Genomic DNA, 71,818 nt, shown 5'->3' with positions numbered 1-71,818 from the left:
TTTTCCGCTCCAGCCGTGGGAGGCAATGAGCAGTCAGTGGTATCCTGGGGGAGGCTGGGATTTATAGAAGAGAAGTGTAGGAGGCGTGTCCCAGGTGTGCAGGGGGACGCACGGAGGGCAGAGAAGCCGAGGGACATGCCGAGACAGATGACCTCATCGGTCGCAAGGTCACGTGGTTTTAGGGGATAAAAGGGAGCGCCAAGTTTGAATAAAGCCTCTTTGATTTCCATCTCATCAGAGAGAGGTCTGCATTTCTTTATCATATAAAGACACCCATGCTACAGAGAAGGGCTTAGTGGGTTTGGTGAGGCTTCAGGAATCCGTGAGTCAGGCCATGCACTGGTTTCTCTTCTTCTTCAGTCTATCTCTCTTCCTTGAAACCTGCCAAAAAAGGCTGCCTTTTGCTCACCTCATGCTCACACAGCTGCTTCTTCCAAAAAACAACCTCCTTACTCCTATGCTTACACTTTTGAGTTACAACAGGTCCTAGCTGGAATTGATCTAGAACACTTGAGAAGCGAGTCACTACATATATTTCTGTCAAGGATGTGAATAATACAGGGTGGTGTCTATTGCCATTTATGTTGTAGGTGGATAGTCTGAGATGATCTTTTATAGGAAATAAAATGAGAATTCTTGCTTATATTGTAATGGGAGTTGAATCAAAGCATGTACTTTGCAAAAGAAAACATGTCATTTTTAAAAGTAACCATATGACTTCTTCTTTGGTAGCTAAATACCATTTCAACTGTGTAAGAGGCTAATTGAAAAAAAAAATAAAATCCTTGTCATGCTTTAAAAGTGTTTGGCCAATTTGAGCTAGACCAGGCAGCATTATGAAATCTTTGTGGCCTGGCCTGGCCTGGGGAAGAAAGGGGGAGGTGAGGAGGAATAAAGACAGAAGCACCACACATAATTACTGATTAATATCATGTGAAGTATTTTAAGCTACTTGTGGCACATGTGAAGCAGCAAAGTGCCATTTTATCTTTGTACGTACCTCTCTCTAACCACAAATGTGCTTAATACGGACATATTCACTGCTTTTGGCTTTTCTCTTTGCAGATAAATCAGCTTGATGATCTTTTTTAGATTTCCTGAGCAAGGCCACCTCCTGGATCACCATGTTCCTTTCACAAGCCCCAGCGTTGCAGAAGTTCCCTTGCCTTAGATGTAGAGTGGATTTTTTCTTCCACTAAAAGCTCCTGGTTTGTTGTCAGCAAAGTATTCTCAAGCAGTGAGTACAGAATCCTTTTCAGGGGAGCTGTGGAGGCAGTTATTTTTTACCTCAGCTGAAAAACTGCACCTGTATTTTGTAAAGGAGGGCAGGTTATACCCCCCTGCAGATGATCATAAATGCCTCGGGGAAGAAAACAAGGCTTTTGATGTGTGATGAAGTATGGTTACTGTGAGGCCCCATGTTTCTTTGGCTAGGGGCTGGTAAGGGCTGGAGGGAGACATGCTGGCTGCAGTAGCTCCAGCTGACCAATTCCTTGGGCCAAGAGCTGTCTCACAGCCAAAGGACCAAGTTTACTTTCAAGGGCTGATGGGAAAAAATAGAGGAACAGCAAACACTGGAGAAAAGCATGAGAACTTCTCTGCAGTCAGGCCAACAGTTAACTGAGCCAGGCATTCTGTCTTCAGCAGTGGTGAAAGGAGTTGCTGAAAATCTGACTGGTATCTCGACAGCTGCTCCAAGCTGTGGGCTGGCTCTCCAATTGCAGAGGCAACCAGGTTGGTTGCTGCTACCTTCTCATCTCTGCACTGCCCAGATTCAGTGCACTTCAGCTTCTGGGAGGATGCTCTGTTGTTGCTGGAAAAGGGTGACATTTCTGAGTGCTGAGGTGGACATTGGAAGTGAAGCATTCCTTGCTCTGGTGCTGCACCTGCATGGACAGCGTCCCAAGGGTGCCGGCTCCAGCTGCACCTCTCATAGCTGTCAGCTCAAGCCGGCTTGGCTCCCATGCCATAGTCACTTCTGTGCCTTGACCATCCTGTGGGCTGCTGATGCAGTGTTTGAGGTCTAATTCTGGGTCTGTCATCCTTAGAGCTTCCTCATGTATACTCCCTCAAGACAAAGGAGTGGAACCAACAGTAGGCAGGCCCTAAAAGGAGCCCAGCCTGTAGACCAGACATGCTCCCACGTGCAACCTCTCTCCTGTTGCTTGATCCAACCTTATCAAGCTCTATCTTTGATTGTAGAGACACCTTGTGCTGGCAGGTTAATGGATTTTGTCCTCACTTGCTGTTAGCTAAGACTAACTGGAGTGTTTTAATGTCACAAATTCCAGAATGCAGTGGTGGTTGAACAAAAGTGAGTGACATTGTCATATAAACACTCTTGAAGATCTTGGAGTGCTCTGAGCTAATGGTGTGTTTTGGTCTCCCTTCTACCTATTTGCCAGCATACACCATCAGGAGCTGTGCACCTTTGCTGCTGCTGGGCCATGGCTAATTCAGACTACATGGATTTTATCTCCAGCACTCAAGATGTGAAATCTGAGCTCCACTGAAACCCTGGGATCAGGGTAGCATTCTGGTGTCTTAACCCTGAAGTTTCTTTATTATTTTGTTTCCTTTTCCTCTCTGTAGCAGCAAACAAATCCCGAAGTGAAAGTTGTTACAATTTGTGTAGCTTGTTTGGCCTGTGTTGTTCCAGTATTTCATGGCCTTTGGCCACTGCCAGTAGCAATAGTGTCCAACAAAGTTGTGTATTTACAGTGAGATGCTTTTATCATGCTAAGTCAGCAAATATTTAGACTTGGGTGTGCTGTTGACTTCCTTTCTTGAGCGTGAAAAAGAAGTTTTTGTGCTTTCTGCAAAGTCCATTGCTATTGGTGGGAAAGAAAGTTACTGGGGTGAAGTATCAGAACCCAAACTCTGTTCTGTAAGCCTTGAAAACCACAAAGAGTAGTGTCTATTTCCATTAAGATATAATAATAATAAATTGGTCTATTTTTATTGCATAACACAATTAAACACATCCCCACCAGAGATGTCTTTCCTTATTAAGGTGACTTGGAACGCTGGGAGTTATTAAAACAATCAACCTTCTCTTGAAGAAAACATCACTCTTCATTGGTTCTTGGTTAACAAACACTCAACAGGAAGTTACCAGAGAAATGTCTTCAGGCATCATGCTGGTGCAGCCATCCAATGCCGCTGGATATCAGGAGACTTGTGACACTTTTTTTGATATCTTCTGTCATGGTCTGACAGGTGCTTAATCACTGTCCTCACTAGTTTGGACAGTCCTGCTCCTTCTGTCTGTCCACACCCACTCAAGTCTGTCCTTTCTGTTGTGCCAGCACAGCTGCCTGTCCAAGAAACCGACCCAAGAACCAAAACAGCTGAAAAAGAACTGCTTTTGTTGTTCTTCTTGGCTAGTTAGTTCTTAGGTAGGTCTGTTTCCTGAACTCTCCGCCATCTAGGAAAACAAAATAATTCTTTTCTGGCACAGGGGAGCCAGGGAAAGAGAGAGTGGATGTTTAAGGTGGTGTTGGATGCACTACTCCTAAAGCACAGACTTGGCAGGGCTAAGCAGTTGATGGTCTGTATTCTTGTGGCTATACCATTTCCAACACTCAAGTATGGTCCTTTGGAACTCCCTCTATAGATTGCAGTACCATGTCAGGAATACACTGAGATAACGTTTCTCTTCTCTGGCCACCTGTTTGGGTTTTAAGGATTCTTATCTACACATTGCATCTGATGGACTTTCAGTTGCCCTGGTCAAGGGGTTGAGCAAAAAAAGTCATATCCCATACTAAGCAGCATAGTCTCACACACCAGCTTCAGATGAGGGGTATTTTCTTCAATCAACACAACTTTTCTCATGTTTTTTACCCATTCCTTTCTCTTGCTTCAGCACAATCTCAGTTCTGGCCATTCAGGATGTTAGAGAGAAAAGTATGATGGATCTTCAGGAAAGAGGCAGCAGCCCTGTGTAACTCCTTCACAGAGGACATTGCACAAGGAGGAAGTCCACATGGGTTCCTGCAGGGACCAACCCTGGAATAAACAGACAAAACATAGCAGCCTTAGGACATTCTTGATGCTGATAGCAATTGAAGGCTAGGATAGTACTGAGGTGGAGTTATGGTGTATGTTGGATACGATCTTACTCTTTGTTTTTCTTAATAGTCCTTACTACAGAAGAAGTACTGAGTTAGATGGTCTGAACCAGCACAGCTGTTGTCATATTTCTATGACTTGAACCATAACAGAAATGCAAAAATGGAGCTAATCTATCAAAATTTGCTGCCATTGCTGTTGGCAAGCATTCTTTCACACCTTTTTTTATGTCATTTATTGATAATTTAATTTAATAAATGGCAATTATTGGAAGGAATCATCTTGTTTGAATTGTAGACTAGTCAAAATTCAGCATTGTCTACTTTTGTCTATCACTACATGTTCCTTTGTGTCAACAACATTTGTTGTCATTGTCCATTTTGTTGCCTCAACAAACTCCCCAGTTGCTTTTTAGCCTTCTGAATATTTGACATTTTGCCATGATTTCAGTTATCCCAACTAGATGTTTCTTGCTTCAATATCTGGTATTTTCATTGTTTATCGCAATAAACATTATTTATTTGTCTTTTCAAGCTTTAATGTACCATCTAAAAAGAAACTCGGTGAAAATCTCCTTGAAACATTTTACTAGAACAGGTTCTACTTTTGTCATCACTATTTTATTGTCTCAGTCTTTGAAACATAAATATTTATTTTGTCTTGATGCAGATGATACTTTTACTACTTCCCATTGGACATTTTGACTTAAACTTCTGTGTGCTTCTTCTTTCTCATTATTTTACCCAAAATTTAATTCATTAAAAGTTAACTCCTTTTTTCCATATATTGTTTGACTGAAATGACCAAACCAGAAGAAATAGCAAGAATAGAATATTTTTAGTAAGAATAATGACTGAAAGATTTTAGTATCTCCCAGCTATTTTTTCAAGATTATATAATGTAGCAATTGCTTTACAGATACAGGGTTTATCAACCACAGGGTTGCTGTTCTACTTATGAGAACCTTTAAATTGTGTCTTTCCACCCTTTAGCATATGAATTCATAGAAAATGAGTGCTTTTGCTAGTAATTTAGAGAGAGATTAAATCTGTTTTCTGTTTTTATTTTTTAAGATAAACTACCATTTCTGCTGAGCTCTTAAAATTCAAACTTTGCAGCTATCCAAAGGTCAGATCTGAAACCTGAGGTTTTGCTGGGGCAGGGAACCAGCTTGACGGAAACTTTATGCTGACTTAACAGTATTGATAAACTTTGTGATAGCATCAGGAAGAAAGTCTGTGGAAAGAGCTCTCCACACAAGTACTCTCATTCAGAACACTTCTGGTTGTCTGAAAAAATTAGTATAAAGTAATTTTCATGATCATAGTACTGCTTCTGTGATATCCTGCAGAGCTGAAGAAGTCAGTGCCTATGGACAAGAACTTAGATACACACAACCCCCGAAGGGAAAGGGATGGTCCAGTCTGGTTAGTGGCAGAAGGCAAGGACCTCTAAGACATTCAGAGAGAGTTCTGCTTTCTAAATTGGCTACTCTTGATTGATCCTTACTGTTGAATTTAGAGAGAACTAATGGGAAATGCTTACTTCTACCCCCAGTCATGATGTAAACTGGCCATCTGTCTTCTGAGAATAGATGCTAACAGAGGAAAAACAGCTCTGATGATACAAAAAATTTGAATGCATGGCGTGCCCCCGCTCAGTTCTTCATTCTCATACTAACCCTGTGGTTAGAGCAATCATCAGGAAAATCCCTGAAGGAGTGTGTGCTCCCTCAGCTCCTTTTAGGACACTTTCTTTTCTGAGGTACCTGGGCCAATTTGTACCTGGTAGTACAGTTTTGCTTGTTGAAAGCAAATCTGTTGGAACCGAACCCACTTGAGAGGAGTCAGAGCCTCAGAATTCAAATTTCTCATTAATGTCCATCCCCTACATACCTAGGGTCAAATTCACTCGTGGTTGTTCTGTCTTCCTCATGATTTATAAGCTCCAACAAACAGCATCCCAGTTTCAGGGGACAGGGTGGAGGGTTCTTCCTGTGATTCAGAAGCCCCTACAGACCTCAGAAGTTGGGTCTTCTGGTTTCTGGTTATGTGTTCTGACTGAAAACCTTGTCTGGTCACTGTGGATTGTTCTCAGTCTGAGCTGTAAATAATTTTGCATTGGAGAGAAATCCTTGCCCTTTCCAGAGGATGGGGTTCTGATCCTGCAGAGTGCCTATCTTAAGCATAGAAGAGACCTTGAATGAGTTCAGGCCATGCTGAACATCAGAAGTATGGGATTTTTCCCTGAGGTGTGGGTTAATCCGATTTTCTACATCCCAATTCAGGCAATATTTAGGTAGACATACATGACAGCTGGAGCCTGAATGATAGACCATTTGTGGCCATGTCTGTGTTGTCTGAGCTTCAATGGCCTTTTGGAACAGCAAACTGATTCTATCCTTTATAATGCACCTAGATAACCTTTTCCTGGATAATGGAAATGAATACCAGGAAAGAAGCCTCCTGCTAGTCTGCAACTTTAAAATAAGACAATAGCAAACCTTGTTGCTGTCTGGATGTCCAATGTCTGACCCAATCATCTCAATGTCACCCACCTATCCTATCATATCCCCAGCAGTGTGGGCATGTCTGCACTCGGGCTGCTGGTGCAGTACCGACCTGGCCAGAGAGCCCCCTGGGCTTGGTGGCCTGTCCTGTGATTACTGTGTTACATAGTGTGTGTCTCTGTAATGTTGTCTGAGGATGTCAGACAACTTGTTTAAGACACAAGAGCCTCAAGATCATTACTGAGCTAATCAGTGCTCTGGACATGGGCTGTGGCACTCACATGTGCAATTATCTGAACAAAATATCCAGGGTGGCTGACACTTGCTTAGGAGGCCAGTACACGGTGCATGCTGAGTCTGTGGAATTAAGAGTATGTGAGGGCTTATATGCCATGATTTGTCAGTCTATGCAGGATGGATATTCACTGAACTCAAATGCATTTTTAATATTTTTTAATAATTTTTAGTACTCTACTTGTGCATTAAGGATGTTTATCTACCTGCAAGATACCAACATGCCCACACCAAGTAATAAGACCAAGCATCCTTGAATTTTCCCTCTTTTAGACTTAACTTGTTTCTGCAGTTACAAAACTGCTCCTTTGTAAAGAAGAAGGAATGAAATAATGGTTTATCTATGACACTGAAGTATAGTTTCCACAGCAGCAGAGGGACCCAGAAGTGCTCAAAGCAGCTCTTTTTGTATTCGTGTTTTTTCCTCTGATTCTCCACTTTAACACAAATGGAGTCAGCAGTCGACATGGTGGCTCTGTCAAGCTGTGTAATGTGTCTACAGTCTAGATCTTACCTCTGTGGAACAATGCTTCCTTCATATTTCAATGGCCATTTGAACACAAGGTAAGTTTCATTTAATTTCCTTTTGCACTTGCATGGCACTGACTGACCAGTTAAAAAAACAAGAGCAATGTGAAACAACGATCAATGAGGCAATGCCTATAATTGAAGGCCGTGGCTCCAGAGCTCATATGCTTCTGAGCAGAGTGCCCAAGGGCCCTAATGCCTAGCATAGGTGAATCAACTAAGTGCAGTTTCAACAGAGCTGTGTACTTGAATGTATGGTACTCCAGCGACTGGTAAGAAGTACCAAAGAAGGGACTGTGCCAGAAAGTCTGTTTCCCAAAAGGGCTTTGACATAGCACTAAAACTGGGATGTGGAATGGGAAGTCATCTGTTGGCATAAAATATTAGGTTTCTTTGCTAAGAAATGGAAAATCTTGTCACCTTACATTTATTACCAGTGTTCAAAATACACGAGTTTCATTGTCTCCTCTCTGGAAAGCACTTTTCCGTAGATCTGCATTACTCTATATTTCTGAGCCACAAAGAATGGAAATTTGCTACCGTGTTTTTTTTTCCTCAGAAGTTTTTTCTGCTCTGAAGTAAGAACAAGGGGAGAAAAGGAATGAACCTTTTCGAAAAGCACAACTTGAGACCCTGTCCCTTGAGTCTAGGAACAGATCTCCAGCCTCTGCAGGAATTCCTCGTTTCATGGAAGACAAATTTCTCTTTTGTCACTCAGCAAAATTATTAATCACAGTATTTGTGAGATGAAATGAAGTGAAATAACTGACCAAAAAAAAAAGGATTTAAATTAAAGTAAGAGTTAACTACACTTTTTCATTTCCTCTGTTTTCCTATTAATGTAAGAAAATAAGAACTATCATACCAACTTGCACAACAGTCCCCACCCGCCAAGCAATTGTCTTTATCCCATTGTTAACCAAAAGCACAAACCATTAATAACAGGCAAAAGAGAGGATAATAAACCTTGCCAGTGTCAATCATGTGGCATGGACATCTTCAGTTAAAACAGTTTTTTCAACAGCATCTTCAATGGTGATCAAAGTATCTCTCATTCTTAAATTTGAGTTATGCCTTTTGAAACCAACTGCACATCTACTTTACTAATAACTTCATGTGCAATTAGGTTTGGGTTTTATTTCTGTGAAAGAGTACTGTTTTCTGCTTTAACTATATGCCTGATCGTTTCCCTATTTCTTTTCTCATGAGAGGTACTGAAAAATTGTTTCCTGTGTAATTTTTCCTAATGCTGAAAGTCCTCTCCCTTCTCACCCGCAGAGTGGCAGACAGTTTGATTTATTCTTGTAGCAAAAGCCCTCTTTACCTTTGATATCCTTACTGCTCATTTTAGTAACTTTTTTTCATGCTACTATTTCCTTTCTGTCACTGGATACCAGAATTACACCCAGTTCAAGATAAGGATGTGTTGCATCAGTATAATAACATTTCCTGTTTTGTTCTGTGTTCTTTTGCTAATAACTCTTCACAATCTGTTGGGCCTCTTGACAGCTGCTGAACATCAGGTTGTTTTCAGAGAAAATCCAAAATGACCCTGAGATGTTCCTTCCATGTAGCGAAAGATGATCACTTGATATGTGTGGGTAGGGTTATTTCTCTGAGAATAGGGCTCAATGGCTAAAATAAACAAATAAAGCTAGAGGACACCTGATCTCAGGGCATCTCCCATGAAAATTTATCCACTGTCCAAAAACAATCATTCTGCTACAGAACTAAATGACAGGTGGTCTTTGCATTTCAGTTAATTTCACAGGATCTAGGAAACTTCTAACATTTGCGCCTTGTCCTAGAGCCTCAGTCCTGGACCTGTGGGTCTGGGAAACACAGGTAGATATTTTGGCTCTTGGGCTCTGGTGTACAGGCTCTGATGTGGTGAGAGGAGGACAGAGAGACACACCTGCTCACGTCATGCAATACTGAGCACAGTCTTCAATGCTCATGCGGGAGGTCTTGGACAAGCTTGTTTCTGTAGGATGTTGGCTGCAGAGGATAAGTCTAGGAACAGTTTGGCCTGTGGTCATGGACTCTCAGAGCAATATCAGACAGGAGTGCTTGAAACCTGCAGCTTTTGAAAGCGTTGAGGTCCTCAGAAGCTGCTAGAAGACCACAAGCTCTGCTGCTGGCCATGGAAATGAGGTGGAACAGAGATGTTTCTAACTGACATTTTGGATAAAAATCTGACAAGAACTGACCTCCGTTTCTGGCTGGATCTATGCTGAAGACCTGTATTTCTAGTGTAGGCATTGATTAGCTGTGGGTTAACCCTCTCATAGGGGAGGGAAGAGCTTGGAGAGCTGCCTCCCAGAAGTCATGGACCCAAAATCCAAAGAATAAATGTCTTTAAAAAATGTTTGCCTAATGTTAAGTAACTCCATCATACATTTCCTGTGTAACTATGGATTGACTGTATTATACTGCCTACATCCTATGGGGAAAGCAGATGGGGTAGAATGTCTCCTGTGTCTTTCCAGCAACTGCTGCTTCTTATCAGCACCTTGCAGGCGTGTATACAAAGAATCATAGATCTGTGAAGTAGCCCTGGTGAACCCTGCCTGGGTTTGCAACAGGCCATAGTTACATACAAGCTCTTTTCCATGTAGAATCCTGCAGAAATTAGGAGTTTGACCTGGGTGACAATGGAAAAGTGAGCAATTGATACACCAAGACTGTGTTATGCAGTGGGAGTAGGCATGGTGACCATCAGTAAGAATAAATAACTCATTTTATATTGATGGGAAAAGAAGATTGGGTCCTGGAACAGCTCATCTCACAAGATGACTTGCAGGAAATCATGTGGAAAGCTGCAAGAAGGCTTTTGATAAACAGAGGATTCCTGGTTAGTGAGGGAAGGCAAAATAGAGTGTGTTGAGTTTCTGTTTTTATGGTGGAAGAAACAAGCCTGATATCTGAGGTAATCAGTGCTAAAAGGCACTCTGCATACCATTTGGTATCTCTAAAGAGATAGGCAACTGTCTATATTCTTAAAATTTCTTACAGCTGGCCAAACTGGGAACATACAGCACAATAAACACCCGGTTTCCTGACATACTCTATCCTAATTTCCATGTAACTAGCTGATGAGAGTCAGGCCCAGAGAAGGTTTTCATGCTGATAGTCCTCCCTGTTTTGACAGGTGCTCTAAGGTCTAAGGATTAGGTGCTTTAAAGTTTTCTGAACTCCAGCAGGGGAATCCTTAGAGTTTGGATACCTGACTGCTTCAAGTATAGAAAAACTAAAAAAAAGGTTGAATTCTTTTATTCTAGAAAAAGGATTTTGGGTGAAATTTCCTTTTTATGAAAAGCCTTCTTTTTTTTTTCCAAAATATTTTAAACTTTTAGGGAATGCAAACTTCAAGATGCAGACAGATCTGATAGTAAACACAATTAGATTATAAAGGAGAAAAAGTTCTTCTAAAAATCCAGTCCATAACCTAGAGAAAAAAGATAAGACATTTTCCTAAATAGTGGTATCATCAAAAACATAAATAATTTTTATAACAAAAACTCTGCTTCTGCATGCTTTCAGTATGTCATGACTCTCTGTTGTCTGTAAGACATTAACTTCCAGTAACTCATGTACAGTCACAAACAAACAAAAATATTTAGTAAGAAGTCATTATAAACAATATAATTTATCAACAAATTATCTTCAATGACTTTCCAGAGAGTCCTCATTCATTTTAATTGTGTAAATTAAGAAGAATTGTGTTTAATGCATCTGAGTTATGATTTCCAGAATGCCATGTATTTGTAGACATTTCTTCCCAAGAAATTGTGTAGAAAAAACCTCTTTATTCTCAAGACAGAGGTCACATAAGAGCAACAGTGATGTGCTGAATAATTGTTTCCACAGTAATGAAACACAGAGTGGGCACTGCATGGGAGGAAATTAGCTTCCCGTGCACTCCAAGGGGAAGATTTGCTATAAGGACCTGAGACTTCTGGAATTAATCTATGCTACTACATCAAGCAATGTGTTCCTATGCATCTCATGGCCTTAAGTTATCAAGCATAACTTAAAATTTGGAAGATTTCACTTGCACACATCTTGTCTGTGTTGTGAAGTTATTTAGGCACAGGAGGGCTGGTTTGTTTGGTGTTTCTTTTGTGGAAAAACCTCGGACAGGTTTCTTGCCCAAAGATAATTGCCTGCTCAGACTCACTCTCACCTCTGTATTTTAAAGTATTCTAGCATCCAAGGACAGGACCATCTGTGGGAATGGAAGATCCTGAAGACTCAGTGAAGTATTTTAATTTCCATAAGAGCAACAGATCTGCTGCACCAATTCTCTCCCTGGTGGGCTTTGTGGTCTCCCCTCGGGGATCCTGCTGGTGGCCTGGTGACATTCAGACATTCAGAACAGCTGCTATTATTTTCATTCTGGCCGGCTGTATCCAGACTCTGTGGGATGGCGGTGCAGCTACTTTCCTTTTGGGGCAAGGCATGGAGCAGAGAAATTGAAAACTTCTTTATGAAGGGAAACTGGTTTTAAGACACATGGGCTTTGTTAACGATGTTATGTTTTTTGTTTTAATATTGTCCTTGCCCTGACAAGCATAACTATCACTGTTAAGATCTTTTCTAAACTACTAGTAATCAAATAACATACCAAGTAATGTATGAATGTGCAACCCTGAGGAAATACATGCCATCCACATAAAAAAGGACAGATATAATTCTTGTTATTTTAGTCAATTGCTTCCTTCGAGATGGTGTCACCTCCATTTTGCATCCTCTGAACTTTAATACACTATCTGGCAACTACAGTGGATTTGAAAACCTTATAAGAGATTTGATATCTCTGGTTTGGTGGAATGAAGGAGAGAGATGAGTATGGTAAAAATACTGATGGCTTTCTAATACGTTAAAACTTATTAATCCTTTCCCATCCACATGCATGTCCTCACTGTTGTCCGAGAGCTTGCCATGCCAGTTGACCTTGACTGGCTACCAAGGCCCCATTGAGCTGCTCTATTAACCCTATCCCTCAACAGGACAGGAGGAGGAAATACTATTGAAGTCCATGGGTTGAGATAAGGACAGAGGGATCACTTACTAATTAGTGTCAAGAGCAAATCAGACTCAACTTGGGGAAATTAATTTATTGCCAGTTAATAACAGAGTAGGATAGTAAGAAATAAACCAAAACTAATCCCACCTTCTCCCTACCCCTCCCTTCTTCCCAGGCTCATTGCCAACTCTTCTACCTCCTTCTCCCAGGTGGCACAGGGAGATGGGGAATGGAGGTTTCAGTCAGTTCATAACATTTTGATTCTGCTGCTTCTTCTTCCTCACACTCTTCATCCACTGCAATGGGGGGTCCCTCTCTCAGGAGACAGTCCTTCACAAACCTCTTCAATGTGGGCTCTTCTCATGGGCTACAGTTCTTCACAAACAGCTCCAGTGTGGGTACTTTCATGGGCTGCAGCCTTCAGGAACAGACTGATCCTGTGTGGTTTCACCACGGGCCACAGGACCTTCCAGAACACCTACTCCTGCATGGGCTCCTTTCAGTGGCCTCAGTCCCAGCCAGGAGCCTGCTCTAAGCATGGATCTCCATAGACTACGGCTTCCTTCAGAGCACATCCACCTGCTCCACTGTTGTCCTCCATGGGCTGCAGGAGGGCAGACTCTGTCATCACGATTTTCTTCATGGGCTGCAGGGGGATTTCTGCTCCAATGCCTGAAGCACCTTCTCCTTCTGCGTCTTCACTGACCTTGGTCTCTGCAGGGTTGTCTCAGTCTTCTCTCACAGTTGCTGCGCAGCAATTTTTTACCCTTTCTTAAATATGTTACCACAGAGGTGCTACCAGTGTTGCTGATGGGCTCAGCTTTGGCCAGCGGTGAGTCTGTTTTGGAACTGCCTGGGACTGGCTCTATTCAACATGGGAGCAGCTCCTGGTGTCTTCTCACAGAAGTCACCTCTGTACCCTCCCAAGTTTTGCCACATAAACCCAATACACTCTGGTTAGGCATATATCCCTCCAACAGTATCTTCTTGGGATGACTGTCTCAAACTTCTCAACAAAAGGAACCAGCAGAGCTATTTGGGGACCAGCCCATTCTTCTTATCACAATGTGAGTGGTAATAGGACCACACGATCAACAATAAAGACCAAGGCAACTCTTACCTTGGGAGAAGTCCATCCCCATTACAATATTAAAAACCTTGAAAAATCTTTCTGATTTCGCTTTTACACAAAGCACAAGATGCCTTTGTTAGCCTCAGGAAAGGCACTATGACACAGGAACAGGAAGGACACTGCAACCTCAGTAGGGTGGATCCCCACCAGCTAAAAAAAAATTAGATGTAACAGGTGGGGACACACCCAACATCTTCCCCTGCTGTCCCACCATTTGCTGCCAGTGCTCCCTGGGCTGGCTCAATGAAAGTAGAAAGCAAAACCTTTCCTGACAGGGCCACCTGTGTCCAGATGTTCCCTACTGTGTACTGATGGTCTGCAAGCAGGGAGCAAAAATTTTACACAGCAAGTATTTCCTGCCTAGTAGAGTTAGGTATTAGACAAGTAGGACTACCATGCTGTTTGACTAAACACTGCTTCTAGAAGCAGAGTGAACCCTGAAGTTGCTGAATTGCTGTTTCCCTATCTCTGCTTTTTATCTGAGGACTTTTTCTGTGTTACTATTTTTCCTCTGTCATGCTTGAATGCCTAAGTATTAAGATGTCAGTAACTTCTTTTGATTTGGGTTTTCAGTTTTGGTATCTCACATGCTTTAGTGTGCATGCTTTTCACGGCCTAGAAGTAATTTTGCCAACACAATTGAGTTAAATTCATAGTCATGCTGCACCAAAACCAGTCATTGAACCACGGACAGCTGAATCTCTGGGCCATTGACTCCTAGTGCTGATAAGGACTTGCGGGGTCAGCTACAGCATCGTGATACCAATACTAAATTTTTCTCTAATACCAAGTGGCAGCTCCACTAGGTTCCCAGGAAACTCTTCCAGTGCTTCACTACCTTCCCTGTCAACAGATTTTTCCTGCTGTCTTGCCTATTCTCCGCTTCAGTTTGAACCCATTACTTCTTGACCTCTTTGCTTTGAGAACAGATGATTCCCTTGCTTGCTGAAGTGCTATGCATACTGGCTGCCAATGGAGCATGATGCATCTCACTCCTCAAAGAAATCTCTTGAGGTTGTAAGCACGCTTTTCCATATACTTATCAGTAGAATTTTTTTTAAAGATGGGCCAAAAGTTACAAGGCATTCAATATTGATTGTAGTTTCTTATGAAAGCTGCAGAATGGCTTTTGCTCAGCTGGCAACTATCCTCTCTAGCCAGGAGCTCAATTCCTGCCTGCACCATGATCTGGGAACAACCTGGGCATGGGTAGCAAACTACAGGATGAAGGGCTCTTCTGAAGGGCTCTTCTGAGCTGTGCAGCAACACTATAAGACTCTCTGACCTAAGTTTCAGTGGACTTTATGATAGAATAACCTATTCTGTGTCCAGGCAATGGAAGTTAGCTTTACCTGAATATATTCAACCTTTCCCCAGAGTAACCTAACATGTTGTGTTTAGAGGATGTTGAACCTGCCACTGAATGCAGATGGTTATGCCAGACTTTTTTCCAAGTCTCTCACATCAGGAAATGAGGAAGACCTTGATGTTGATGAAACTTCACAAACCTGAGCAAGGAGTATTTTGTGAACTTTTTAAGATAGGAGTCTGATCTGACACTGACTGGTTGACCAAAGCATTGTGAGATTTCATTGTTGCAGGTGGGCTTTTTTTAGCTCTTTTGCATCTTCTGGGTCATATGAGAAATGCAACCCCCAGACCACTTCAAAGGAAGCGCTGCACCAAGAACTGGGGAGAGCAAGGGTGTGACATCAATAAGATTTTTGCATACTGGAGTAGGATTGGTACATCTTTGTGTATTGATGTGGAGTTGCTGCATGCTGACAGTAGAGTCCCAGGAACACTGGAAGGGACAAATGGTATTCATAACTCTGCCAGGGGAAAAAAAAAATAAGAGTTTGAATAACCACAGAATAAAATCTTTCCCTCAGAGACTTAATTTAGCTGATGATGCAGAAAACTGGTTCCTCAGCACCTTCTTTGTTCAGTTTAGCTTCAGTGAAGCAGTTTCCTTCACTAAAAACTACTCCTGATTCACCAGGGAATTTTAGAGCTGTTCTCAAGAAGCTTTCACCTGACGAGACCAGGCAAAGCTGTCACTTGTTTTCAAGCAGAATGTTTCAAAGCAGTTTCTGTCATCTGAGTGTCCCTTCTTTGTCCTCCCCAGCCAGTACATTTATTGCAATATAATGGTACTAAAATGGAATAATTTGCAATTAACGGAAAAACTATGCTAGTGGTAAAAGATATCTGATTGATTTGAACTATGAGATGCCACCTCTGATAGATATTTAAGGTAATTACTACAGTCATTTGCATGTTCTGCTCTCTTCAGTGGGAGGTGTCTTAGGATTAAGCAGTGTATTTTGCTATGCAGATATGAACTGCACAAGCCAGATAAAGAGTTTCCAGTAATGTTTGGTACAAGCTAAGCAGAGAAATCAGTGCAAAAGACCCAGTCACAGAGAACAAACCACTTCTCTGAATTTTCCAGAAGGTAGGTCAAATTTTTATATTATCATTTAACCAAAAATAATTGTAGGATTTGACAAAAAAGTTTTTATTCAGTTCACTTATGTGCTTCTTTATCTCAAAAAATAATACTAGATTAGAATAGTGGATATGCTTCCATGATAGACAATGTTGGGACCAAAATAAAGATTTATTTTATAGTGAAGTGTATTTAGAAATGGATTTGGCCTCAGTTTTCTGGCATACAGTTTTACTAATAAGTGAGAGACACAGAAAATCTTTACTGAGCAATTGACTTACCAGAGTTTAATATATTTATGTACTTTCTTCAAAATAGTTTTAAGAATGCTGTGTATATCAATTCTAACATTTCCATATTTTGATATTGAAATTCCTAAATTTTACACTGTAACTAGTGTAGTTCTTAACTCTTGTGAATGTTAGTTCTGGAATAAGTACAGTTTTACTGTTGCTATTTTAACAGCCCATTTTTAGTCAGAATGGATTTTCTGGTTTGTTAAAAGAATGAAAATCACTTTCAAAAGGTATGTGGGTTTTATGTCTTAGTAAACAAATCTCACACAACTTCTCTTTCATGGTATGTTTACATTGTAAAATCTGTTAAGCTTTTTAAAGTAGAAATTGCAATAATGTTTCCAAGTTTTGTTAGCATGCAAAGTATGGTGCCTTTATAATGTTTGTCACTTTTATAAACAGTGCTATAAACATTTTGTTGCCAAATGCAATTTTGGAAAGAAAATCAGAAATATAAGACAGCTGCCTTTGGAGAAACAACAGGTTAAGCCCTATAGAGTACTGCTTCTGCAACGTACATAGCGGGATCCCAGTTCTTTCACCTTCCTTTGATATTGAATCATTAGAAGCCGGTTTTGACATACTCAGGTAGTTATCCCAAGTTTTGGATCTAGTGCTTTTTCAGCATCACACTGAAATTTTTATTCTGAGCTATAGGAAGAAAGAGATTTATGGAAAATGTCTCTGTATCTTTTTTCCCTCTTAATATTAGCAATCTAAATTCATAGTATACTGGGGACCCAAAAATATGTTATGCGAGTTTCACATTAGACAAATGTAATAAAACAAACGTTCTAAATGAAACTACAAAAGCAGAAAGTGCATAATTATTTCCAGAAATTATGGCTTTTGTTTCTCAGTGCTTCAAGCTATGGAAACTTCTTTTGACTATGGGACATGAGGTGTCTTACTGCCTTTGTTTTATGCCTCAGAATACTCTTTTCATTTGACCTAAGGATCATGGACATATGGATGCCTTAATTTTGCTTTGTGCAGAGTAATGCCACAAGCTGTAAGGCACTATAGAACCAGTTCATCTCTGGATATTTTCTGTCTAGAACTGTAAACTCTGCTTCAGTTCGTATTGAGGTAATTTGATGTTTGCTGCTGACTTTGGAAAATGCAAACAGAATCACATTGTTCTTTTAATTGCCCAATCTCTTTGTATTTTCAGGGAACATTCCTCTTTAATTAGAGCCTCATATACTGTCTGTATTCATACACACAAACCCTAAACTCTACTTAAACTACTGCCAGTACAGGGTAGCTTAAAAATGGAGGGAAAATCAATAAAGAAATCATCAAACTGGGGAGAATCCCAGCTCAAATATTTTACACTCTTTTGGTGCAGGCTAGTAGCAAGTATGGAGACAAGAAATTATAAATTTCTTACTTCTGAATCATTCTGGTACTTGTTAGAAAAGTTTTTGAGAGCAAGTAATTGGCTCCCTTCCTGGACAAAGCTGTATCTCAAAAACAAAGAAAGCACAGCTCCTCATAAGTTTCTCTTAATCACCAGCCTTCCATTTCTAGGGCTCAAATAACACTGGCAATAAGGGACTCTCCAATATCTCTGCTAATGGTATTACTTGTGGCCAAATGCATAATAGACACATACAAATAAAATATCAAATGAGAAAGGACCTCATTTCAGACAGTCTCCAAACTTAGCCTATGAAACTGATTTTCCTTTAAAAATCAATTGTTTTACTTTTTGTCATCTTGCTGAGGTATCAGTTGCTTAAACAAAATAGCTCTAAAAAATAGTAGGGCAGTTAGTATAACTGCTGGTATACCTTGTTGGGGGCAAATAAGTTCCTGGAACAGAACCAAACACTTGCTGGGAAAAGGCTCTCAGCAGAGAAGGAATAGTCAGGGTATTTTTGGTCCATGGTAGTGTTAGAAATAATGCTCTGAGTTTTGTTGTGTGCTGTTTTGTGACCCTCTCCTGAGGGTTTGTCCTGACCCAGGTCACTCATGAACCCTGTTCTGGGCCAGCTTGTTAAGTTCTTCCGGGGCAAAAGTCCTGATGTTTGTTATGTTCAAAAGTATCCTCTAAAAATCTATTCACCTGGCCTAAAGTTTCCTTAGAATTAATGAAGTCAATAGACTTACACTTGCATGAGGTGCTTTTGTCCTGCTCTAATGAAAGCAAACAGCACTCCTCACACACATTGGCTGTTCACTCGCTTTCTGTAAAAGACATGGCATCAGCCCTGCTGTGACATTAATGCTGAGACTCTGCTTTTTTTGGTCTAAACCTCATCTTTCCTGTGATTTGTGAATATCCCTGCAGAATACCTACATTGAAATTCTCACACTTTTCTCTTCCAATACTAAGTTTTGTTATTATTTTTCACAGTTTTAGAATAGCCCTATGGATGTTATTAAACCTTCTAAAAGAAGAAACTTTCCAAATCAGTAAAAAGCTGGTGACATTTGTGAAAGCTCAAAATTGAATCTGTTGTGAATTTCAGACTTGGCAAAAATGTAGGCCTTGATAAGGTCTGTCAATGTTTATTTAGTCTGGAAATCTTTGGCATTGAAATAAAATTTCCTTGCCATAAGTGTGATGATGGTACTTACATTTCTTGCCTGTTTTTCACTACTTCTGCTCACTCTCTGCAAGATTAATTATAATTAATTTCTAACTTCATTTCTCCTTGTAGCTTGCCAATTATCTGTAGTACCGTGGGAGTGCTTCTTACTCATACATGATAATAGAATCCACCACTCTGTGATCTGCAGTGAAGGACAGCATTCAAGGGAAGGGTTTATTAATGGTAAGTAGAATGCTTACAGCTACGTAGTATAGCTGGATTGCATGCCTACTGTCTCCTGAGGTATTCCTGGATTAGATCAACCTAATGTCCATGATCAAATGATCAGTTTTTCTAATAAAGTGGTTTGCTGTGGAGTTCTTGAGCCACATCATGAGATGGGAATTACAAGAAGGTCCATATCAGTTAGACACAAATGAAAACATCAGTGAAGGATGGGATTTGCACTACTGCTGTTACATAAGTATAATATATGTTCCTTTACCTACCTTTCCAGTCCATTTTTTCAGTTCCCTTTCAGGTTAGCGTTTTTGATGGCACTCACCTGGTTTTGTTCTTACTGCTAAACACTTACCTAGAGAAGCTGTCACTGAAAACACCTCCATTTCCTTAGAAAGCCAAAAAGGTGTTGTGCACCTAAGTAGTTGATTGGATGTAACCTTCCTTCAAAACCAGGATATCTATTTTCTAACCCAGGATATGTTCTTTTCTAAGTTGAGGTATAATTTTTCTGCACTTGACTATGAAGAGAATGCCACTGTACATTTAGCTTCCTTAAAAAGAAAGAAGCAACCAAGTGAAAAGAGGCTTCTGCCTGAGGCCTACCATGGCAGAGTTATGGTTATTCCTACCATGGGGAATTACCCCAACCCCTAAAGTAAGTCATAACAGTAGTTCCAATGGAACATCAGCTATTGCACTGATAATAGAACAAAGAACATCTCCTCAAAGTTTCAAAACCACACATACAGATACACTGTACAGAGCAGCTCACATGATGCAGTTTATCACTGCATGATAACATTTTCTGTTAGTTGATGTACATCAGTACAGTATTTTTGATGCAGTCAGAGTATATTCTAAGATACCAATGTTTTTCTTTTTGGTTTAGAAATATGATGGGGTATGCAGATTTGATCTTCCTATCTACCTTCCTCTCGATTTCCATGACAACTGAACCATGTAAGTCACATTTTAAAAATACTTCCTGATGAAGTTTGATCTGTAGAAATGTGTAGGCTGTTTCCAAATTGGTAGTTTTAGTTTTAAACCTAAAATTACTGAGTTTATCTCAGCTGCAAATCATGATTTAAAAACTTGGTGTGTTTTCTCTGTATACTAAAAAACAGCAAGTACTGTCCGTTTCTACAACATCAAGTCTAGGTTCTACTCTGCCACTTGACATCTCTGCAAACAGAAAGAAAAGGGTCTTTTTGAAAGAACTTGAGAGTAGCTGTTGCTCAAGGTCCCAGCCAGGCAATGTCTCCAAAAGCATGCTTAGATTGCCCTGAACAGGACCTGTGCATATGCAGCCTGCTGAATCAGGGGTGCAAGTGGGTGCTCTGCTCAATAAAAATGCTCTTTAATGTCCCAGATTTGGGGGTATTAACTGAAAAGTGCAATTTAACAACAACATTTCTCTGCATATGAGGGATGTTCAGAACAGTAAGCTCTTTCTGGTGGGTCAGCTCTTCTGACTCAGCTGTATATTGCTGTCCAGTGACATAGTGTTACCCAGCACTCATGTACTTCCATTCTCTAGCTGAGATGCTTATTTATCTGAAAAATTTTGTATGATATGATCTCTAAATATTTCCCCATATTGCCAATTTTACAATATAAATGCTAAGATTCAAACAAATTAGATTTATTAAGATGCCAAATCCTGCTGAAGAATTTACCAAAATAATTTTCACTGAAGTAATTGAGTTTAGATGAGGCCTCTCTTTTTCCATGTCTTCCCTCTCCCTACTAATTTTCCCCAGAGAAAGCTGTATTTCCAATGTGTTTCACTTTTGGTGGGACAATGTTGCCTTTTCTCACACCCCTGATATGTCCCACTGTCTTTGCAAGGCTGATGGGTGGGAATGCTGTTAAAATGATGAGGTTGGGGGTATTCATACCTGATGTGGCTAATTTAGGTGCCTGAATTAGTAAGCAAGACGATACCTAATATCAGTGGAGATGGACTGCTTCTTTAGAAAGAACCAAAGCAGAAGAATTCACCATGTAGAGAGGCTCACCATCTGATTTTTTCACCTATGTGTCTAAAGCCAAGTGGTGGCAATACTCTCACAAAGTGTCAAATTTGATAGATACTCTCTATTTTGGTTACCTATTTGGTTGGTTACTTTCATTTTCATGTTCCCTTATCTACTGCAGTTCCTCTGCCAAGCTCCATCCTTATCCCATCACTATCCATGCTCATTTCCTCATCTTTCTCTTCTCAACATGCAATATAACTTTCAGATTAGTATTTCTTTTTTCAGTAGGTGTTTCACTGTTCAGGTGCCTGAGCACTCAAATGTTTGTCAAAATTGCTTGATTCAAGTTTCTCTGGATCAGTTTCAGTATTAAAAAATAGAAGTATATGCAGTTAAAAAAATTATTAAAGAATGTAGTGTTTTACTCCCAACTTGTTCCTCTTTTTTCTTATGTGTGAGCATGTGTGGTTTATTGTCCTAAACTTCTTATTTGTCTCTTATATATTTCTAGCATCTTTTCACTGTCCCACCTTCTCATCAAATTCTTCCTTTCAGTCTGTTATATTTCTTTCATTTCCCCCCCCCCACATTTTCATGAACTTCAGAGAGAAGCTCTACTTTTGTGTTTTTTGTTTGGTTGGTTTTTTTTTCCCTAAGGATCTAATCTATAGGCTTCCTCCATCTATGATTCTTTTCTTACATGAAAAAAAAATCAATTTCCTTTTTCTGCCTTAAAAAGCCAGAACAAAACCACTTATGTATTGTATAAATAATTATTCATGACACTGAGGTAAGGAAAGCTAACTTCATAGTGCAGCATTAAAGCCAGTATTTTTCTTTGTGTTTTAATTCCTCTTTTGAATAAAAACAGTATTTCAGGCTAAGATTTACATAAGAAGTTCATTGTAAGAAATCACTATTTTTTCAACTAAATCCTCATATTTTTTAGCATGTGTCTGCTTAGAATCTAGAGATTTGTTTGTTTGTTTCAGTCTCATAGATGAATTACTATTTTTGGAAAAAATGGCTCCATAATTCAAGATAAACAAAATCGAAAGAAAAAAATCTGGTGAGAAAAAGCTTTCAATGTGTCATCTCTGAAAGCCCAAGGAAGGCAGAGGGACATGACTGGCCTGCTGATTCAGGAATGTCAAGTTCTCCTCTGTCTCAGTGGGGCAAAGGTTTAATTAATCTAAAATTTTAATCTTTTGTTCATTTACAGTTGATCCAATGGAAGGTGAGGCTTTAGTTATAAAATGTCCCAAATGGAGTTCATCTGTGAAAGTCACCTGGTATCACATGGATACTAACAAAATAATTCCTGCAGAAGAGGAGGGATCACGAATATTTTCCTTAGAACGATTTCTTTGGTTTCTGCCAACTTCTAGAGAGGATTCCGGAAACTACACTTGTGTAACACATCTGTAAGTGCCACATTGAAAAATGAAAGGTGTAAGACTAGAAAGAAACATACACATTTTATTAACATCTTCTAATTATTATGTGGGGAAATGATGCCTTTTTCCTCATAACTTTTCATAAGTTTTCATCCTGCAATTGCTATTTTTATAATAGATCATTAAAATCAATCTGTCACTGAAGTAAAATAATCATCCACAGGTTTATAGAACAAGACTCACATTTAAAAAAATTATTTAATAAATTCTGTATATAAATACTATAATTGACATACCTTTATTCCATTTTTAAAGTTCAACAAATCGCACAAAGTCATTCAACGTGAGTGTGCAAGTGCATTCATACAAGCAAGGAGTATGTTTCCCAAGTCAGATTCGTTACCCAAATGACACTAAAAGAGGAAAAATTGTTTGTCCTACCATTGATAACTATAAGAATGCTACTATCGTCCAGTGGTATAAGGTAAATAAACCCCCCGAGAGTGCCAGTGTAGATCAGAATACTGTGAAAAGCTACTTGCAATCAAATAAATTTTTCTTTTCCAGGACTGCAAACCTCTTCAGGGACAGAGATACTTCAAGCAAGAAAAATACATTTATATTGAGAACCCAACAAGGGAGGATGATGGTTATTATACTTGTCAGTTTATTTATACTCATAAAGGAAATGTGTTTAATGCATCAGCAACAAGAATTTTCATAAGTGAGGGTAAGGCAGTCATTTTGTAGCTTGCGAAGATAAAAAAGACTAATGTCAATTTAAAGCAAAGGAACCCCCTTTTTTACATTAAAGAGAAAAGGACTTTCAGTTGGTTTATTTATCTTCTTAATTAAGCTTTAGATCAGCCTTTTAAGGTGAATTTTGTGGATGAAAATCGAAATGGACCAAGATGGGGTAAAGTCAGGCCTGGTCACATTCAGCTTTTTACTGAGGACTCTGATTATGTTCTGTGGTTCACAGAGCTGTCTGGTAGCACTTATTTCTGAAATGGAGGATCTCCTCAGAGGGATGCCACAATGCTCTGCTTTCTATTTGTTTGAGAGGAGTAGAATTTGTAGCTAGTGAGGATCATCTGGTGATCATTATATCACTGATGTGTTGATAACCTATAACTCAATGCCTTTTGGTCCATCTTGATTATCTAACATTTATTTGATAGTAGGTTTGAAAAAATCTTTAGATTTGTCTTGGATGAGACAAAATGAACAAGATATATAGAGAGATAGAAAACGAGTGGAGCTCAGCAATTACTGTGTCTTTGTGATTTTGAACATGGCCAACATGACTGAGGCATGTGGACTTTAAGGTGCCTCTAGGATGCAGTCTTCTCAGGCAGGATTTGTATTTGGATGTGGTCAGGGAATAGCACACAGACATCAGCACTTTCATGTTGCATCAACGTGCAAAACTTCAAAATGCGTTTTCAGTTCTGCAACCAGATCAGTAGCAAAACAGTCAGAAAGACCTTTTATTGAGGGGTGGTGGAGGGTTTGAGCTTGGCTTGTGCAGGGTTTTTTGTTGTTGTTTTGTTTAGTTTAGTTTTTTTTTTTTTCAAAAACAAGTAATGTTCATTTGCTGTGGGGAGGCATCCAGCTTGTGGGCAGAATGCAGATTTGGAGTGTAGGAGCCTTTCTTGTAGTTTTTGCTGCTGTGCCCACATCTCAGTAGGAGAGTTTGTTCTAATTATTCTGAGCTGGACAAAAGGCAGATTTGAGCTGAGACCTAGTACAGTAACTTAGACAATCTGGTGCCTTTCCTCCTATGCTGTGTAATACCATGTTGGTCTTCATGACACTTCTCTGCCTAACAATTTTTGTTTGAATGTACTTCCATCAAAACTTCTCTAACTGGCCAGGAATATTGTTCTGCCTGGGTTATAATAAAAATGTCTGGGTTTTATTTGGTATAAAATCATTCAAATTTACAAAAGCCTGTGTTACATTCAGGCAGATTTTGAAGTCAATCTGATTTTCTTTTGAAATCTTTGCAGAAAGAAGATATTGCAACATAACGTGAAATATGAGCTGGGTCTGTCATGTCTGCTCCAGTTTTTGCTAAATTCAAAGTCTTTAATGAAAACTTCTTTGAGGTTTTATCAGACCTTAAAATTAGTATGCTGATGAGCGGAGCTGTTAAGTTTTGTTAATAATACTGAACTATTATGTACATTCCTGTTGCCTTGCAAATCCATACTGATCCGGAGGACCTTCTGCCTCTGAATGCTGGCAGCTAAGAACTTAGCATATTCAGCTAGCTAGAGCTACTGGCTCTGTCCACACTTCTATTTTATCAGATCCAGTTAATGAAAATTAGAAACAGTTAGGATGGGTAAAGAGAACTGCTTTTCTGGTAGTCTGGGAAGCAGAGGCATAAATGAGTCCTGCAAATTTTTTTAGGGTATATAGGTTATATGGGTTTCACGGATGTGCCTTGAGTTGGAAAACTTTAATGAGGAAAACAATAGCAAGCAATGCATTTGCAGTGGGAAATATGAGACAGTATAAAAGGCAAGAAAAGAAGAAAAATGCATAAAGAGAAAAAATTCTGAAATATATTAATGCCTAATTCAAATGGCTGGATGTAATTTGGACATGTTCACAGCAATTATTAGTGAGAATAAAAACCAAATATGTCAAAGAAAAAATAGTATTCCTTCTGGAAGATAATTATAGAAAATGGCATAAAGTTGTACTAAGGGAGGTTTAGATTGGATATAAGAAAAATTTTTCACTGAAAGGGTAGTCAGGCATTGGAATAGGCTGCCCAGGGAAATGATGGAATCACCATTCCTGGAACTATTCAAAAGGTGGGTAGATGTGGCACTTGGAGTTCACTTGGTGAACACAGCAGTGCTGGGTTAATGGTTGGACTTGATCTTTTCATAACTTTAAGATTTTATGACTGCAGCATTCTATGATGAGGAATGCTCACTGTCATGTAGACTGATGTAAAGGGAAGCAGTTGTGTGCAGCAAGAGATGCACAGACAGCACAGAGTCTTCAGAAGATGGGGGAAACAGAAGAACATGGGCAGGCAGCTGTGGGCTAGAGGGTTACCAGTTCAGATACTGCAAAAAAGTATATATTAGCTGTTTCATATAGTGGATATGAGTAATTTCTCCATTGTTGGAAGGAATCTCTGTATCTCTTGAAAAAAAAAAAGCAGCTGAGAAAACAAAGCCTATAACTACATTTGATTTTTTTTCCCCACTCAGCAGCTGAAACAGTACTTCAGAAACTAAGTTTTTTCCTTGCTCTTTATGTACAAACTTAAAAATTAAAAAAATGAGTAGAAAATACCGAAAGTATTAACATCTACTTACTCCCCAGAAATATTTGGTTATAGGATTAAACCCAGATTTTTCCAACAGGCATGTGAAACACTGTTAGTTTGCAATTCTGTTTTGTGATCATAAAATATTAACTGTACAGATTACAGATGTTATCTTACAAAATGCGTTTTCACAACTTTCTAAGATGTGCTTTCTTTTCCTCTTTTATTTCTAAAGCAAAACACTCACCTCTACCTCCTCAAATCTTATTTCCAAAGAATAAAGAAGTAATAGAAGTGGAGCTTGGTGAGTACAAACTTCAAATTGTTTTTAAATTAACATTTTGTTATGGCCTAGCAAATATGGGGATCTTCCAGAAGATTTTTATTTTTCATTACAGTTTTGCATCACAATGTTTACGAGATTTAATTCACTGCTAGCACAGTTGTGTGAAGTTAGAGATAACTGATGGGTTTTTTAGGTATGAAGTGTAGTTTAAGGTGATTTAAATAACCTCTTCTACTCTCACTGGGATAGACTAGTATTAGTCACAGAGTGAATCATTACGTCTCAGCTGAAGGGGTGACAGCTTCCATCCACTTCAAAGAGGACTTTAGCTAAATCCCTTGAAACTGCTTGATGGTACCCCTTAAAAGGGAAAGATGGACTGTTCTTGCAATTAGACCTAGTCCATGTTACTTTCAGTCCCCACGTCTCTGTTGAGGAGTGAAAGAGAGGAAGGGGCTGGTCGCTGGCCCTGAGGCTGAGGAACACTGCCTCTCTCCTGTCCGTGTTGGCTAGCATGGATCAGACCAGTCTGATCTATCAGGAAGATACTGGGAGGGGGTGAAAAACAGGACCAAGGAGTGAACTTAGAAATAGCTGGCTGGAGAACCCACGAGGTAGAGCTTGCTCCCTCCCTCCATTTTGTTTAGGCTGTAGATGTTCTCAGTGATTCAGAGTAATCTTGGGTAACTTGAACCATCAGAGCAAGGTGTTTCTGGTAGGAGTGAGAGTTGTCTGGGATTTTTGTATAGTCAGTGCAGAAAAGTGGACCTTGCCAGCAAGTGACCAAACCCATCTGAAACGTAAATAGGCAATCCAGGATGCCTGTCTCCCAGGGCAAGTGGGGTGAAGCTGGGCCAGTGGGAGAAGGGATCACAATTACCACTCTACTGTTTCTGTCCTACAGCAAGACTGCTCTGCTAGCAAGTACTGCAGGGGCCCACACCCCTCTTTGAGGTGCCACATGCTGTGGCTCATAAACTTACCATGTTGACTTGCATTACCATTATTTTTTTCTCTTTCCCCCAGTTGTCTCTTCACATTATTAGATGTGAATTAGATCTGTTCTCCAGGAAAAGCTTTCTCTAGTAAGATGGTCAGGGTATAGTGCACTGTGGGCTCTGGGACAATAAGTAATCTGGCACTGCTTACATGAAGCAAATTCACTTTATATATAAAACCCACTTGTTGTACTGGCACTATTGTCCCTTGTTTGCAAAAATGAAGGTATTTCTCCATGCTGTCAAATACCAATTCATGATTTAATCATAAGATTTCATAATCTTATCTAAGTCCTGCTTAGATGCAGTCTTACATGGAAACAATTTAACATGTTTTATTTATACCTTCTTTTAGTGCAATGGTGATGTTTACTTTGGAACAAATATTTCCTAATGACAAATATATAATAAATATTTTCCTGTTTTAATTTTACTTGGACAGGTTTACTTTACTTTTGTCCAGCTTGTATAAAATCCAAGATAACACTCTGCACACAAGACTTATGCAAAATAATAAATACTAAAATTTAAATGTGTTATTGTCTATGTACATTTGTGTGTAAACCAGCATATACTTTCCATGTTTCTCAATAGCCAATTACATGTGTTACACATCACAAGTAAAATGTACATTGCCTTCATCATAATAAATATAAACAATTCCTTTTGTAATCCTTGGCGTTTTATAAGATCTTTTGTTAAATTTCATTTTACTAATTATTTTTGAATCTTTTCTATGCATCATTTTTTCAGCAGTAGTTCAGAAAAATATGTCATTAAGACAAAACTCACAAGTCATATGAAGATTCGTAGAAAAAGACGTTATGAGGAAAATAAAATTACATTTTTCATCAAGGTATGTTTACATCTCTCTGTGTCTTGATTAGGTGCTGCTTTGTCTCTGAAATGTCAGGCCCTCCTGGGGATTAAGAAACAGCCAATGTCTGCTGTCATATGGGATGTGAATAACATCCCAGCAAAACGCTACAATTTTACAAGATTTCATGAAGAAACACAATTGTAAGTGCATATAACACAGAATAATCTTTCCTCTATGCAAACTGTGCCTAGCCACTAAAACCAATGGTACCAGCTCTTTCTCTCTCTGTTAGTTTTGAAGGACATGCGCAAGCATACTATGAAGAGACCACTTTGAATATAACTGAAGTAAAAACGGAGGATCTGCAGTCAAATTTCACATGTATAGCATTGAATGCAATGCACAACACAAGAGTCACAGTGACGTTACAACTCAAAACACAATTTGAGAGTAAGATATTTCATTTTGATTTTTACATTTTGAACTCAGTTCGAAATATGTTGGTGAGTTTATTGTTTCGGTTGGTAAGAAAGTTTCTGCTAGTAAGAAAAACAGCCTGCTTCTTTCCCACATATTCAAGCCAGTGGCAAAATTCTCATGGCTGAAAGTCCTTGGGGTAAATTCTGTTGTGTGTGTGGGGCATTATTCAAACAGTATTAGCAAGAGATGAAATATACAGAACAGAGCATGACTGTATCAGCCCTGTGATAAGAATATCCTGTTTCTAGGTTATTTCTCCACTGTGACAAACCGTTGCTTCTAGTGTGAAACCACGGCAGAAAATAGGCAAACTTTAAAAATAAGAGTTTCAGCTGCTGGTTTGCCAGTTGATTTGCCTTCTTTCCCATACTGCATCCACTTTAGTGCCTTTTTTTTGACTGAATGTTAAGTGGTGTGACTAACTTCTTTGGAGTCTCTTTATCTTCTCTCTCTGAGAGAGATTCACTCTGTGCCACACAGAGGCATCAGTAGCACTTCCAAGGCTTTCCCTTGGTTTTGTTTCAGGAGTACCTGAAACAGAAGAAAAATCCAAGGCAGTAAATGGTGGGGACAGGAATGATCCTTAGCTCATATGGGAATTTTTTTTTTTTTTTAACAGGGATAGGCAGATCCCTAAGCACTGTTACCAGCACTCGTAGGTTAGATTCCTATGGCAGAAAATGCTATTTTGTCTGTGAAGGCACAAGGAGAAACTGCTGTCAATGGTTTCCTTTCTTATCCCTTCAGATATGCTGAACCACCAAGAATCACAGAATGGTTTGGGCTGGAAGGGACTTTTAAAGATCACCTAGTTCCACCTCCCTGCCACAGCCAGGCCACAGGCAGGGACATCTTTCACTAGACCAGGTTGCTCAAAGCTCCACCAGGGATGGGACATCCACAGCTTCTTTGGGCAACCTGTTCCAGTGCCTCACCACACTCTGAGTAAAGAAATTCTTCCTAATATCTAATCTAAACCTGCTCTCTTTTGTTGAGGACCTTGAGAATAAATGTCAAGGCCTTAAACAGGGATTATTTTTAGATAAGTGAATGGTGGGAAGAGTAAAATCAAGTGCATTGTGATCACAGGGTGTGCACAGATCCTTGTTCTGCAGTATTCTTGACTGCCCATAACTTTCTACAGGATCATGGCTTCCAGGACTAGACATTTTTCCTTGCCGTAGCCAAGGCTAGAAGGCATGTAGGTGAATTATAACAGCAGCATAGCACCACATCCTTCCAGAGGAGGGTGGCAGATGTTTTGGTTAGATAAGTGAGTGTGAGCGTAGCATCACTCAAGGAAGCTGGAAGCACACCAGCTCTGCACTGCAGTATTTGAGCGTGGGAGTGTACTTGCAATGAAAGGGAAGGAAACTGAGTAACAGGTTCTGCTCACTCTAGTTCATCAATGCAACTCCTTTATTGGTCCTGTATTACAGACTAGTTAAAGGAAAGAGTGTAACATATTCTGTATTCATTCAGTGAATCATTTAATCTGACTTCTGTTGTAGACAAATCTTATTTTGTTTTTTATCCATAAGTCTTCAGTAAATGTTCTTGAAAGCTCTTGACTGTGATCCCCCTTTTGCTGCTGCCCTTTTTGTGTGGATACCTGTTCCTTTCTCCTTATTGCTGCTATTGACAAGCTGTCTGCTTCTGCTCCTCAGCACTGTTGGTGCAAGCAATGATGCATCCAGAAGTAGCTGTGCTCTGCTTTAGTTTTCTTCACTCACTCCTCACACAGCTGAGCAATATTTATGCTAGAACAATGACAGCTTCCCTCTGAAGATAATAAAAATGCCGACATTTGACAGTCTCTGCAGCTGTGTTCTCGCCTCCATTAGGAGGTGCTAATGTCCCTGCATCTTTCAGCTGCTGTTGCTGCTGCTACATTTAGAGGTTGCTTCTCCTTCTGCTGTGGAAGATTTCTCAATTTTTTTCTTATTCAACCCTTGCCTAGACTTTGATCACCCGTAGTCAATTTGGAACCCATCTTCCACACTATTTCTCATCCATTCTGTCCCTTCTTTGGCTGAAGCTGTTTGGTATCTTCTGACTCCCTCACCAACACTTCATGAGTCATAATACCTCTTCACATCGCATTTCCTACAGATCTTTCTGTACTGTATCTCCCTTTTTAATGCCACAGATGGTGAGCATCCCAGATTTTACATTCTCTTTCTGCCATGAGACATGTTTTCTCATATGCTCTGAAATTGTCTGTGTCACTGCAGTAGTGTGCCTCTGGTCACTAAGGCTAATAAATTTGTGACAACTTTTAATTCCCTTTTCTTCCACATTTCATGGCAAAGACAAATCTAGTCTTGCTGCACACCTGGCAAGAGACAGCAACTCTACCTGCCAGACTACTCTCAGTTGCCCTCTGCAGTTGCTTGGTATCTCTTACACTGAAAGATGCCACCGCTCAAGAACGAGGAAATTAATCATCTACACTGTTCACATCAGTTCAGGTCATTGATAACTGCAGTGGATGAATGCTCACAAAAGTATCTCTGCTGGAGGAGGTAGGAAAGCTGTTAGCTCCTGAGACAGAGGCAATGACAAGTAATTGCAGAAACAGTGAATGTGTTATCTCCTTCTACCAGCAAAGACAGGAACATCCCTTCAGCATCTCTTTTAACCTGTCTCCTAGGGAACATATGGACTTTCTGAATACCTTTCAACTCCTTTCCTCTTTATTAATATATAAGCTGTCACTGCTTTTTAGTTCATTATCTTGATTCAGGGCTTGTTAAATAACTGGAGGTGGCTTTTCATGTGTCTGACCTACAAACATCATCTTATTTCTCCCTGAGCATTCCTTGGTTCTTATTCAGGAGGAAGTACAAAATGCCCAGAGGACCACAAATCATTCTAGCATGAACCCTCTTCTCTGGAAAACACTATAAATTCCAGTCATTCAAAGCAGAGATAAAGGTCAGCCCAAAGCATCAGCTCTGTTCTTCCTCAAAGATACTTAATGCTGAACCTAACCTTTTGACTCATATTTGGTGGACTGATGTGGACAGGAATTCCAGACTCAGATCTCTGCCTTTACTGTCTGGAAGTGCATCCGTCTTAGAAGTCAGAGAAGTTAGACAAAACTGCTCTGGAGTTCATCAGGAAATCCTTCAAAAGTTGTTTTCTGGCTTGTTTTCTCTGGCCTCTCCAATATTGTTTCTTGTGAGCTGATAGTTCTGTATTCCCATTGCTCTTGAACATAAATAAATAGAAGACAGCCTACTCATGAACTGTCTGCCACTAAATGATGCAGCAAAGTCAAATGGAACAACAGGATCTATTCAACTTTGTTCAGGGACTTGTGGCACTTGCTCCCATTGTCCTGAAGAGAGCTGATTTATTCCAGAGAAATGAGAGTCCTGCTGGGAATTGAACTTCCTCTTCTAGGAAGACCTCTGTGGAATTCTTGTCTGATGCTTTACAAGTTGCATAAGCACAGGAAATTTATCACTTCTTTTCCAGCCTTGGTCTAATCAGTACAAAACCAAACATAAACAGTTTTTTAGGTTCATAATTGCAGAAGTCGTTGTTGGAACCTGTTTCTTCTATAGATTCATATAGAGACATGCATTACAACAGTAATAATAATGTTGTGATAGGCACTGTCAACAAATGAATCAATAAGAAACAATGTCAAGTTCTGATGCTTGGGTCATCCTCACCAGGCAGTGTCAGGAGTTTCCTCATTTTGTGAGTGTGTGTGTAATTGACCAGGAAAATGGATCAAATAATAAAATTTGAAGGTGTGGACAAAGACAAGATTCCTTCATAGGTATCATGTGGCACTGTGAAAAATACAAAATGGTCAAACTTCACCATAAAAGGAACTGTTTTCTTACTCACTTCAATCTTATCAGAAGGTGTTTTCCTCAAATCTAGTTCTGGTGAAGTAAGCTTCATCACAAGCCTGATGTTTCCTTCTCCCTTTAAATGGCAAAGAAAAAATGTAAAGAGTGTGAAAATAGTGATAGATTTACCTCACATCCTACCAGAGAAAAGGGAAAATGTACTTCTAAATTCTTCATTTCTATACCTTTTCAGCAGAATTTCTCTGGCACTAATATTTTTACATTTCCTCTATAAGTACAACTCAATACACTGTAATTTCAGTGATCTGAACCACAGACAGTCCCCAGAGCAGTTGTATCATTACAACTATAGGATGGTGAGTTGTCCTGTTAGGCACAAATAATTATGTAAAGACAGTGGACTGTGAATGGAAATCTCTTAATGGATTTAGTTGTGAGAGAAAAAATGTACGCAGGACTGCTCTGAGTCTACATGTTACAACCAAGTGGAGAAGACTTTGGTATCTTTTTCATTGGCTTAGGAACAGATTTCTACTATGAAACAATTGCCATTAATCTTCCCTGCAATAGAATAATGAATCCTTTTTGTGTAATTGCTATAGAAAGCTTTTGATATTTTAATTTCAATCTTGGCCATCTGGAATTGATAGTTTTTTCAATACTGAATCCTGGTGAATTCTGTACATCCAGGACATAGGTCAAGAGTATCTTCTTTAGCTTTGCGACTGTAATAGTCTGTAGATTAAGATTCTGTCTTTCTAGTTTGAAGTGAGTATGAAATGACCTTGCTTCGACCTCACCTTGTCTCCTGCTGTAGCAGAACTAGATGTTATCTAGAGGATGCACATATCTAGATTGACTTCTGCTCCATGAATCACAGAACATGAGGAAAAATGAACTGTTGCAAAAATGTGTCTAACTGGGTTATGATAGAAATGCAGCTCTCTTCTAGAAGAGTGTTAATCACAATCATGTCCTAGACTAGCACAGGATTGGTGATTGCCTTCTTTACAGAATCATAAATTTATAGAATGGTTTGGGTTGGAATAGACTTTTAAAGGTTACCTAGGCCTAACACCTCAGGCATTGGAAGGACACCTTCCACAGTTTCTCTGGGCAATGTGTTCCAGTGTTTTACCACTCTAAATGTAAAAAATTTCTTCCTTATATCTAGTTAGTCTGAATCTATCCTTGATAAGTCTTCATCTCTAAGATGAAGGTGGTGAGATTCAAGAGTGAGGGAAACTGGAACTAAAGTGGGTGGCTACTTTCTTTCCCATTTTTTCTTACTCATCATTGCTGTTTTATGCTCCTTGACCCTCTTTAAAGGAAAAGGTAGGAGAGAACATCATCTGACTTTAGCACAGTTTATTTTATTTTTATGAGCAAGGCATGTTCTGTTTTCCTGCTTGTTTGGTGTACTTAGTTCTTACATCGAAGATTTCATTACAGGCACATCATGCTTCCTTGTACCCTGTTTGTGCAATCATGTCCTTTTGTGGACAAGGTGGTTTTCATGTATAGGCTTAGATGTCTTAAAAAATGTTTGAACATTGTTCCTGGTTGTGTTATTAACACTTTTACAAAGTTACAAAATACTTAAACGTCATTGTCATCTGTGGTATTTAGTATAAGTAGGTCTGGATTCAACAAAGTAAATGCTAATTATCTACTCTTAATATGCTTCTAGTTTAGGGGTCTCTGTGTTGGCTACACAAACTGGGGAAGGAAAAAGCTTTGTTATCTCTGTTTCGAGCTCCTTAAAGCTATAACAGAAGGCTAAATTTTCAGCACACAGGTTAACTTCTCTATGGCTAACAATATATCCCTCTACTTTGCAGTGGTTCTTTGTAATGTCCTCTTGATCGCAGGATCTCTAGTTCTGCTAGCTGCAATAGCAGTCTCGGTTATACTTTATCAGTCCTTCCGAGCTGATATCGTCCTATTGTATCGGGAGATATTTCAGCCCTACTCCGTCAAGGACGGTGAGTAAGATTTGAGAAACAAAGTTTAAAAAAAGGAAATGAGAAATTATACGGAAATTAATTGATTTGATATTTGATTGCTAACTCATATGACACCTTAGACTGATCCTTTGCTTTCTTAAGCCTTTAGTTAAGAGAAATCATACATAGCTCTGGAAACGCTTTACATTCCCTTGTTTCCTGGGTTCTGTAGTGATATATTACATAAAAGAGCGATTCAATCCTGGTTTCATAGTTTTTTAAAACTATTTGTAGTTTTAAATACTAAAAGTATTTGCCAGAAAACATTGAATGACTTTGAAAATCCAATTTATGGTGCTATTAACTGTACTTGTTACGTGTTCTCTAAAGCAGAGGAACAAACCTGCTGGCTAATGTGTTAAAGACATGTGTTAGAGCAACACAATTTTTATCAGCCAAAAAGAAAGATAAGAATATTGTGTAAGACATTTTTGGGAGGAATACATCCCATCCAGTATTATAGGTGGACTTCAGCTCAAGAACAAGACATCTAAATTTAGTTGCATGCAATGAAGGTGCACACACGCAAGTTTTCATCATGGACAAGAACACTGGAGACCTGTGCTGTGTTCAGCTGTCTAGCTGTAAGCAGATAGTCCGTTGGAGCTACCTTAGGACTTAAATAAGACTTGAAGCCCTCTGCAGTGGCAGTTGAAGGGCAGGCGGGGCTTAATGACATGATGTGGTACATGTTTTTAAGAGACCAAATCCAGTTCCTTACCAATAAAATCAACCGAGCTAACCAGGCACTGGGATCTTGCACCTGTGATCTAAAGACTTCCGGGAACAGTGACTCCACCAACACCCTGGGCAGTCCATTCCAGTATCTAATTACCTTTTCTGAGAAGAAAGGTAATTGTTCCTAATATGCAACCTAAACCTCCCATGGTATAGCTTAAGACTATGTCGTCTTGTCCTATTGCCGGTTGCCTGGGAGAAGAGACTGACCCCCACCTGGCTAAAACCTCCTTTCAGGTAGCGGTAGAGAGCGATATAAGGTCACCCCGAGCCTCCTCCTCTCCGGGCTAAACAACCCCAACTTCCTCAGCTGCTCCTCATAGGATCTATTGTTAGGACAGTTTGAGTAAGAACCTCAGACAGGAACAAAAGAAAGGATCTCCACTGGAAAGAAAGAAATTAAACATTTGGGATTGGAATAAAAATGCTGTAATGGAAAATGTATTTGAGAGAAATAAATATTTAAATAAATAAATAAACAAGAGCTAAATAAATATTTAACTTTGTACTTGATTCTGACTATAAGACTTCTGAATGGAGCTTTTCACTCAGAAGTACGATATCTTGTGGTAATGATGATGAGTAATATCTTCAAGATGGAAGAATTTAAGTCCTGAGAGACAAAGTCTATTAACAGCCCATTGTATCACTGAAATAACAAATGCTGAGCTTCATCTCTATTTCGTGCTAATATGCGTTGCTCAATTGAAATCTTACTCTATATACCCTGGGATTCATCCTTCACAATACAAAGTTCAGGTTCTCCAAAGGTACAAACACACAGGACATAACAACTGAGCACAGAAAACAAATGTGCACAGTCTCTGATTTCCAAACATGCACCCGATGAAATACATTATTCAGATAGGCAGGAGCTTCCTCTTAGATCTATTTCAAAGACTGATATTTTTATTTCTCTCCTAGTTTTTGCAATAGACAGCTCTAATTCATGCCAACACAATACAGTTTCCTCTTGTTTTGCCTTACAGATGGGAAGATATATGATGCATATGTTATCTACCCCAAAAACCACACCAATGAAGCTAATTTTGTGGAATACTTTGTTTATCAAATCATGCCAGATATTCTAGAAAATAAATGTGGATATAAATTGTGTATTTATGGGAGAGATATATATCCTGGAGAAGGTAAGTTTCAGGTCTGATAATGCACTAAATGACTTGTCAAGCATGAGCAAACTGTGGTTCTAGTCTCTTTTAGGTGTCTGGGAGGTCACTTTAAATTCCTGAGCTTGATGTTCATCTCTTCAGCAGCTGTGTGTTTGCTCTTTCAGGCAGGGTGACACAAAGGTACCCTGTGCTTACCAGTGTGCTAAGAAAAGCAAGCTACAGGGAAGGGGCACAAATTGTTTATCATCTTGAAATATGCAGGGAATGTCACCCCAGCTGTGACTCTTTCAAACATACACCTGCTCTTTGGATAGTGTAACTGCATAGCCATTGTCTGGGCAAAGCTACAACAAAACCACTTGAGAGTAGGATTGGCTGTCTCAATACAAGGAAGATGAGAAAACCACAAACTGAGTTGAGGAAATGCCTTTGCTGTTATCACTCAGGGGTTTTCAACCTGTTATGAGGGTGTTAGAGTCACAGGAAGTTCAGCTTCTGTTCACTGACATGACCTACTTTCTGTTCACACAATTCCCAGCATTGATTTAGAAGAGAGTTGGTATGCTTTATTTCCACTTCCTTGTCTTACAGGATGAAATCATGTTAATTAAACTGGGCTAATTTCCATATGGACACCTTTACACTATCTTGTATGACTGCTGTCACCTAGTTGCTATCCACTCTCCTCCAGAGCTGATTTGTCTGTTTATCTTGTGCTCTGGTTATTCTGTGGAGCAGATCTCTCCCTGTCAGTAAGCAGGCACGAAGCCTAAGCTGGCATATTTTCTGTTACACATTTCTGAAGTCATCTGCAGTGGGCCAGGTGTCATTCATCTGTCCTGAGCTGAGACTGGGATCTTTGATGTTCTTCTCTGCTGGAGAGTTGTGAAAGGGCTGCCTGGCCTTGAGAAAAAACTCTGCAACACAAATGTAAAAAAAAGCTGCAAAAGTTGCTGAGCCAGATCGTTCCCAGATCCAGCACAAGCAGATAAGAGTAGCTCACAAAACTGTCAATGACAAAAACTTACACCACCTCTTCAGGAGATTGGGGACAGTTTAATATTTTCTTCTGAGATACTACTCTAAAACTGTGGTTTATGGATGGAAATAATGAAGAAAACTGAGCATGGCATACAACTGAGGTTAAAACTGTGGAACTTACAAGGGCTCTAAGAAGTTGGATGAAAACAAACACATTTTCACTTAGTGAAGGCATGAATGGAAGCCTGTAACCCAGAGGTGACAGACAGAAGACTCACCAAGCCAGCCTGGGACAGTGAGTAACTTTTGTTTGACTTGTTTGGTCTGATTTAATCAAAAATCTAAAAATGCCACAAGTGTTGACCATTGTTCTTCTTTTTCTCTTCTTGCCTACTTTTCCAGCCTTTGCCTTTTCTCTTTCTTATCCACTTTGATGCCCAAAAAATGTTTTCACTTGAGTGGAAAAGCTGTTTCTAATCTACCTACCACTGAGAGCACTTAAAAGTTCTCTGCTTCCAGGAAGATGGACTTTACACATATGCTCCCCACTCTTGTTTATCTTTTGATCTTGAGCCTTTCATTATCTGGTTTCCAAATCCAAAACCTTACAATTAAAACATTCTAAGCAAAGATAAACAGGAAATGCCTCTTTGAGTTATTGTGATCCTTCCTGAACACGCATCATAGTTTTTCATATTTTTCATTGTAAAACTCCATGTATTTCTAGGAAAAAAAAATAAAATTGCAGTGAGTATATAAAACGGAATTAGTTTTCCAAGAAATGCTTATGATTCTTGGTTTCAGAGAAAAGCTTTGTTACTTGAAACTTGTGTTCTTCCAGTAAAAGGGAAAGTTATACAGAATGATTCAAGTGATAAACAGCACTGCATAGCTGTTGGACTCCTATTATGCTTCCTTAAACTAGCATTCTTTTTGTTTCCGGGTCTTACCAATTAATGGCATTTTCTACAACCTAGCAGTGACCTGAAGAGTTGCAAATGCAAATACTAGCCAACAAACCAGGAGTTTTCACCAACATTACCTCTACTCCATTATTCTCATGATCTCATTTTCCTGCCAATTGCATCCTTTGCTGCAGAATCTAGCAAAGCACTGCTGGAGCCACTGTATCTGCAATACAAGAAACCATGATCAAATATCAGAGGAATGACTGTACTTCACTGGAGCAATGTTCTGTGTAGCCAAGTGTTCTATCTTCAGCTGTGGCCATGGGCAAAGGACTGGAAAAGGCTTTGAGAACCAGATAAGCTTATGTTATACTTCCCCTAACATACTCTCCTAGCTGGATTTCAGATGCTTGATTTTTTTTCTATAACAGTTGTGATGTATTTTTCTCTCACAATATTTTCTGTCAGTTTCTGAACTCACATAAACTTCTAAAATTCATAGAACAGGCTGCAATGAATCCTTCGGTTAAAGTATTTGCATCATGCAGCCCCGTCTTTCCTCTTGCCACAAGAATAACATCAGAAATCCAAATGGAGAAATTAATATCTCCTCAGGTCCATGGTCTTTCAGTCCTGAGCACAATGGACTGCACCTCAAAACTGAGAAAGGTTTTGTTTTTTTTTTAATTGTTGTTATTATGGGAACTAAACCTATGGCAGTAACTCCTTAGCTTCATTTTTCTCACCTTCCAAGGTATCTATTCTCCTAACAACAGGAAAACTTAATGAAAAAGAAGAAAATGAAAAGAGTCTGAATTGGTGAACATCATAGAAAGGCAAATTGTTTTCACAAAAGGGCCCCAGAGCCAAGAAAGAGAATGGAGAACTCATTGAAAGAGTTTTCTTCCTGAAAAAGTAAGGAGCTGAAAAAGCTGGGCCTCTCTGAGACTGAGAAGATCCTTGCAGTGGGCTGGCAGCCCCCAGCAAAGGAAAAGAGAATGCGTATGGAGCTGGCTGGTGATGTCTGCTTATCAGTTGGCTTCTTAAATAATCGTTACATTGAATTTCTTCATCTGGGCTCCCACTTCCTTTCTTTTGGCCCAGCATCATATGCTCCCCCCAAAACAACTCCAGCTTTCATTCTTCAGACCACAGAAATCTCTTAAAACTGAGATGAGGGTTTCACTGGACAAGCATTCATTTGCAGTCTTCCTCCCATAGACATCCCAGCAGGTCATTGAGAAAAAGCAGCTCCCGGAGGCTTGATGTGGAGCTTTCCAAGCTGATCCAGAATTTTCTCCCATAGCATGCTGGCTCTTGAGTTTCCTAGGTTCAACACGTCCGACATCATAGGCACAGTTCCATTGATCAGGTCTGTCTAACATGGTAGTGGGAAATCTAAACACCCTCAGTTGTGCTGTCATACAAATTCCCTGCAAGTCTGGATCCACCCCTGCAAGGTGAACACCAACCCGACACAGAGATTAGTGTATAATTTAGCATGCTATAACTCAGGAGAATTAACACTCTCCCTGCCTGTAAAGAAGCCTCTTAGAAGCAAGTCACCCCAAAGTCTCCAAATTACTAGTTTTCATGGGTAAGTATTGCAAGATCAGTCTCTAAAGCACTGAACTTAATAGAACATGATTCCTTACATGGATACTGTTTACCAAGCACAAATTTGATGTAATCCAAATCTACAGAACTTGACTCTAGGTCATTAGACTGTAATTCCTAAAACTTCTTAAGAGCAGTGAAAATATTAATGTTACAACCAAAGAAAACATTTGAAAGGAAAGTTTTGTGGTTTGGGGTTTTTTGCTTGTTTTGCTTTTCTCTTCCCCCTGCTTCCCCCTTTGGTTGGTTGTTGGGTTGTTTTTTTTTGGGGGGGCAAGGCCTTCTTCTAATAAATAAACTGTACCAGACTGAAGTGAGATGGAAGTTATTTTTGGTTAAAAAGCAATGAAAACGAAGTGCCCAAACACAAAAGGGTTCTAAAAGAAATATCAGGGTCTCATAACTTTCTTGTACATTGCTAGATACAGCCAGTGCAATTGAGAAGAGGATGCAGAGGAGCAGACGGCTGATCATCCTTCTAACACACCAGCTGATTAATTGTAAAGAACCTACTTATGATCAACACATTGCTTTATACAATGCCCTCATTCAAAATGACACAAAGGTGATCCTTCTGGAAATGGAGAGAATTGGGACTTATGGGAAGCTTCAGGAATCTCTTAGGTTTCTTATTAAGCAGCAAGGTACCATCAAATGGAAAGAGCAGCACACTGCACACCCACAGTCACCCAATTCTAAGTTCTGGAAACACGTGAGGTACCATATGCCACTGACACTCAAACCCTCACACTCAGCTAACACTGGGTGAACAGTCTGTGGAAATACTGCTGGACTCTCAGGATGGGCTACATGCCTGCAACTCTTTTTCCTTTCAGAAGGTACATGATTTTACAATCAGAAGGTACATGATTTTACAATCTGGAAGTCTGACCGTGTTTTTTGAACTTTTTTTGAGCTTTTTTCAGTCCTTCAACTGAATAATGATAAGGTAAATCAATAGAAGAGGTCTAGGGAGCTGAGACAAGTTTTTATAGGTATGAGAGTTCTGTGAAGAACTAATTCTAGATCATGTGGAGTATTTTGCATGAAGCTAAATGTACCTATATTCTTTCTATATATAGTTGTACATATAACAGAAAGTTATTATTGTGAATAGGTGAATGCCTTCCAGGTTTACTTCACCTTTCTAATGCAGTTGATCAAACCTAAATGCTTTCTGTATTATTTGACTAGAAAGTATAATGTGTATTATGCTACTAGAAAGTATAATGTTATGCTTTTGTTACCTTTTTTTTGCCACATTTCTTTTTGATTCAATAGTGATACTCAAACCATGAAATTTTAGTTTTTCTTAGTATGGATGCCTCATTAAAGGCTCTTTTGAGACTGATGTGAATACAGCATTAAAAAAAAGGAGTGTTGAGGGAAATAAATACACTGATATATATTTATATGCAATTTTTTATATTTTATATATATATTAAAATAAATTTCATGCAAAGAGGAAATTTAAAATCTTTCAAATACAGTAGACCATGCTGTTACTGCTATTATTACTCTTGGGAACACGATGTGACTCTTGGGGATGGTCCTGTGCAGGGTCAGGATTTGAATTCAGTGATGCTTGTGGGTCCCTTCCAATTCAGCATATTCTGTGACTCTATGATTCTATGATCTCCATACGGAAATAACATTTTAAAATTTAGGGTGGTGTTTTGGATACTGATAGCATTCCTTCAAGGTACTGAGAAAATAGACTGTATTTTTAATAACAAGAAATATTCACTTTTTCCCCCCCTGCTTTGAACTCATGCCTAGTTATACTTTCTTCTGATAGGGAATACCCTCAGATTCAAAGATCAGAGCCAAATCTCCTCCTACTTCATGGGTGTATGAAGAAAATGTGTTCTAGTAAAGATATCCCTGCAAACTTTAATCTTTTTAGCTTTTTAAAACCAGGAAATTTCTTACTGTCAAAGAAAGCTTTGTTTTCAGCTTCAGATTTGCTGCAGAACAAACTTAAAAAGTGAAAATTTGATGCAGAACACCTATTGTTACCAAGTCCAGGATTACAGAACAGGCAAGTTCTTTCCTTTTACTGTAAGTTTTTACTGAATGTGGATCTTCAGACTTATGGATAGCTATTTGGAGTAGAAAAAATGTGCATGCAATAAATGTACAGATATTTTTCAACATTATAATAAAAGATCTATTCCAAATTAAACAGTTTTTCACTTATGAGTTATATTTTCAACTGTTCTGTCATTGAACAGAAGCATCATTGTCACTTCACCACAAGTGTAAAGCATCTAATGTTGCATTTTGTTATTGCCTCGTTAGATTGTGTGCAGTGTGGGGTCCTGTTCCTAAAGATCCCCTCTGGACAAACCTTACTGTCTCTGTGGAAGCTCCACAAAAAGGATTCATGCTGGTGTAGGAGACTTGGTTTATTCCTACAGTACCATTTCTTCCCACAGAAAGAATACTAAGGCATGTGTAAAAGCAGGAAAGCCTGTTGCTATACATTATGAAGATTTTTCACATAAGCTTCTGAGTAAGACTGAACATTCACTTCCAAGATTATTACAGGATCACTTTTTAATACAGTCTAAGTCCTGGGTATCTGATGAACAAGAAAAGATGAAAAGTGAGTATCTTGGAAACAAGAAGTCTAGGATCAATTTTGAAGTTAGAAAGGGATCAGGAGAAGGTACAATGAGGAAGTGCATGGGGTCAGAAATGAATCAAACTACTCTGAAACATACTGCTGTCTCATTGACTTCTGTTAGCCAGACATAGTTATGGTGGTGAAAAACAAACTTGATAAATGGCTCTTGTACTGACACTACTTTTGTATCAAGTTCCGTGGTCAACCAAGAAAAAAAAAAGAGGAAAGTAATTAAGCAAACCCTGACAACTCTTAATGCGGTATGCCAGCAGTGAACAGCATGGCCTTGACAAAAGAAAAGGGGCAAATACAGGGAGTGGCAAAGAACATGTACAGAACCAGGGGGTGAGTATGTGACCATAATAGTGACTAAAAAATGCTTCAATTGTCACAGATTTTTTGGTATGCCTTGATGGTTAGTAAAGAAATCTGAGCTATGCATTAAAATGGATGTCTTTCTACAGATGTTATCCCATCTGTAGTGTCAGAGAGAAAGCATGAAAAGAACTGTGGAATACTTTTACAGCATCATTACAATTTCAGCAGTGCTGAGGCCACATCTGTAGTCTTGTGTTCTGTTCTTGGCTCCTCAGTAGAAGAGGGACATGGACATACTGGAGAGAGTACAAAAAAGGGCCATGAAGTTGGTGAAGGGATTGGAGCATTTCTCCTATGAAGAAAAATGGAGAGAGCTGGGACTCTTCAGCCTGGAGAAGTCTTTCATCTGAAGGGAGGCTATGAAAAAGAGAGAGTCAGGCTCTTCTCAGTGATGCCCAGTGACAGGACCAGGGGCAATGGGCACAAATTTGAAAACAGGAGGTTCCTGCTGAACATCAGAAAACATGTTTTTTTATGATGAGGGTGGTGAGGGTGACCCAGCACTGGCAAAGCTTGCCCAGGGAAGTTGTGGAGTCTCCAGCCTTGGAGACACTCAAAAACTGCCCGGACACAGTGCAATCTTGAGTGAGGGGGGTTGGCTAGATAACCTCCAGAGGCCCCTTCCATCCTCATTCTGTGATTTTGTGAAATGCAACTTACAAAGAATCTAAATTTAAAAAAACCCATGTTTTTAATTAAAATTGGCTATTTTACACTAAGCAGTCTGCCCTTGTGGAATAACAGAATGACAGTCTGCCCTGTGCAAAAAAAGTCTCTGCTTTCAACATAAAATAAATAACCATAAAAATAATAACATAGGAATAGACATTCAAAGCTTAAAGATGATTCAGTTTGGATGTTTTAAGCTTAAAATAAAGAGAACTGAGGCAATTTTGTTGCTGAACTATACTGTCCACATAGAGATTTAATGTCCTTTAATTTCTGACCTATGCTTCCCTGGTTTTGGCACCTCAAGGGACTCCAGAGTGCAGATTTGCTCTAACTTCTTGTAGAACAGAGTCATCCTGCCATCTCGTGGGTGAACAGGCACTCAGAGATTCTGACCAGCTAGAAATTAGTCTATCAACTTTAGAATTAAACACAGGGAATTTTTTCAGGGTGTGCATACTGCTGTTATCTCCTGTAACCCATGCAGCATAACTTGTAAACAGCAGCTCAGAATCTGGCATTAAGAATACAATGCTGACTCTCTTACAATAACATATTTTAAAGGAATAGAAGTGTCTCTTTGCCATATAACCACAGTCATACAGACACTTGTATGTCCTCAGTTGTAAAACTTTGTCTGTGGATACTTCATATATGAAAAAGTATAGACTGAATTGCTGGCAATAAAGAAATAAAGAAGGGACAGGAATAAGGAGTGACTTATCTCACACTGATGTCAGTGGTGAAGTGTCTGGTGATTTCCAAAGTATGAAAACCAGCTCCTGCTGCTATGAAATAGGGTAACTTCAAACAGCATGTGGAATGTACTGCCCTCACCACATATGCATTTAATATACACCAGCCCTTTGCGTAAACATATTAAATGGTTTGGTCTTGGGGTTTCCTAAAGTGTTGAGATTTGATGTTCCTACACAGCTTCACAACCAGTTCACATGGTTGTGAAGCGCAAAAGACTGACCACTTGAAGAAATTTTTTAGAAGTTTCTGGAAGTTTTTGTAGCAAGCTATTATTTGTAGTGTATGCAACATTAATTTCTTATAGCATTGGACAAAGCATGTTTACAAGATGATATGTAAAATTGATAGTATATTCTATTGAATGTACAACTTTATGTTCCTGACTCTTTCAGGGGTTGAAAAACTACAGCTATTGTTTTAGAAACATATCATGCATATCCAGCTGTGCTGTGGACAGTGGGAGAACACAGGATGCTACATACCTTGTTTTGAGCAAGGTCCTTTGTCCAATCTCTGTTAATGACATACAGATAAGTCTACAAATGTGAGTGGAAAAATAGTGGGACCAAAGTCCACGGGGGACCAACATACAAACCTCAGCTCACAGCACATTACCAGTGGCATCCCTCAGGGACTGATATCAGCACCAATACTGTTCAGCAGCATTATTGATGACCTCGACAATGGGACAGACTGCACAAGCAATGGATTTTCAGACAGAAAATCAAACTGGGGAGAGATAGTTGACGCATTGGAGCAGAGGGCTGCTGTTTTGGACAGAAACAGGCTGAAGAAATGGCCTGATGGGAAACTCACAAGGTTCAATCCAAGGCATGTGCAAAGAGCTGCATCTGGGATGGAATAAACCCAGTACAAGTGAGACAATGACATAGTGGAGTCTAGGGAAAGACCACAAAGAGCACAGGTCATACAGAGAGAGGATAAGAGGCCCTATTTCTATCTACAAGAATCCAATAAAAACAGAGAGAACGTATAGAGCCAGATTGTTCTTAAAGGAGCACAGAGATGGGACAAAAAAGTAACTGGCTCTAATAAGAACATGGGAAATTTATATTTCATATTAGGAAAAAAAATGACACAGTATGCATGGTCAAATGCCGGAACATGTGCCCAGAAAGGCTGTGGAATCTCCGTCCTTCTAAGTGTTTGGATCTCAGTTGTAAGTGCTCTGATGAGAGGCTGGATCCAAGGACCTCCAGAGGCCCCTTTCAACCTGAATTATTCTGTGATGCTGTGATGCAGAAGAAAGTTTGAAAATATTCAATTTGTGTACTTTAAAATTTCTAAGAAATATATGAGGCTCTAACAGACACATTATCAGTCTGTAACCTGCTTTTTGACATCAAGGACAGCTAATGATGAAAAACACTATCGAATATAACTTAGCCTCTATAAAGAATTAATATAACTCGTATATAGCGATAAAAGAAGTAGATTTAAAAGGACTATTGCCAGCTAAAAGCAAACAGGTTTAGACTGTGTTTGCAAGAGTTGGATGTGTTGCAATATATGTGATGAAAATAGTTTCACAATTTAGGTTTTTCAGTTAGTACCTCAGCATAGTGTACGTTAGATGAAAAGGAAGATGTGAAAAACTGTGAAAAGTAACTCGTCTTCCCTAGCTGGTTGGTCAGGTGGTCAGAGTTTCATACAAAAATCTGTTTTCCAATATTAGTGCAAACTTTCATTTTTGTTGTGGCGTTTTCAAAATGAAAATTTGAGCTGTAGCTATTTTTAGTCAAGTTACTTTTCTATGACTTCATTAAACTGTATTAGTCTCATGACTAAAAAGTGTAAAGTTTATTTTCCTTTCATATACATTCACATACCACAAAGCTAGATATGACATTAGTTGAAAGGACCAATTGAACACAGCACTTTTTGGTGCAGATGAAAGTTCAGAAATTTGAGAGTATTTCAAAGGGATATGAAAGCAAAAGAATGTGAGAACAGCTCATGGAAAATACTGCTACAAAAGAGTGAGTTAAAAAAAAAAGTTTCCAAACAGTCACTAACAAGACTTAGTTTGTGAAAGTAAAAAGCTGATGACATTTTACTTCATCATTTTATTTGTTGGGTGCTAAATAGCTTTGGGACCGTAATGCAATTTTTACGGTATGCTTTAGGCTTTAAAATCAAGTACTAAGTCCTAAAACCAAAAATACCACAAAGTATCTTGTACAAAATTTTAAAGTAGTTATAGTGAGTTAGATTCTTAGCTGACTTTTCTAGAGCTGTGCTAATTTACATTATCTAAAGGTCTGATTGTTGTTATATATGTATTATTTCAATCTGCGATGAGGAAAAGAAATGAGGTGAGACAGTCAAACTCCTCAGGGTTTCTTTGCTTCACCTCGGCAGTGAAAATATGCAAAAAAGCCAGCTGTGTGTAATCTCTTCCTTCTTTTTAGTTTAACCTGCTTCTTTTACCTTTAAAGTGACATCTCCTGTTGCAATTGGGAACTTCTGCATTCACAGTTGTCCTGGGTAATTCCTGAGGGAATGATTTTTTCCCGCTGTTATCAAAGTAACTTTATTTAGAAGTATAGTGAATCATTGCACAGTAGCAGATAAACTATTCGTGTAATTAACAGTGGCAAGCATTCATTTACTCAGGAACACCAGAAACTCAGAAACTCCTCATGGAACTATCGTTCCAATATATCAACATTTGGCTAAAAAGCCAGCTCAATTACTGGCATGAGGGCTTATTTAGAAGTGAATACATACACTCCCTTTGCAGTAATGGAGCTATAAAATGTTTCATATCTTGAAACTTTACATTACTCTCCCTCTGAAAGGGATGGTAGTGCAGAAAAAAATAGCAGTAACATGGGGACATTTCTTATAAAAATATCGTAGGATCATGTCTTTTGTCTTGTCTTTTTTTTCCTGTAGACCCTATTTTGTAATTTTTTGGTTTTTTTTTTTTTTTTTTTTTTTTTTTTTTTTTTTTTTTTTTTTTTTTTTTTTTTTTTTTTTTTTTTTTTTTTTTTTTTGGTGGGTTTCTTTTGTGGTCCTTGCAGAATATCAGCATTTCAGTTTTAGCTCTTTCCACGTCCTCATTCTCAAACCAGCCAGAGAGGTGGGGAGGAAGCTGTAGCAGAGATAAAAGGTGGTATACTTAGCCTAATATACTCGTGCCTAAGCTTCCATCCTATCTCCACCACATTTCTTGGAAAAGAGTCCTACAAGGGGCGTTCAGCATAAAAGCGGAGGAAGAGGCGTTTCGGCTGAAGACAACAGAAGGCATCACCTCCTTACGCCTTTTCTTCCCCTGGGAGGTTGTGAGAGCGAAGGCCCCTTCCCTCCACCCACCGTCCCCTAAAAAAGTTGATCGTCTCTCCCTCTGCTCGCGGGGCGCACCGCTGGGTTTCGCCCAGGCCGGGTGACAGCCCAGCGCCCTCGGTAACCCTGGCACTGCTTCGCGCTGCTGCCCGGCCCCGGGTGACAGCCCCCAGCACCCTCGGTAACCCTGGCAATTGCTTTCGCGCTGCTGCCGGGTGACAGCCCGGCCACGCGCCCCTGGACCGGGCCCCCGCTGCCTGCCAGTGAAAAGGGGAAGAAGGCCCCCCGGCCTTCCCGGAGCAGCGGCCCCCGCACCCCGCGCAGAAACGCGGCGGCCGCGCCGTCGGGCCAACCTCGTCCCGGCAGGAAGGGCCCCGGGCAAGCGGGGCGGCCGCGGAGGGGCAGGGTGAGAACGGGGCAGGGGATGCAACGGGGCAGGGCGGGCGGGCTGGCAAGGCGAGGGTTGGGCGTGGGCGGCTCTTCCTCCTCTCTCTCGGAGAAGCCGACAGCCTGCCCCGAAGGGCATCTCTGCGGGAGTGCGGGGGCCGGCACCCGCTGTTCGGGGACTTCTCCGGGGCCCTTGCCTGTCCCCCGCCCTTCCTGTACCCGACCCTGCGGCCCTTCCCTTGTCTGCGACACTGCGCCGCGCACCCCCAAGGCACTCGGCTGGGACACCTTTCTTCGGGACCATGATATACTTTTCGTTATTACTGAGCTGTCGTAAATAATTTAACCTTGAAAGTGGCTTATTTCAACACACGGCCCATCACTGGCACTGCCAAGTCGCCATCTCTGAGCTGTCTGCAGCCCTTTCCTTCGCACCCGGGTGGCTTTGGAGGAGGATGGGCTCCGTCAGTGGTGGAGTAGGCGGTGGGAGCAAAAGATTGTGCCTAAAACATTTGTGTATGAGCACTCAAATGCCTCATTTAGAATAAATATTAATATTAGAGACTTGCTATTACTATTCCATTATTGCTAGTAAAAATGAGTTTCTCACATCTACCTTTTCGGTTTTCCTTCCTGCAGTCAAGTGTTCATGAAGTGAGAAAGTCCACTCTTCTTTTTCAGGAGGTTTTTCAGATTGAGCTGTCTGTATATTGACTCGCTGAGAGGGACTGCAGTCTGTTTCAGTGATGAATGAGGTTCAGAAGAGTTATAAGTACAAGCTGCAGCTCTGTGGAGTTTGGAGAACTACCTCTGCAGCGACTTTCCACCTGGCAAGACTTGCATTGTAAGTAAACAACTTCACTTATGTTCTTTGAAATTAAGATGGATTTTCATTTTTACCAAGAAGTTGCAATCCTGGCAGAATGGTGCCTGGACCTGGTGTGGTTAAGACAACTGTTTGTTAAATACTTTTGTTTTCTTCATGAATGCTATGCAAATTATGGCACTATCTGGTGATATTTTAAAAAATACTTAGATTCCACAAGGAGCCATTCTGACAGAGGGCATATTAGTGCTTTTCTCCCTTGACCCCAAAATGATCGTTCGAACAGTCTATCTGTTGTTTTTTTAGACAAATGAAGTCACAACCCTTTGGGACCGAACTGAGTTTTCCAAAAGTGTTAACCAAAATGAGTTACTTGACCAAAATTGAGGATCAACCACTTCAATGTATCATCACCCTTTTATTCCAAAATCTTCTGGCGATTCTGTAAAATTGAGGAATAACTGTAATGGTGCTTAAAGGCACAGAATTGTCTAGTTAATGAGATATCATTAATGTATGTTACAGAACTTAAACCTTAATTTTGTTTAAAGTTTTTGTTGGCTTCACAATGGCAAAAATATTTTTAAGAACTATTTTTATTATTATAACTCCATCAGTGTTTTTTAACATGTATAAAATTCGAAAAACAAGCTTAAAGCTATTGTCACTTTGAGCCTTATAGATAATTGGTGATTGAATAAATTTACATTGAAACTGTAATTCCCTATTATTGCCTTAGCATTTTGAGTATTTTCTTTACTCCTTTATTAGGCATAGAATCTTTATCTTACTTTAGAATAACTCTCCATTTTTTCTGAAAATTAAAAAATCTTATTCCGTTCCTCTAAAGATTCTCTTTATATTAGCTGACTTTCACCAAAAACATTTATCTTTTTTTCCTCTCTTTCCTCTCCCCCCCCAGCTTTTTATTGAAAAGTACTGCAAACTGTATGGCTCAAATGTAAATACTTTTAGCCTACAGTAGAACAATTTCAGACAGATTGAACAGTTTCAAGAGCAGTGGGAGAGTAAGACTAATGTTCTGTGTTTTGCTTTTAAGAGTAGTCAGGAATATCAAACCTGGTTATTACTAAGTAGCTTGTATTATACTGTGTGCATTCAGCAAAACTTCCTCTGTGAGCTGATGTGATATACCAAAAAAGAATTGGATTTAAAAATAAAAATATTTTATCTTTATGTAGTGGACTGTAGTTTTATGATCTCTAACAGCTGTGTTTCTTCTGGATGTGATAGGGTGGAAAAGGAAGGTAAATTCAAGAAATAAAAATAAAGAGAGAGTCGCTTCTTTCCTTGTGAAGTGTAAGAGCTTGATAATCTGTGTGGTAGGGAACTGAAACCAGGCCTGGCAAGTTTATGGTATGACCCTTTAAAGTTGCTTGTCATAGTGCTCAGAATCCAACTTCTTCTAGCTTTCTAAATCTGTTTCTGCCTACCAGTCTGTCTGAAAAAAGAGATGTGAAACACTTCCTTCATCTCCTTACAGTGCTTTATGGGATGATGGCACAGTTGTGAAAAACTGAGGAGAAAGACTCAGAGGGAGAGCAGCTACACAGGTCAATGTCATTCTGGAATACTACTGGAAATGCAGTAGCCTCCTACCTCCAGCCTCTTTAGTTCACAGGAAGTTTCTGACTGTAAATCGCAGGGCAGTGTGTTACAACAGTGTGTGCTTTCTTAAATCGCTACAGGTTTCCTTATTAAAACCAAAGAAATGGATTGCTAATGAGATTTCTTTTGGCAGATCTTTAAAATACATCTCGGCTGTGTCTGTGTGTCTCATTTGTTCAGGCATGTTTGGGTGAGACTAAGCATGGTTATCTGTCTTGGCTTCAGGAGCTGAACTGAGCTGATCATGCATCTAATCTTTCTGTTTTTATAAACAAAACTGAAGCACAGTTTTAGGACTGTCTTTGGTTGTCAGTTAACCTGATGTTCTGAGGAACCTCAGAGAAGATACTCCATGCTGGTCTTATTTATTCGTATTTTCCATTTGCCTTTGAAATCACAAGTGGCTACACATGAAGCAGTTGAATACGAGTTGCTTCATGTCCTCCCACTCAGTGGAAATGTTAGTGCTGTCAGCTGGTGCTTATTCCTTCCACAGACAAAATTCGAAGAAAAAATTATATGTCTCGTTGTTTTCCAACAGGCTCAAAATTAACCATCAGCATACCCCATCTAAAACATTGTGCTGTTCTCACTGAAGGCAAGTGAAGTTTCTACTAGCTGTTTCTACAAGGTCCAGTCTTGCAAAGTTTATAATCTTTGTGGAGCTAAAAAAGCACTGTCCTATCCTGTGGTAGGTATCTACTAGTTTGGAATTTGAGTGCTTCCGTAAGATTGTAAAATGCATCTGTTGAACAAGAAAATGGAAGAAGGAAACCCTACAATGCTTTATGAATTTAAAATAAACTTGTTAAGAAAAATCTAGATACATTACCTGATATATGAAAATAGGCCTTATGGTAAAAATATATAACTTCCCATTTGGAAAGCCCTCTTCAGCACCAAGCAATAGTCACACTGCTCACATGCTCAGAGGAATCTGTTTCACTGCACTTGTGATGAATGGTGAATCTGTTTTTCTTAGGCTTTCTGAACAAGCAAGAACAATTCAGTTTCATTTTTCTGGAGAAGAAGTGAGAAGTAACTCAAGAAAATGACTCTGGTGATTTTTTTTTTAATGTTTATCATAGGATCTGCTTCTGGTAAGTAAAAGTCTTTAATTCAGTAATAGAACCTTCAAAATATGTGCCATCTTCCTGACAGTTGCTTGGAATAGGGCAAGTTTTGTATTTTGTAGCTAAGAGCAAAAACTTAAAGATTTGGAAATTTCAGCCCAGCTCCAGGCTTAGGAAATAAAAAGATCAAGGATGCTACCTGGAGACACTTGATGGATGTTGTATATGACCATAACTGTATGAAGAGCCACAGCAAGCAAGAAAATGAGTCTGCTTCTTTTTGTGCCATTCAGAAGTGCGGTCACAATAGTTGCTAAACAACAATAATCTCTGAGAAATAGAATTTTTTTACTGTTAACTCTAGACCATGGTTCCTTTTCTGTATTTTTATGACTTCTGTATGAAAAAGTAAATTTGGGAAATTTGTTTGGAAAGGCACACTTCAAGACTAAATTTTACATATATAATCTCATTTGAAGAAAACTTTCCCAAAGATATCTGAAGTTTTTTCAGAAATCTACATAATGTAGATAGTCTACATAGTTTTAATTAAGAAGATAAGAAAATGCAAATGTTAATTCATAGGATCTGTGCTTTTTATCTCAGCTATATTTGTCAAATCAAACCATATGTGAAGAATTTCTCCTTTCCCCTTCCATTTGTGGCAACTGCTTTACTGTAGAGTGAGGCCAGATTCTGCCCTTTGTGCCAGTTTGATTCTGACACTGTGGAACTGACATGAAAGAATTATAGGGATAGGGACATGTCCTTTTTTATTTCACCCCGCTCTTCTTTCTGGTTTTGCTTGTGTAAGGTAGAATAAAGGCTTGGAAAACTGTTTTTCTGTAAGTATTTCTGGAATAAACAAATGCTGCCAAACCACTTTGCTGAAATCAAGTCACCTTACAAAAGACCAGAGCACAGCAAATCACTTTAAAGTCAGGCTAACATAATTTTCTGAAAGAAGTACTTGGCTTCCTAATGTATCTTTTTTCCCCTTTCTCTGAAGAGAGGCTGTGTCCCCTTCGTGCCTCCATTGATGTGCTAGAAGGGGAATTCTTTTTCCTTTGTTATCCTGAGTCAAGGCAAGAGCATTTTCAGGAAGAAGCATACACAATAAACTGGTACAGAGAAAATGCTGGAAAACGACAATTGATAAAGGAAACACGGAGAATTGTTTCACAAATGAATTTTCTGGAGTTTTGGCCAGTTGAACTCAGTGACTCTGGGAATTACTCTGTCACTCACAGGTAGGTACACAACCCAGTGGGTGAACATCTTGCCTTTGCACATGTCTGTGATGAAGGTAATTTCTCTGTCTTCCTTTGTATAATCCATACAAAGGTGCAGGGAACTGCATTGAGTGTTGTGTCATTTTCTATTTCATTTCACTATAACCATCAAGGTGAACCTATTATACTTACAAATATCTAGAAGCAATTGCAGCCTTTTAAAGGTTCTGTAAACCTTTTGATAAGGCAGGTAGCATTTCTTCTGGCTTGTGATTAATTACTTAAACAAAATGAGTGATAGGCAACCCTTCTGTCCACTGCCAAGTGAAAGGAAACATTTGCTTGTCTTCTTCCCCAGACTTGTTCTTGTTTGCAGTGTTGGATGGATCTCACACTATGAGGCCTGCCAAGTCATCTATCTGTATAGTAAAGAGTGGCATAGCTGAACTCTGGTTTCTGTGCAAACCTTTACATGCTTGGAGCCATTCAAAGAACAAATGAAACAACTGGATTTGATTTCTTACCTCTGTATAACATCATGAGTCAAAAAGAGAAATAGGGAGGCCTCCATTATTTGGTGGTAATCTTCACTGGAACATCTTGAAAGACTAGGGAACTAATTGCTGCATGGAGTTCTTGTGACTAACTTAAAATAAAACTGTCATTCAGCATTTACAACTGAAGCAATGATTAATTTGAAGCAGACTACTTTTCATGATTTGTGCTGTCCTTCAAGAAATATTTCTAAGATTCTTGCCTGGTTCATAAAGGGTATGGGACTACAGATACTGAAAAATGCTATTCACATTTTTCCAGTAACATCGCAGACTCAAGTTTGATAATTTACTGTTCTAAGCTAGACTTCAATTGTTAACTTCCATGTTAACTTGGAAGCTGAAAATTTTATGTTTTATTTTGCCAGGTATCATAATTATTATCATCTTAGTGATATTATTTTTAACAGTACAAAGTCGTGGTCTACGAAATGTTAAATATTGTTAATTGTAGGGTAAAGCTTGAGAAAAATGTTATTAATATATGCCGAAATCAATCTTAAGAGAATTATCTTTAGGGATGATGAGTATGGTAGTTTGTCTATTTTGTTGTGCAATTTTGTGTAAAGGTGTTGTATTATTCAGTACAGACATTCGTCTGAAGCAGCACAGCTGAAGTGTGCTGCTCAGTTTTGGTCTGTAGGCATTACTATTCAACGATACCTGACACAGGCTGGTCTGCTGTCATGGAACTGTACTTGACATGTCAAGGCCGAATTGGGGTTTAAATTGTGGCTTTATTTATGGCCTTTATCGGTTGTCTGTATGTTCACTTCACAGAAAACTATCAAATCTAAAAATTTGCTGTTGCTAAAGATTTTTCTGTTAGCATCAGAATGAAGGCACATGCCAGAATCTTGCAGTCCTCCTATGGGAACTCTTCACAGGTCTCACTGCTGGAACAATAGACATAAGGGGATTTTTTTCATAGGATTGTAATGGGATATTGGGCTTAGTTTATTTGATGATTCTCACTAATGGCAGGCATATTAAATGAGTTACATTTCAGCAAATACAAAAGATTATTGCAGAAACTGTTTTCTGCAGAGACAGAGGACTTTTAGTGGTCTCTATTTATAGGGAAAAATTGTGGGCTATTGTGAACTACTGAAGTGATTTAAGCTTTAATAAGAATTACAATCATAGTGGAGTTAAAAGTTTTGCTTTTGAAAGCAGGTATTCAAATTATATTTTTATTTATCTTCTTTTTTTTCAGCAATTTAATTTAGAGATAGATATTTGTAAGCTATATGGGAGTACTTATAACTGTGTAGGCAGTTTCAGTGAACAGTGTGACAATTACATATACTGCAGATTTTCAAGAAAAGGAGACGCATTGACAGATTTTGAAAACTAATTAAACGTAGGGATTTTTTTTCCCTGATATGTTACAACTGACAATACGCAAGAAGCAAGAAATGAAAGTGATGTAACAATGTTTTTATAGTGTATTAACCACTTTTTTTTTTTTACTTAAAGAAGATTGAGAAGTTTTACAGATAAACCTGAAGTGTGCATATGTGTGTGTTGATGTGTTCACATGTGTTTGTTGGTATACTAGACTTAGGATATAAATTCAGGAATTAATGGACATCACCTGTAAGTCTGAATGTGTCCATATTTAGCAACATTTCTTGAAAATAAAAATTTCATATGTACTTGTAGTGAGAGTGGTAAGCAGAAAAACTGTGTCACAGATCTTTGGGAGGATTTCTAATTTGTGTGGCTTTTTGTAGCCTGTATCCTGTGGTTATCAAAGAGAAAAACAGAATACAAAAAAGCAGGTCAGCAGGTGTTGGTGACCTTGAAACTGAGAAAACTTACACGTTCCTGATAAAACCCCGAACGTACAGAGATCTGTGATAAACACGATAAATCTTAAAATCCTCACTTTTTAAATAAGTGGTATTGCTCACTTTTTAAATAAGTTTGGAACAGTTAAAAGCAGTGGGAACATACAATATTGCAATTTGGAAGGTACAGTGACCGTTTCTGAGGTAGACTGAAATACTGAAGATAACACTGGCTTGTTGCAGTGAAACAGCTGAAGAATTACCTAGAATTGTCTATGTATCCAGTAAACTTGGTTCATATTCTCTAAGGGGTTTCACTTCCCTGTATCATCTCCTGAGTCAAGATGATAGATTTTGTTGTTCTTTCTTGGTGGGTTTGGTGGGGGGGAATTGAAAAGCCAGAAATTGTTTTGTTCCCCACAAAGAATCACCAAAGGATCTCAGCAAGTAAAAACCAGGAGAGAATATAACAATTCTGACAGTAGCAGTTTAAACAATACAAGTAAATGCATCTTTTTTTTGATTGAAAACCAAATTTCATAAGACAAATTTATCTTTATTTGCATAGGTATGGTTTTGACACCTTCTAAGGAGCTGCTCCTAGCCAGATTTTGGCTCAGCAGGTAGAATATCTTGATCCAGTTCGAGTGAAATCCTCATGAAATGATTGAAGTGATTTCACCAAATTGGATCACAGAAGAAAGCCTCTGTGGAGTGACAGTGCTGAGGAGAACATGTGGCTTTATTGACCCTTTTCTTCCATCTACTGAATCTAGATAGTAAAATTGTATATATTTCATGGCTAGGTCTGTACTTGCCTCTCCAGCGGTATTCAGATTAGTAATGTGATACCTAAAGAAACACACAAACTAAGTGGAATTAATTGGAATTAATGTTTATGTCTACACCTAAGTTTATCTTAGGTACCTTTACTGTCAGGGAGAGAGAGGCCTTTCTGTCCTAAACAGAATATATAAAATAGATCATATAAACTGCACTGTAAAAGGATGACTGCTGACTGTGGTCCCATTGCTGACTGTGATCAGTAGCTCTGATTTAAATGTGTAAATATGATGTTGAAGAATAGGTGAGGACCCCACCCATCGTGAATACCCTCACAAGCACATCTCTGATGGAAAAGTTTTGGTAAGGCTTTTCCTGTTTATGACAGCGTAGTCAGCTAACTGTAGTTGATTGAGAAACCAAACCACTGTTTTGGTTTAGAGAGTCAATTGCAATTATGAGTAATGAATATCTCAAGTGAGTAAAGAGAACAAGGAGAACCTGTGTAGGCTGAGAAGGAGCTATAAAGCGTAGAGGGTGAGCAGAATACATAAATACATTTGTTTGGCAAGCTTAAGAAGTGGAAAAGAAACAACGCAAGACTTGGTCTAAATTCATCATATAAATGATGTCCTAATAGTTCTTCTGAATCTTGTACAGTCAAAAGGCATGTCAGTCAAGAATGGTGTTTAAGCTGGTATACTCGCTGGGGATGCTTCTCCTTTCCAACTACTTTATCTTCTTGGCCCTTCTCATTGAAATGATTCTGGACTAGTTGTAGCTCTGGGAGCAATTTATTTTTCTTTTCTTGGAGGCAGAAGGATTCAAACATATTTATGAAGATATGACTGACGTTGGAGGGAAGTGCTCTGTGATTGCTGCTTTTGCTTTGTCAGGCCCTGTTTGTTCAGTAAACAAATGAGAGCTCTATGCACTAGTTGTGAAATCTCCCCTGCTAACTGACAGAATCTCACCCACTAACTGACAGCAACATATGGCTTTCTCGTAAGCTCTAACTTTGCCAAATTTAAGTCAAAAGTCCTCCAGGTTCCTTTCCCTTGGTAGTCATGTATTTGGACATATCCAACAGTGAAATAACTCATGGCTATAATATGATTCTTTCAAGGAATATGTGAATAGAACTTAGTAGATATCTGATCAGCTCCTAGATATTCAAAATAGGTGTTTTTGGAGCATATTCATGTGATCTTTTATAGATACTGCATGGGATGTTACGACTCTGCTGTAGAAGTGGTAGTTCCTGACTCTTCCAGTCAGCCTGGGATGGTGAGCTACTGTAGATCTTTTATCAGTGCAGGACTCAAAGACAAAGAGATGCATGCTTTCCAAAATGTCTTCTTCAGCAGACAGGCTTGAATCCATAAATGATGCTGTAATTCAGGAGACTTGCGGAGTTCGGGAGTATTTCCAAAATACCAGTGACTATCTGCAGAGTATCAAACAATGAATAATGTTGCTTTGTGAACAACAGTAGAGTTGCCTATCTCATTTTTGTTATGTTTTACAAGTATATTTTTCAGTTACTACTTTAAACCTTAGCAACACATAGGAGATTATACCTGCAAAATATTTAGCTGATTCAAGGTCCTGAAATTCTTTTATGCTCTTCTGTAACTATACATGACGCCACAGATTGTTGCATTCTTGTTTGGGTTGATGTAGCACATATTGCCATATTCCATAGATATAATTGTATTGTCAAATGTTTTGTGATAGTTGATTTAGTTTAGGTAACCTGTTTGTTAAAGGAAGTAACACTTACTTGGGGGTGGAAAAGTAATAAAGGTGAATATAAATAATTAGGTCGCTGTAGATGTACTTTTTACCTAACAGGCGTGTTAGAGAATTTATTTTGTATTTTGTGTGTAACTCACTAGGCTGCATTCTTTTAAAAAGCTCCTAAAACTGATTTTGCTAATTTTTTTTTCATAGCAATGGAAAACAAAATTTTATAATTCAAAAGTGGACCTTGAATATACTTGAAAGAAATGAAAGCAGCTGTTTCAACAAGAATCATTTAACTACGGAAATAAAAAATGCTGGAACTGGTCATTCACTGAAATGCAGTGATTTGTCTGTCAATGAAAATGACAGCATAACATGGTACAAGGTAATTACTGAAACAGTTTCACTCAAATAATTGGCTATAGAAACAAAATATCTGATTGCAGAAAAAATTAATTGCAAGCAAATTTTTAGAAGCATCTACAAACACTGTAAGGGTTTAATTTCTCGGATGATTAGGGAAAAAACTTCAGACAGATATACGAAATGAAGTTTTTCTCTGCTCTCAGATTTATTAGAAAAGTGTACTTTTTTCAGAAGTTATTAAACTGGTAGTTTGTAATGGTAAAAGATCTGATGTGTATGTCTGTTTGCTGATTTAGACAGCTGGTTTAGCCAGCTGCTACTTTGCTGATACAGATATTCTGATGCTTAATGAGGTATCAAGATATTAGTTTTACAGGTGGCATGTGCTTGTAGAGTAACTTTAAACTTTTTACTTTTGCTGCTTCTGAACACTTTTTATAAGTGTGTGACAGATCCAGTTCTGTTCATTTTAGGCGAATCATCTGTATTCTCTCTACCAGCTTTTGCCAGAGCATAGCTGATAATAGTGTAAGCATCTGTAACTGTTGGGTGTTGTGCTCAACCACTGGATGAGGCACCCTGAACAGGCTTCTTCCACCCTGTTGTGTCACCTTGAGCTTTGCTCCTTATTCCTCTCAGGTCTCCTGGTTGGAGTAACAGACCCTGTTCGCTGCACGTGAAATCAGTTTCAGGAAGGGATTTTGACTGCTTAAGTATGGGCATCTGGAGTAGCCTGGCAAGAAAGAGTTATGGCCCTATAATAACAAGCTATTTTCTTGTTCTTTGGGGCCTGGGAGGATGGGACCATTGATGGATAGGGCCACAGGTTGTAATGCTTTCCTCAATAAAGGACCATACCCCAGACTGGCCTCTCTCATGGCTAAACTGAGCATACCAGTGCTACTATGTGAGACAGGTGAAACAGCCATCCTTGCACCTAAATATCCTTTAGCACTTGCTTGGGTGAAAATTTTCAAAGTCTTCCTATTGCTCCCTAAGGTGAGATAAAACCGGGGTGGTCACACATGCCTTTTGAGCAAGAGCCTGCTAGTAAACATGCATCCAGAAAAACCCATTCCTTGGACAATTTCTATCAGTGCTCATTTCCCTTTTGATCTAAGGTAATTCAGACCAGAACCAGATACTGCTGCCTTTTCACAGGACGTTTCACTTAGCATGTGCTGTGAATTAAAAAACACCCACAAACTAGAGTTTTTTTCAGGAATAGGGAGAGTAAACACATGTGAGTCCAATTCTTGTTACCCTCTGAGATGGTTACTTTCCCTGTTGTTGAGGTGTTTTGTTTTAACCTGAAACCTCCTCATAACCTAGACAGCTTTGAGGCACAGGCAGATGACACCTACAGACCCAAGCCATAATTTTGGGAAAAAAAAAAAAAAAGAGTGCTTTTGAGTTCCCAATACAGTATTTTTATACTCAGACGCTTACTTGAAATTGCAGTGCTCTCAGCTTCTAATGGGTTAAATGGTCAAAAGTTTCATTTAAGTGACCATGAGTGAAAATTTGGCCTCCACCTCTTTTGGGTCAGACACATGTCATTGAGATAGTGAAAAGAATGATGGTGACACTTTCAAAAACAATTTTTAATTTCTTTAAGGTTTTGAATGCATATGTGCTACAGAATAGTGTTTTCTGGTTTTATTGATGCAGGACTGTAAGAATTATGAACATGAAACAGAGAGGGAACTGCATTTTAGAACCTTAACAGCACAGCACTCTGGGATATATACGTGTAAAATTATAATCAGTCACGAAGGAAAGATATACCACAGCACAAACACAATTAAACTGATAGTAGAAGAAGGTAAGAAAGCTTTCTAAAATTTGGAAGCATGCTTTCTGGTTCACTTTACAATGAAGATTTTTAATTGCAGTTCTCATTTGATAAATATATACAAGGGGGAACAAATCTGGTAATCTGAACTATTTCACAATAATTTGAAAAGTAAAAAAGCAGAAGTTAAGATGACATATTACCTATTTTGGAAGATGTATTTGGTATGTTTTTCCTGCAGTTTTTTTTTTTTTTTTCAAAATAGCTGCTGTAAGTCATACAAACTTACTAAGAGTTTTGCAGAAGAGCCTTTCCAACCATTTTAAATTGTGCACTGTACATATATGTATGTAAAAAAATTCAACAAGTCATACTGTGTTTTAAACTACTTAGTAACACCAGAGTCCAGATATTGTTCTTTGAATTAAATGGAATGTATGCTATTAGTTTTAGAAATAGAGGAAGTACGTAATTTGTACTATGGAACAATGTATGTGAGCTATTACTTCAATAGCAATGTTTCTATTTTAGATGCACCAGAGGCTGTAACTTTGGAGATAATTGGACACCATGAAGAAATTGAAACAGAAATAGGTATGAAATTAGTACAAAAATCTTTGTGGTAGCTACTGCACGTATATGCTTTTGTTCTGATCTCTTTATGGTTGATGGTCTGGTTAAGTGTAATCAACTAAGAATTGTCTGTGCACCCTCTTGTATCTCATCTAACTTCACACCTGGTTATGTTTTGCCTAGTGTATTCCATGGTTGATATACCAGTACACTAAATGTACCTTCTACAGAGGCAGAAGCTGAGGTTGCTGCTGTGACCAGCAAGAGAAAGTGGCGGTGGTGATAAACCATCTCTCCATGGCTTTCTGTTGTAGACAGCAAACCCTGTGAAGCAATGTGTAAAAGGTGTATAGTTTTTTCAGTGAACAGCAATAATGAGAAATCTCCTTGCTACCTGACGCAGTTGAGGATGTTATTCTTCAGGGAAATGAGAAGTGTGAGGAAGTGACAGTCCTGGTAATGTGGGCATGAAGATCTGTCACTGCTTCAGAGAATTTGTCAAGAGACCTTATCTGTTCTTCTAGCTGGGAGTAGGTTAGATAACATGATCTGCAGGCTTCACACAATCTTGGACAGGATACAAGATTTTGTGTTTGAGGCTGTAATTAATTTTAGAAAACATAAGTTTACCTGTCTTTTTCCTCTCCTGTGCCTGAGGGCTTCTCCCATCTGGTTACCTAATCCTTCCTTTCCATGTGTTACCTCCTCTGTGGCTCATACCTGTATCTCATTTGCTCATCTAGGACCTCAGATGCTAATTTTCCTTCCTTCTTACAAATGTTGCTTGATAGGTCCTTTTTCCAATGGTAGTACCCCAATCCTATGATGCCTAATGACTTCCAACCTCCCAGTACACGCTTCTGGCACATTTTTTCCTCATTACTGTGCTTGTCCCAACCCTTAGAAGTTAGCAGGGTTCAGCATCAATTGATTATGAACTACCATCCCTTATCTGCCTTGATAAGATCATTTCATAAGGTCATTGAACTACCTGCTGAGTCATGAGACAGATGGCATGGTGGAGAGTGGAGGGAATTTTCAATGAGCTAGGTCCATGATGTTTAAAACTTGTCATTGTCTAGATGGTGTTCTATAATCTCCCCAAAAATAGCTGGAAAAGCTGGGGTTGCAAGGTAGAGGATACTAGAAGGTTAGGTCTGTGTTTCAGTCTGTGCAAATGTGATTTGGATTTCTAAGGTCTGAATCTAAGATGGCCAGATTTTCATCTGGATCCTACTTTGAAGATTCTGTAACTATCCACTCTGATAAGTCTTGAGAGGTCAGCTTGTAAGTGCCTTTGGAGAATTGCTGGGCAGGCCTCTCTTACTGGAAAGCATTTGTGTATATGGCCTGAACAAGGACTAACATGCACTTTTTATGGCTTAATAAAGGGCATTCTGGATGTGTTCTCTGGAAATGATGCTGGCATAGCCTAGAAATAGTGGTACAAAGTTGCAGCTAACTTCAGGTCAAGCTTCCCACGACAGTGTTTAAAAAATCTCACACTCCAGAGCTGCAGTCTTCTGCCTTTATTTTTCCAAGTGTACAGTTGTCCTTTTGGTTTTGAACTTTCTTAAAAATAACTGAACTTTATGGAATGGTTGCTGTCACTTCCAGTTAGTGCTTTTAAATGGGGCAAGTAACTGACTGAGTAAATGACTTGTTCACATATTCAGGAATTCCAGGTGTGGGATGGGAACTTGTTCTGTGACAGTTCAGCAGGGGCTTTGGCTTTATTGAGTAGTCATATGTAGTTTATTTATGACAATCAATTGGTTGTAATTCCCCTTACCAGTTACTTTTACCTGGCCCTGGAGCACTAGTGATATGTTGTCCTCTCCTGTTCTCTGCTTGCAAAACACAGTGTAGTTCATAGAATCTTAGAATATCTCCCTCCAAGTCCAACTCCCATTAGTTCTCTAAAGCCTGAAATACTCTGGCATATTTAAACTCGGTTGGCTGTGATAATTTATCTGAGAGAAAGGAATGGATGACTGTCACTCTGCAACAGGGTGCAGCAGAACACTTACAAAACATTGAACAGGGGCTATGAAATCCAGAAGAGAGCACAGCTCATGGGATATGTTGGCTGGAAAGCTGACATTTTACTGCACTGTGAACATGAATACTACTTCTTACTAGATCTTCTCATGTTATACTTTTTTTTTAGGTAAAGAAGAGATACTCAATTGCACAGGTTTCTTGGGTTATTATATGCAAGAAGATGCCAGCCTCTACTGGTTAATTAATCAAACGTTTCCAGAACAATGCACAGGTATCCCTGAGAATGAACCTTCAATATGTGAAGAAGAGTTCAAAAAATTACAGTAGGTTTCCTGAAAATGCTGTACTTTATATGGGATAATGTCCTGCACTTTGTACAACTGCAAATTCAGTAAAATTGCAGCCTGAGGGGTTTTTTTAGAACCCTTTCCTCTAAATCTGCCTCTCCGGTGGTTGTAGATTTCTGTACAGATAGTGTTGCTAACACCATTCCTCCTTGCAGGTTGGGAAACAAGTTTTATGTCACAAGGCTACTACGGATTAAAAAAGTAACAGATGAGGACATGCATCATAATTTCACCTGCATGTTGCAAGCTGATGAAAGCACACAAATAAAAATAGTAAAACTGAAGAAAGGTATGACATGATCATTCTTCTCATACTTAATTATTAATCATGGCAGCCTTCTCAATCCTGAGGGCAGGGTACTCATTTCAGAACATCTCTTCAAATATGTCTGTCTGCTTATGAAGTCCCTGGTCCATCTAGTACTGGACCTAACAACACCCTGGGTGATTCCTCCTGCTCTGAAACGGGCAGAAGGAGTTGCTAGAGCAGCTGTGTCTGGGCTCCATAGTCTAACTGCTGCTGCTGTGGACACAGCTGGGGACAGATCCCTGGGCAGCATGTTGTTAAGATCCCATGAAAAAACATTCCCCTGTACTTTCCTACTCATCAGATTGGTGAGATCACAGGAATTAAATACCCAAACTTGGTGCAGCCCTCAGTCTTCTGTTTGGAACACTTTGTTTATTAAGTATCCCTTCTTAAAATTAAAATGTGAGGTTTTTGTTGGGTTTTTGTGTGTGTTGGTTTTTGTTGGGTTTTTTGGTGTTCCCCCTTCCCCCCTGCCCCCGACCCTCCTGCCCTCGGAAAAGTCAGTCTTTTATGTTGCTGATAATGCCTGAAACATTCTGGTCAATGGTTTCTGTCTTGTCAGGAATTCTATACTTCTAGCTATGGAAAGCTAACCTCTACCATATAGTAGGACTTCACATTTATAGTCCAGATGACCTGGAGTTTCATCACAAATGGGCATTCTCTTCTTGTTTTCTATCTCTATCAGGCCTTTCCAAGTTTTACTGGAAGGAAAACATGTGACAATAAACTTGTCAAAAGATGATGCATATAATAAAGCAGAAGTAGTACAGACTACAATGAGCATGACTCAACAGTGCCTTCATCAAAACTTCACAAAGTTAAGTGTTAAAATTCTATGTTTGAAACTAAAAAAACCCCAAAGATAACATAATAAAAATAATTAAGAAAAAGAAAAGCCTGAAAGAGATTAGAGACAAGAAAAAAAAATCGGCCAAAGAGATTAAAGGGGGCATAAGGGACTATTATGCATAGACTGAGAGGGGGTGAAAAGTAGATAATAATAGGACATAGTAAAGAACCTGGAGAAAACTCATCACAAAAGTGAGTGACCACCAGTTTGGTATACTGTACATCTGTGAGGATTTGTAGTGTCAGTCTTGATCTCACACACACTTCATCTATGTGTGTGAACGCATGCAAGACTGTTTCTCCAGTTTTCAGAGTATTTCTGTAGTTCTCCATTTCAGGACAAGTGGCATGTGTATGTGCTTGAATTATTAGCAGGAAAGGATTCTCATCAACACTGTAATTTTTTGAGGTGATTTTAAGGTGCCGTCAGTATTGGATACAGTAATTTTGTCACATAATACTCTTTGATAAGGCTGTAATTTCATGGGTTTCTGTTTTACAGGGAACACCCAAGATCTGCCTGTGCATGTATTTACAACTGGAATGGTCCTCGCTGTATTATTTCCATTTGTTGCTATAGCTGCAGTGTTTGTTTGTGTGATTTTTAGGGTTGACTTAGTTCTATTTTACAGGAATATATGCAGAAGAGATGACACTGCTGGAGGTATGACCTTGTTAATGTTGACATTGAAATAAGTGTATTGATTGAAAAATAGTTTCTGGTAGGCTTTATAAAACAATCATCTTTGAGGAAGACAAAAAATTAATCTTAAATCCAGGAGTTTTGTGAGTAGAAACGGCAAAGAATATGTAAAAGAGAACTTGATGGTCAGATGCTAAAGTGTGTTTGTTATACAGCTGTGGCAATAACAGCAGATAAACAGTGAAAAAGCTGCCTCTGGAGCAGGTAGTGGGAGGGACATGGTTAGATGCTGTTCAGATGAGCTCTGTTCTGCCATATTCTTCATCGCAAAAGTATATAAAGGTGGAGAAGTTTGCAGTTATCTATGTGTGAAGAGGATGAGCACTCTGGAGTTGTCAGCCAGGCAGACTGACAGAAAATTGTTTTCTCCTCACTGATGCCCTTCAGTGAGGTGAAGGTTAAAATGCTTCCTTGACTTGCAGAGGCCATTGCAATGTTTATGGGTTTGTCATTACATGCACTTAAAGGAGAGCAGGATCTTACCAGGCAGCATCACTGTGGTCTTCACAGCAAGCAGTTACCCAATTTTGGGAATAATTTTTCTGAAAATTGTGGTGAAAAAACTTGCTGTATGTATGGACCTGATTTTCCTAATCTTCCTTGGTCTCTAATGCTTGAGATTTGTCAGTAATGGATGGGTGGATATCATTTATGCCTGCTGGTGTTACTTATCTGTTTGTTGATGTTAGCTGTCACTGCGTCCTCTGGCTTACAAGGAGGATCTCTGAGAACCTGGACTAGGCTGCCCTGGAGGAGCTGCCTGTTGGATAATAGGCAATGGATTTCCTATTCCTAGAGCTCTTGCAGTTGTAGGGTTTCACTGGCTTTACTTTGTGCTCTCTCTTATGAACTGCATGCAGTAAGGCATTCAGAAAGGGAAGCAAAGAAATACAATTTAAGATGCAAAGCCATGTGTGCCACTGTATCGATCCAGATAGTTGATCTGCAGAAAGGTTCATGGTTGCTCAGTGTGGTAGACTTGCCCTCTGAATTGGTCTTTGATTTTGTGTTTGTAAATTAGTGCCCAAAGCATGACCAGACGTAGTATACTCCTGTAACTTTTAGTTATGACTTTGAGTTATAAGAGTAACTGATTGATTTTATTTTGCTAGTACCCATTCTACAGAATTATTTGATATTCTCAGACAAAAAGTAAAATAAATGTGGAAATCCGCAATATCTCTTAAATAACAATTTTATCAGGTTACAGATACATTTTTTGCTTCCCTTCATTTCTTCATCATCACAGATATGGCTTTAACTGGTTAAATTAATTGAATTTTATTTCAGAACACTGCTGTGGAAAGGAGATGTTATTTTCAAGTATTTGCCAAATGCAATCAGAATCTTTTGTATGAAATTTAAATTGATTCAGGACTTCTTTTAAATCTGATGTAGAGTGTTTGAAGACTGTTCGGGGTATCAAAAGAAAGAACAGGAGTGTCTAGATGCTTTGCTACTGAGACAATAATTTTGAAAACCAGAATGATGGATCAGACACTGGATTTCTGATGGTTGCTAACAAGACAACAATTGTTGATTTGTTTTTAGATGGAAAAGAATATGATGCATTTGTGTCTTACCTGAAAGACTGTGCTTCTCCAATTGAAGAGGAGAGAGAATTTGCCTTGAAGATATTACCCATGATATTAGAAGAAAACTTTGGGTACAAGTTATGTATATTTGAGAGGGATGTATCCCCTGGAGGAGGTAAGTGTATTGAATATTCTTGTCATTAAATAGGCTCATCATTTTGACACAAGGGTAGAAGTCTGTAATTAGAAGGAATTGTGTCAAATGTGTTGTGCATTGAAAGGATACATTTTCCATTTAATTTAGACTGTGGGCATGCAGAGTTTGCTTGCACACATTTTACATATTTTATAGATATATTTATGAATTCATATACACTTACACACACAGAGACACAGACACATATATATCTTTAATTACAAGGAACCAAGATGAAAAGATGAAAAAGATAGCATGGAAGAAGTTGAGAACACAGATGATGTCAGGTATTTCACAATGATAGTGCTTTTGAACTGCTTTTGCTGAGGGCCAATGAATGTACTCACGTTACTGCACAGAGCAGCTGGTATCTCTGGTACTAGTTACTCTTAGGTAACTTGTATGTTTGCTCTATCTTCAATGTGGTGGTTGAAACCATTTTCTGAATGTAACGGGTGCCATAACAAAACAGAAATGAGAACATGGAGTTTTGTTTCTCTGCATGCCCTGTGGATAGATCTGACATCGGCCTTTTGTAGATGCTTGGAAAAAAGATACTAGGAGTTTCTGTTTAGTCCAAAGATCTAGTTGAGGATTAGGATTTCATTATTAAAACCATGGAACAATAAGTTCAGTCAGCCTCCTTCACTAGGCAGGATCTTGTCTCCTTGTATCCATTCCTGACATATTTTTCTAACCTGAGAAGTGCCACAGCTCTCCCAAGCCTTTTTTTTTTGTTTTGTTTTGTTTTTACTTATTTCTCTTTAAGTGTTAAAAAAAGGTTTACTGAAGTGTGCATTCTGATTCCTTCGATAGTTTTAACTTATTTCCTTTTCTCTGGTCTGATCCATTGTTAACATGGAAAATAGAACGTTTCCTTCTATTTACAGGAGCTTTTGGTGTTTCAGTACCCTTGTCAGTCTCCTTTTCCCTGCAGTTTTCTCTTCTTCAGGGTACTTCTGCAGTTTGCTTTGCCTTTCCCTACAAGGCATGTTTTCTAGATCTCTGGTCCTTGTAGACTTTGTTCCGTGGTGTTGAAACAAGCACTGGAAACTGTGCGTGAAAATTGTATCTGGTGTTTAAAGGGTATCACCACTTGCTTTCATTCATCACTTTTCATGCCAAAAGTCGTCAATATAAAACACAGTTGGAAATCATTCTGCCATTACGTGCTAGTCTTATCAGCCTTGGATTACTGGCAATAGATTTGGGTGTTTGGTGTCATAAAGAAAAGTGTAACCTGAAGAGTACTGGATATTTGGAGAGAGGTTGCTGTTGATGGCTTTCTGTGAATCACTCCGGTGATATCTATGATGAAAGAGCAGAGATGTCTGGATGGGAGAAAGTTAAATTTTGCTGTCACCTTCTGTCCATGTTACTCCTGCCAAACAGCTGTCTAGAGTAGATGGCGATTATAAATAGGTTTTCGTCTGGTCTAAAGAAAAAGTTTTGGCCATACCTGAGTTCATTTTCACAGACTCTTAATCTGTAATATGTATTAATCACTTCATAAGAACAGGATGCTTACATGCTATCACATTATAAAAGGAACATTTTTTGTATGTATGTGAATGTTAAAAAATTGTCGATTCAGTGTCTATTCTTTCAATTTAAATTAACAATATATTTATCTTCAATTTGCAGCAGTTGTTGATGATATCCATTCATTCATTGATAAAAGCCGAAGATTAATCATTATACTGAGCCAGAACTATGTTTCTGACAGAGCCATATACGAACTTGAGAGTGGACTGCATAAAGCCCTAGTTGAAAGAAAAACTAAAATCATATTAATTGAATATATGCCTATAAGTGACTACAGTTTCTTGCCAGAATCACTGTCTCTTTTACCATCAAAGAGGGTTGTGAAGTGGAAAAAGAATAAATCTCTTCCTGTGAATTCCAGATTTTGGAAGAACCTTCGGTACCTGATGCCAGCAAAACCTACCAAGAAAAATACCAAAAGGCACTATAATAATCTTGACATAGGCTCAAAAGCTGCTCAACTATGGACTGAGGACTGTGACTTTAATGCAGTATTATAACAATTATGGTGAAAAAAGATGTTGCAGAAAACGGGAAATTTTGCTAACTAATAAAACGAAATAATATTTTGGAAAATAGTGTTCATAAGAGGCCAGCTCTGACATTTGAGAAGAATGTAGAAGAATGTAGAAGTTTTTACAGTGATTAGGATGATGTTAATCCCAATGCTAAATACTGTCCTAGAGAGTTTCCTCAGCAACCTGCACAGGGAGCAGAAGTTTCATTCTGCTTAGGACTTACCACATGGCACAAAGCACAATGAAAAACATTCTTATTTCGCATTTTTCAGTAATGTAGAATGATAATAATTTTACTTACATACTTCTTGAGGCCCTTAAATAAATATATTAGTATTTGCAATCTCTTGTTTTTGTTTAGCTGCTCTTTATTTTGTATTTTGATATTTTCTAAGGATCCTAATTGGAAATAGACCAAAACAGCTCCTGCCCTATGGAGTTTGGCATGCAGGCTTTGGGCAATGTCAAGTAGAAAAAACAAATAAAAACAGAGAAAAGGGAGATTAGAAATAGGGCAGATTTGGACAATATTTACTACTGAGTTGTACATGGTATAGACAAGTGGGAATGATTTGGAGAAGTGGTAAAGACTTTACATCCTGTTTCACTGAGAATAATGTAAACACTCATTTTGGCAGAGAGAGGAGGCGGATGAGATATAATTAAAGGTCTAATGTGTTATATTATGTATGTGAATATGCGTAGTGCATCATCATCATCATCATCATCATGGCTGGGCTTCATGAATGAAGATTTGGGAAGGGCTTTACCCACATTTGTTGCAAGCGTGTTGGTGGCTAAAAAGGCCAATACAAGACAGGCATGTCCGGTTGCAAAAGGCACAGCAGAAAGACTCCTTAGGTGGTATATTCTGCAGGGCACGATTCTTTCTGCGTTGTCTTTTCTCCTCAAGAGTGACCCTGCGTGCTTTCTCAAAAGCATCAGCAATGTTATAGATGGTGTGTCTCCAGACCTCCCAATTGGAGGCCAGAGTAGACCAGTTATGATGATCAATATGGCCAAGGCTGAGATGTTGTTTCAGGGAGTCCTTGTATCTTCTCTTTGGGGCTCCTCTCTTGCAGCAGCCAGTGGCAAGTTCACCATACAGCAAGATCTTAGGGAGGCGGTGGTCCTTCATCCTTGAGACGTGCCCTGCCCAGCACAGCTGTGTTCTCAGTAACATGGCCTCAATACTTGTAACTGCTGCCTGTTCTAGAACAGATGTATTGGTCACATAATCTGACCAGTGGATGTTTAGGATTGTACGGAGGCAGCGTTGATGGAAGCGTTCTAGGAGACGCAGGTGGTGGCGGTAGATGACCCATGATTCGGATCCATATAAGAGAGTAGACAGCACTATGGCTCTGTAAACACTGATCTTGGTACTTTTCTTCAGGTGTTTATTTCACCAAACTCTTTTATGAAGCTTTCCAAAGGCACTATATGCCTTTGCTAACCTGTTGTCTATCTCTCTGTCAATCTTACCATCCGAGGAGATGAGGCTACCTAGGTAATTAAACTGCTGGACTGATTTGAGCTCTGATTGGCCAGTGGTGATATGGGGATGATGGAAGACTTCCTGAGGTGCAGGTTGATAGAGAACTTCTGTCTTCTTTAAGCTGACTTCCAGCCCAAAGAGCTCAGCAGCCTCTGCAAAGCAGGATGTTAAACGCTGCAGAGCTGCTTCTGTGTGGGCAACAAGGGTGGCGTCATCAGCATAAAGCAGCTCCCAGACAAGAGGGTTTAAGGTCTTAGTGTGGGCCTTCAGTCGCCTTAGGTTAAATAGGCTTCCATCAGTACGGTATTAGATGTGTAGATACTGTCCTGATCATTGAGATCTGCCGTGGCCCTTTGGAGCATCATGCTGAAAAAGATTGTGAATAGGGTTGGTGCAAAAACACAGCCTCGTTTCACACCATTAGTTATTAGAAAGGGCTCAGAAAGTGCATTGCCATATCTGACTTGGCTGTGCTGATCCTCATGGAGTGAGATGATCATTTTGAGGAACTTGGGGGGACAACCTAAACGTTCCAAAATCTGCCAGAGACCTCTTCTGCTCACAGTATCGAAAGCCTTGGTGAGGTCGACAATACATAGAGATCTTTGTTCTGTTCCCTACACTTCTCTTGCAGTTGTCTGAGAACAAACACCATGTCTGTGGTACTTCTGTTGGCTCTGAAACCACACTGACTTACAGGTAGAATTCCCTCTGCTATAGCAGGTATTAGTCTGTTCAAGAGTATTTTTGCCAGGATTTTGCCAGCAATGTAGAGCAGAGTAATGCATAGTGCACATGGTTTGTTAAAAGTGCTGGACTGAGTCTACCCTCTATGAGAATCAGCTACTAGAAACTGAGTTGAATTTCTCTTTTACCTCAGCTTGGAGAGATGATGTGACTGCATATACCTGCTACACCTCATGAACCTGTATCCTGAAGCCTGTGACACCATACAGAATTTATACTGAGGTTTTACACAGTAATGGAGGAATATACATAAGGGAAGTTGAAAGCTAAATGGCATTAACTCCAAAGTTGTTTGAATGCCAGCAAAGCAGATGTATATTGAACTACTCAACATCTGTAATAGGGAAAGCATTTTTGCACAGAAAGGTATTGTGACACAGTCATTTAATCTCTATAGCTGATCCTCACTGCCCATGCAGTGGTAAAGGGAGACAAGGGAAATTAAGGAGGTGCATACTCCTACTAACACCAGATGTTGTTCTTTAATATTGCTTTAATATCCTGAATTACAGACATTAATCAGGGCTTGGAAATGCCTGCTTTCTGTTTACCAGTCCATAGAGAAAAGGAATTAACTGCTAATGCTACTTTTATAGACTATAGTTGTGATGATTTGCCTGATGATGTATATGTCAATGTAGAAGTGAATTTACATGGTAGTCGATTTGAGGTAATGGGTCATGTCCGTGATTTATATTGAGGTTTTTGTATCATTTTTCACTTAATAAAACTTTATTTCTCCCTCTCCACTCCGTGGCTTCCATTTTTGCTGCAGTTAGACAGAAGTAATGTTGTGAATGAGTGTTTTAAGGTTGCTTAAAGAATCACTGGCCAATATATTAGCAAAAACAGGTTTAATATAAAAGTGAAAGTGTGACAAAGTTTGTTGGCAAGATTCACACTACTATTTGCTAGATGGCTAAAGCAGACAGAGAAAAATCAGGCTAAAACCTAAAATAAATCAATCTAAACCCAAAATCAACCCAAAAATTTTATATGTGGAGGCTGTGGGAGTGGGGGATAGGGCAAGAAAAGGGTAAGGATAAAAATGAATAAGGACAACCATACCATTGATTTACAAGGTTCAGAGTAGACCTCTTTGCTAAACTGGGCCCCAGACTTGACAAACAATTTAGGCCTAACGGTTTAACAGCACTTAACAGCACTTAATTGATAACTTAAACAATTTAACAAAAGATTTGTGTAAAATTTACTATAGCACAACAGTATCTCACTTACAGGCCTAAATCACAACTCTGAAGTACTTTAGAATCCGGGAGAGCAACATTCGTAGTACATTTGCTATAGAATATTCACACTCTAGGTGCACAGACCTAGAGAAGTACTTATGTGAAAAATTCCCCAGGATTCAGTGAAGTACTCATGTCAGATGACTTTGCATCTTCTAAACAAAGGGTTGAGCCTCGAGCAGTAGGGGTATCAGCCCAGGATCTGTTGTTGTTTGGTGATGGTCCTTCAAGTGTGGTGAACAGGAGA

General features: G+C 39.1%; 2 protein-coding genes and 1 long non-coding RNA gene across 5 annotated transcripts; all 3 read left to right on the top strand.

The window, feature by feature from the left end:
- The first annotated feature begins 19,987 nt into the window (after positions 1-19,987).
- IL1RL1 (interleukin 1 receptor like 1) lies at positions 19,988-40,416 on the top strand. The gene is made up of 10 exons (XM_018084008.2): positions 19,988-20,057; positions 22,302-22,503; positions 22,792-22,960; positions 23,044-23,206; positions 26,007-26,075; positions 27,943-28,075; positions 28,168-28,325; positions 34,027-34,170; positions 35,919-36,077; positions 39,988-40,416. The coding sequence occupies exons 1-10, from the start codon at positions 19,991-19,993 to the stop codon at positions 40,332-40,334; spliced, it is 1,611 nt and encodes a 536-aa protein (XP_017939497.2). The 5' UTR covers positions 19,988-19,990; the 3' UTR covers positions 40,335-40,416.
- A 7,359-nt stretch (positions 40,417-47,775) lies between these two features.
- Positions 47,776-50,101, top strand: LOC115307991. Its single transcript, XR_003916344.1, has 3 exons — positions 47,776-48,179; positions 48,336-48,540; positions 50,027-50,101. It is a non-coding gene; the product is annotated as an uncharacterized LOC115307991 (long non-coding RNA).
- Positions 50,102-50,688: 587 nt separating this feature from the next.
- IL18R1 (interleukin 18 receptor 1) lies at positions 50,689-68,781 on the top strand. 3 transcript variants are annotated; one of them, XM_018084397.2, is made up of 11 exons: positions 50,689-50,749; positions 51,134-51,251; positions 52,234-52,474; positions 57,540-57,717; positions 59,370-59,523; positions 60,025-60,087; positions 62,237-62,393; positions 62,573-62,706; positions 64,082-64,243; positions 65,834-65,992; positions 67,658-68,780. In XM_018084397.2, exons 2-11 carry the CDS (start codon positions 51,203-51,205, stop codon positions 68,056-68,058), a joined length of 1,698 nt encoding a protein of 565 aa, XP_017939886.1. In that variant the 5' UTR covers positions 50,689-50,749; positions 51,134-51,202; the 3' UTR covers positions 68,059-68,780. The 3 variants fall into 3 exon arrangements, with proteins under 3 accessions (XP_017939886.1, XP_017939887.1, XP_008920408.1); XM_018084398.1 differs by having other exon boundaries at positions 50,699-50,842; positions 67,661-68,781; XM_008922160.3 differs by having other exon boundaries at positions 50,699-50,842.
- Positions 68,782-71,818: the final 3,037 nt, after the last annotated feature.

Source organism: Manacus vitellinus, unplaced genomic scaffold, assembly GCF_001715985.3.
Source record: "Manacus vitellinus isolate BGI_N305 unplaced genomic scaffold, ASM171598v3 scaffold_7_pilon, whole genome shotgun sequence".
Taxonomy (NCBI): Eukaryota; Metazoa; Chordata; class Aves; order Passeriformes; family Pipridae; genus Manacus; species Manacus vitellinus.
Note: the sequence above shows the minus strand (reverse complement) of the source record. Positions and strands in the feature narration are given on the sequence as shown.

Excerpts from the sequence above, each read along its gene's own strand:
- IL1RL1 (XM_018084008.2), top strand. The coding sequence starts at position 19,991 with ATGATGGGGTATGCAGATTTGATCTTCCTATCTACCTTCCTCTCGATT. Across the intron at positions 28,076-28,167 it reads TTTCATGAAGAAACACAATT|TTTTGAAGGACATGCGCAAG; the intron begins GTAAGTGCATAT and ends TCTCTCTGTTAG. Across the intron at positions 28,326-34,026 it reads ACTCAAAACACAATTTGAGA|TGGTTCTTTGTAATGTCCTC; the intron begins GTAAGATATTTC and ends TCTACTTTGCAG.
- IL18R1 (XM_018084397.2), top strand. The coding sequence starts at position 51,203 with ATGACTCTGGTGATTTTTTTTTTAATGTTTATCATAGGATCTGCTTCT. Across the intron at positions 62,707-64,081 it reads AATAGTAAAACTGAAGAAAG|GGAACACCCAAGATCTGCCT; the intron begins GTATGACATGAT and ends TCTGTTTTACAG. Across the intron at positions 65,993-67,657 it reads GGATGTATCCCCTGGAGGAG|CAGTTGTTGATGATATCCAT; the intron begins GTAAGTGTATTG and ends TTCAATTTGCAG.